Source organism: Sinohyriopsis cumingii, chromosome 12, assembly GCF_028554795.1.
Source record: "Sinohyriopsis cumingii isolate HCF-2022 chromosome 12, ASM2855479v2, whole genome shotgun sequence".
NCBI classification, from domain to species: domain Eukaryota; kingdom Metazoa; phylum Mollusca; class Bivalvia; order Unionida; family Unionidae; genus Sinohyriopsis; species Sinohyriopsis cumingii.
Genome location: NC_142972.1, coordinates 33,434,901 through 33,506,969, shown reverse-complemented (window position 1 = coordinate 33,506,969; position 72,069 = coordinate 33,434,901). Strand labels below are relative to the sequence as shown.

General features: G+C 35.6%; 1 long non-coding RNA gene across 1 annotated transcript; it reads right to left on the bottom strand.

Moving 5' to 3' along the window:
- Positions 1 to 19,698: 19,698 nt before the first annotated feature.
- On the bottom strand, positions 19,699 to 29,208 carry LOC149786221 (uncharacterized). Its single transcript, XR_016425189.1, has 3 exons — positions 29,051 to 29,208; positions 28,111 to 28,236; positions 19,699 to 19,868 (listed from the first exon to the last, which is right to left on the bottom strand). It is a non-coding gene; the product is annotated as an uncharacterized LOC149786221 (long non-coding RNA).
- Positions 29,209 to 72,069: the final 42,861 nt, after the last annotated feature.

Below are 72,069 nucleotides of genomic sequence, written 5' to 3'. Positions count from 1 at the left end.
ACCGGTTTCAAATATTTGGGTCATTATTATATCATGTTTACCCTTTTCCATCCATATTTTATTTTGAAGGAAGTGCCTGACATTATCCTTCAGATGCTTCGTGCACAGAGAGCATGTAGCCGAGGGGAATACATGCTCTATTGGCTTGGTTATTCTCTTCTCATCATCACTTCCACATTCCATCATTTCAGGCACTCTTACTTGCACGGACTCAACACCTCTATCTAGCTCTGTAGCAATATTTTCCAGAAAGCTCTTGTAAGTTCTGTAAGAAGCGTATGTGTACGGAAGGATAGGATCAATACATATCGGATGTTCGTTTGTACTGTTTCCGTCAACTCTTTGATACGTTATACTATCGTTTTACTCATCAATAACTGTTTGATACGTTGTACTATCATTTTACGCGTCAATAACTAATAATGCAGCTAGTTTTGTAAATATAATGCGAAGAAAGCATGATTTGCTAAAGAACTCAATAATCAATAAATACGCATTGCTGTTTAATAGTGTTAATAATGACCTGATTTACAAAAAGTTAATTTTATACTTTCTTTATGGAAACATTGTAAAGTTATTTTGGTAAAAACTAATGTAAAAAATGCGATCGCTCATATGCTTTATTTCTGATTTCAGCTAGAAACTTAAAATAAATTTAAAACGATGAAAATCTACCTTTCAAATTATATTACTATGCTTGCGACAACATTAATAACTTCTAAAACAAACCAGTTATGTGTCTTTCATCGTTTTTTTTCTTTTAATCAGTCTGTAATTTGGGTGATAGTATTGGCATGTCCTCTCGATTCGCTATTGAGACAGAGCAATTCATACAGAGAATTAAACGATTTGGTGGTTTGTGAATTATTGTTGATAATTAATTGTCTATGTGACTATACCAATCATTAAATGGCCTGTACAATCAGACAGATTAGATAAAATTACATCTGATATATCAAGCATGACAATGATGTAAAATCGAAAGGAATTACAAAGCGACTTTCCTTCACGGCTACTTAAAATCAAAGGAAATCACTCGCTTGGAGCTTGTAACAATCTTTGGTCATGTATTCTGAACGTTTCTACCAAACATGTTGATACACGATTTAAAATGAAAATTTGTATATAAACGGCTTATAACAAAATAAATGAGAGAAGTATGGTGCATTGCCATTATATGAGGAAATTGTTTAAAAATATTATAAAATTAAAGAAATTTGATCAATAAGATTTAGTTTCCGTAGATTATACGAAATAGGGACAACAACCAATACTATTAATAACTGATGGTAACAATCTCTGTATGTGTGCTTGCTTTTCTCGCTTCTTAGTACATTTGTGAGAGCTTTGGTGCCAATTTATGTAATATTGGGGTGTTCTTGGAGAGTCTTGGGGTGTCCTGGGGTGTCTTGGGGAGTTTAGAGAGACCGTTGTTCAAGTAGATTTTAATATTATTTGTTTTGTTTATTTGAGTATCAATTCTTAAATCTGCCTATTGTGACAATGTTAATGTGTGTATTTCAAACAAACATTGTTTTATGCGGTATACGAATGACCCCATGTAGAAATTCAAGTGTGGCTAAAGTAAACTATATAAATACTTCTATGAGCCTGGCTGATGCCATACAGTGCACGAATCGGTTTGACAGAAGGATGACATTGCAAGAAAAGTAGTGCATGATGCTTTAATGGTTTTCTCTTCAGATAGATGCAAAATGGGGCCATAACAATGAAACCATCTACTTAAAATTGGTACAAAATTTCAAATAATCGGGAATGGTGGGTTTTACATCAATACATAATTACGCATGAGGTGTTTGAGCGGTAAAAGTCGTACTCCAACGTGTATCTGTTTGGTTAACACTTACACTTGAGATTTATCTCTTGGACCTCTAAAGAAGACCACATAAACTAAAGTCTTTTTTTTCCTTCGTCTTCTCCTAACTTGTTTTCAAGGATGATAGGATCTGTTTGACTAATTTCAAACAAGACCCAATGGTCTTCACGAGGAAAACCTCATACAAGCCAATGAATTTTCCTTGACTTACTTGAAGCAATGTTTAAGCCAAATGCCACTCTTTGTAATACCACAGAATACGTTGGGTAGGCCATCAAACAAACTTGAGTTGTTTTCGATCGAATGTTTGATCAATTTCGTTCTACCTGAACCACTCGGTCTAAAAATCAACATGTTAAATGGATGAAAAAATATAAGGCCTCCCAATTTAAATGATGCAATAACCTTTTGTCAATCACTTTAAAAACATAGGAGGGGGAGGAGAATGTATCCGTAGATATGGCGTTGAGAATTCTGAGATTACCAAGATGTACGATCTAAAAGCTTTGGTTTAGTTTGATGCAAACAACACAAGCAGGTTATTTAGTGACAAGGCAATTATATTAAAGTGCCCAGCGTAAGGATACCCCACGTTAGTTACAACCCATGCTGGTTAGATGGAAGAATTCGTACCAGTCCTCTTTGATAATGAGTCCAGAACGTTAACCACTGAGCCACTGCAACTCCTTTAGTCAAAAAGGTGAATAAAACAAGCACGGCTTATCACTTTGAGGTAAAACATATAAAAGATACACGACCTGCTTTACTGTACCATTTAGAGACAGGTGATGGATTGTAAATGTTGAACACATTAAAAAGAACATTAGTATGTACCTGAAAAGGTTTTATTTATGTTCCGACGTAGGTAAGGGCATAGCTAAAATATAAACTAACTTCATTCAAATAAAGTGTGCCAAGGAATATTCAGAATTTAAAATGAATAAAGGCAATGCCTTTCTCTCAAAAAATACCTTAGAATATTCTTATTGACTTTGCAATAATTCGAGCACCAGCACTTTTTCTGCAATCACCGCGTCATACGTGCGAAAAAAAAACGTTTGGGGAGTGAATTCACGACAATTTTAAATGTTTTACAATTTTTAAATTACTGTACATTAAATATTTGTGTATTGAAGCATGCGATTATTTTGTATAGATACATGCATATACATTTTAAATAAATGGATTTCACCTTATTGACCATTGCATTTATGTTTTCAAAAATTCTGTGCAATCAAATATAATTGAACTTTAATAAGCAACTAAACTCTAAAGCGAAATGCTTAAAAACCTCTTTGTCCGGGAAATAAATGACAATGAATGAAAAATATAACAAGTGTGTATTTTACATCCTATGACATAACAGCTTATTATGGACGTCATTAGTTCAATTTAAAATTCGTATAGGTGTCATATCTTTGTTATTGAAACTGCTGAAAATAGAAATAATTAATTTTGATGGTCGTGATTGCAACTTCAATCTTAAATATAGTCAATATACGTAGCTTTTAGCAACCATAATCCGATGAAGCGTATAATTGGTATGTGTATATATACTGTGTCTTCCACCTTTGGTCCACAACTGTGGATTCCTATGAGCTGTAAATAGGTTGTTAAACAAATTTTAAATCAGTCAAAAAGTTTAGGGTAATTTCACGTTGGATGATTAAATAAGGTGGGTTCCTTTGCAATGTTTGCTTATGATGTGAAATATGCCACGTGGGAGGTATTAAGATATAGTTTAGTAGGAAATATTGCGACGAAGAGGGCAATTAATTCATTCCTATTATGTATACCCTTGATTTAAAGTCAGTCACCAGATGTATTTCATGGTGCGTTTAGATATAACTTAAGTGGAATTATTTGATTGGATATTCTTTGTAATTGCGAATTGCTCATTGAATTTGGAATTAAACCTTTGTCACGGCATTGTATAAATCCCTTTATTTATTGAATACATGTAGTCGAGTTTCGTTTTTGTATACAACGATACCCGAGGGTGAATAAGGTATATTGTACAATATTTCGAAATAGTGAGTTCGGTTCATCCTATGCCACACGTGTAAAGTGCTTTCGATGGGAAAGACCTAATACTTCAAGCACACAGACGATGTATGGCTTCATCGTCTGTGTAAAAATGCTTCACCGTAAGACTAAAATATTTACATTACGAAACGTCTTGGCAGTGAGCGGTCTACTTATGGACTTGCATAGCTTCAACTGTGGAGGTATGTGATTTATTTATTAATTTCTTGTACACAGGTTTTAACTATTGTACTACCACGTTTATTTTAGTATACTTTCTATGTAGCTTCGGTTTATTTAACATAATGCAAATATTTTCTATTCTTGTTTGTGACTTAGCAAGAGATTTAAATTAGCAATACAAAGTTGCATTTTTAAGAAATGTTTAATACCATATGATTATTATCGGGCATGGGTAGGTTGACGTCTGAACCTGTGCATTGTTTTGTAATTATTCTGCCGATAATGTAATCTATATAGCTTACCGTATATAACGTCATTATGTGTTATCGTATATGCCTGTGTCATTCTTAGTACGCGGTGTTAGATATATTTTCAGTTGATCAGAGTCGACGTGGTACCAGCTGTAGAGCTTACCATAGAAGTTGACCATAGCAACTGTAAAGCTGAACCATAGCAGCCGTAGAGCTGAGTGAACAGTGTTGCTGGTCGGGTAGCATGTGATCGGGCGTATCTGACCAGTTGGTGGGCGCTGATTGCTTGATTGACCAAGGAATTGAACGGTGGTCGGTAACTACCTGGAAAACTGACTTCTTGATTGACTAATGTGAGTTGTAGCCAAGTGTGCTGGTGACGGAGTGTGTAACTCCATACATGTAAACCTTTAGCCATAGGCTAATTTTGGAGTTTGTAATACCAACTTTTGGGGATTATAAAGATATTTTGTATATCTGCCCTTTGTTTTCATCATTTTACTATTTAAGTAAAATACCTCCTTTTTCGCTATTTGCGTGAATTCATTTTTACTATTTGAGTAAAACTCATAATTTGTTTCGTCGTGTGAAATTAGTAAATCATTCACACTTGTCCTTGTACTGTATAAGGTCATATTTTTGTATTTTCATTTGTTGCATTATTCGATTCGTGCTTATTATGTTAATTAGTTCACTATGTGGATCTTATACGACCACGTATTAATCATACTTCTTTTCTCATTCAAGTCATTCATCACTAAACATTGTATTTGTATCACCATCAAAAGTGTTCCGTTAAAAATCTGAAATCTAGCCCGGTTATCTTGTTACACATTTCGCATACAGAACACGGGTATCACTATTTCTTAGATCCGTTATGACCATATTCTTAGACATTAAAATATATATTGGCCTGCTAAACATATTATTGTTTATATTATATAAATGCTACTATTATATTACTGATACAAGTGAATTTTGTCTCATTGGAGTTTTTCTTTAATCTCTTGAATGTTTTTAAATTTTAAGAGTCCGTTGTTCTTTTACATCAGTTCCCGTTAATCAAATTATCGCATGTAACAACCATTTGAAAAGGCCTTTAACAATTCATTTTGTGGTCTTTTTCTCAGACTGACATGCAAAGTTATGTTTCTCGATCCAATGTATTGACAGACTAAATTTATTCTTTTGTTGTGTGCGATACACGTATTTTATATAGTGTATCAAATAATCTGACTCATCCCACATTAAGCTCTTTTTTAAAGAGATAACTTTCATTGTCCTTCTGTTATTAATATGTTTTGAAGTTGTGGCATTTCTTCGTGATGTAGTACCATCTTTTCGCTCGTAAATTGTACTTCTTAACGTGTGTGTGTATGTGTGTGTGTGTGATTTGGATTTTGTAACATAGCTTTAACAATTTTTCAGTCATATCGCTACGATGTCTGCAGTGTGGCAGTTTATAGTGATGTATAGCACTATGGCATCATGCCGCAGACACGTAGCATGATGGCCCGACCAGTCCTAACACTAACCTCTTAATGCTGAGCGCCAAGCGAGGCAGCTGTTAGTACCATTTTTGTAAGTTTTCGGTATGACTCGGCCGGGGATCGAACCCACGACCTTCCGCATCCGAGATTTACGCTCTAACCACTAGGCCACAGGACCCTTTTTGTGTACCTATTTGTGTACCTATTTCTGTATCGCTCAATATAATCTATTTTTAATTCTTTTTCAAAGATATCATGCCATCCTTTAATGTTAAGTTTTAATGCATATTTTAATCATTGTTTTCATCTTTCTTTTTTAAATTTCTTTGGTATATTTGTACACTAACTACCTTTACCTTGCGTGTCATACATAATATTTTCATCAAGATACACAATGAATGGATCGTCATTTCAACGTTATTGTTATTAACCGTGGATTAAGCAAGCTAATACAGTACCACCTCTGATACCACTCTCAACTACACTGGTACACAGCAAAGATGCTTCCGAAATAAATGTAGTCAAACGTTACCAATTCTTGTCCACTGAAAAAGAAATTATTGTTTACAGTTGTTGATTGGCTCTAGTTTTAAAGATATGATACTTTGTCAGTACATACGACCCTTTACTTAGGAATGGCGGAGGATAAGAAGTGAGTTACCAAGGTAAGAGATCTCCATTTAAACCAGAAATTACTAAAATACATGTCTGACTGGATCTATGGATAAATGTATGACTGAGTTTGGACAGTACTTGCTTTTGAGGCACAACAATGAATAACGCAATCTGAAGCTCGTATTGCGTCATACATTATATGCATTGAATCGATGTATTTCCACAAGTCATGGAAGATGCAATGATAACTAGGTTTACATCACTCTGCTGAACAAATTGCCTAATATCAGCTCTATATATTCATACGGTGTCGTATTCTCTTATTTGTCCGTGTTTGATTTTGCAAATGGACACATTTCTGTTTAGCCAAAGTGAGAAGATATGCCTCGTACTTGTGTGAACAATGCAGATAACTTCTGCTATGTTTGTGGTGAAATGACTTTTGCATCACAAAATCACAGTATAACCACATTGGTTAAGGAATCTATCATCTTTATTGTGGATGCAAAATTGGACATCGGGACAAGTGGTGGGAGCCATACATATGCAGCAACACTTGTGCAAAAAACCTTCGCCAGTGGTTGAACAGGAAAAGAAAATCTATGACGTTTGAAGTGTCATTGAATGACAGAGAGCATACATATCATATCAGCAATTGTTACTTCTGCTGTTTGTTTTAAGTGTTACATAAACAGGACAGGTGAAATATCATGTAAAGGAACCATAAACACATGAAGAGACCTATGTTTACAATATTATGATTAAAAGTCTAATATCTACTCAATATACATAGACGTAAACTGTAAAACTTAAATATCTTGGAAACAGTAGCCAATCAGTTCTTGTAATTGTCATATTTTATTTCAGCATATCAAAGCCCATAAGAAAGAACACATTTCATCTTTGAAGCAAACATTTTCCAAATAATTGTAGACCAATGCTACTAAGTACATATCTCTTTCGTGTATTCTCTCACTCTATTTCAGTTATCCTTAGGTAAATATCATACGAGTATCAATAATCATATAATAATGACAACTAAATAACTCATATTTTTATCACAGACGAAAGACAACCTTAAATTACATTACACAACACTAGACTGTCCCTCGTGACACAGTTAAAGTGAAACGCATCCGTATTCTTATCACTGAAATATTTCATTATATTTATGTCGTATATTGAAGAGCTGCTTCCTAAATATTTTGACAATTCAGGGATAAATTCAAGTAGACAGTTAGTGGTAAACTAATTTCAATAAACGTTCAAACCAGTCGATGTACTTATCACGATACACGTCATTTCTCAATTACTTTATTTCATGACTTTGACATCTTCTTTTTGGTCACTCGTTAGAACCCACCCAGGTAAAAGGTTCCATTGTACACTTTTCCGTTCATACCTCCCAATTTATAGACTTGAGGTTCAAGTCTACTTACTTGTCCAGTGACACAAAACAATTCAGATGTCCTGTTAGGTTGATATGTTTTCTCATATGTGCGTTCGGTTTTCCCAGGGCGAACCCGATCTTCTGTCTTTAACAACCTCTCATGCTTTGTAATGACTTTCCGAACTATATATCAAACACCATCACTTTGTTTTCGTGGGTGCCGTGGATGTATATCCAATATAGCGATGCTCCGACTGATTGTCAGCTTTGATCAAACTTGATAACATGTCGATGTACGTGAGATGTACCTGATATTATGTTGATACGTCAAACATTTCTATATATGATCTTTCAATGTTCCTTAAACATTCCTACAACACCGGCCTGAGGTTCATAATCTTTGGTCGTGTAAACTTTATTGTGTCTTGTTTCCAATTGTTTCTGAAAATTTTGGCTCAGAAAGTATGTGCCTATGTTTGCTTTCCAACGTAAACGGTTACGACCACTTCTTTTTAAATCCAAATTTTAAAGCTCATGCTAACTCTGAACTTGTTTTAAAAGTTAAAGGAAGGAGAAAAAGCTGCTTTTTAAAAATTGTCGATGAAGAGAAACATTATTTTAACCACGATTGTGAACTGCCAAATAAGATAATCAGTTCAATCTCCTTGTTATTAATGATCGATACCAGTCATTTCGCGTTGACCTCCATTAAAGTTCCGTCAGATGGGTTAGTTAACCGTGTACGTTGATTGTTATTGAAACCATTGTTGTACACCTCGAAAACATACACATTTTAGTAGTTTGGTTTAGGAAGCCCCATAGAACGTTGTGGACTTCTCTGTAACCAGCATCATTTGTAAGATTATGTCGAATAAAAGCTAAAAGTGACTCCATGATTAGGGGTTGGCCATTGATGCTCATCAAGAAGTCACCCACTACTGGATACTACTCTGATAGTGGCTTGGTATTTGCTTGGACGAGGCTTAACATGTCCGACAAGCAACAGAAGTACGAGAGACGATTGTGTTTTAGTAACGTTTTCTTTATGACTATTCTTCCTTCAGACTTTTATTTTCTTCTGCTGAAGTATGTGATGACATATATTTTTCACCCAAAGTTTCATTTTCTTAGGTTTGTTCGGTGCAGCAATCAACATGTCAAAGGGGTGGAGAAGATACACTGCCTCCCAACTTTGACGATCTAGTCAATCACTTTGATAACAAAGTGGGCGCGAGGAGGATGCATTCATCATTATTCTCAACACTTTTACCATAATTTGCCTTTATACACAAATAAAGCTTGGGTTGTTTTGTGTTTGCTGTATTTTTACGTTTAGGCTCTAATACACAGTAACAAGAAAAGAGTGAAGACAACAAGCTTTGTATAATTTAACAAACATTTTATTTCCCTAGAAAAACAAGGTAAAAACGAGGTATAAAACTTACATTTTTAAGAATCAAATCCAAAAATTAATCCAAGAATAATCCAAGAATTAAAATTGAAAGTCCTAATAATAAAATATTCTAATGATTTCGAGTTCGAGTCCCGAAGAACAACCAAAATGGAAAGCGATGACGTATACTATAGTCAGTACAGTACTGAAGTATCAACAGTTCTATATTGAATCACATAAAACAATATTAAAGTTCTGAATTCCAAGTAAAATTTCAATAAATGTCTTTCTCAAAGAATTTTGTAGGAGCACCTAAATATTCCAAGGGAAAAGAATTAATAATTCCATAAATTATCATTTCAACTCAAACTGGTCACAACAAATAAACACCTTGATGTCTAAGTGTTTAAAAGCCCAACTTAAATATTTTCTCAAAACATCACTATGACATCTGGCTACTGCGAAATTCCTGAATTTTGAAATAACAACGTAGAGGCTATTTACATGTCTAAAGTCACATACTCCCAGTACAGCCTCTATAAATCCCACACCAAGAATAAAAAATAATAACTAAAAAATAAGTTGCTTACTCAAACCGTTACTGATTCTGAATCAAGGTCAACAACTAGGTCAGTATTTGATACAAAATTCTAATATTAGGGTTTTCGGAAACCTGAACTTAATATCTGGAAAATATCAAGTCCAGTAAATACAACTACATTACAATAGCATATTATGGATTATTAGAAAACAATTAAAACTAACAAACAAACAATTACATTAAAGCAAACATAAATTAAATCAAATATACATAGCAGTATGTAAAGTTCATAAACAGTCTCTTATGACTTTGCTGGGAAAGGAGATCCGAAAAAGAGCAGTCGCTAATACGATACCACACCTCGTCCAAAATTCGATCGAATTATAGTAGTTAGCAATAGTTGTAAAAGAGATTTGTAATCTGAAAAAGTAGTAAAGTAACAACAGTTGTTGTAAAAGGGTCTGGTAGTCCTAAAAACTGCAACTGACCGCCTTCTACAGATTTTGGTACAATACTGAATATAAAAGGCGTGGCATGGTAAGCTTTACATCAACGAAGAGTTTTCGTGTTTATGATTGTCTCTTCCAAGAATTAGTCTTGGTGTGTTGTGGACATTGCACTAGTTTAATAATTGGTAATGATTTCGAGTTTGCGGTTTCACTTGTAATTTAACAAGCTCTCTATAAGTGTGTTCTCGTAGCTGCAAAGGTAGATACTATATGTGTTCTTCTATACTAGTCTTTCTCAGGAATGCCTTTCATTTCCATACAGTGTATATACTGTTACAGTGTGGAACAACATAAATTAATTAGTAACACACATCATGGGGTTTGAAGAAAATGGTTTCCTAGTCCACTCAGTCATCATGTTAAAGAATTCTTTGTAGTATTGAAATTTTGTAGGTACAAGTCGTGGCATCGAAATACTTCTGAGACTTGGGTTGTTTATCATTCTCTGACCATTTGATTTTCTTTCAAATTAATCAATCCACTTATAGCTTTAAGGTAGACGTGGTTAAATCGTCTGTGTTTCACTTGCGTTGGTACTAGATCCTTGTAACTGCGATCTCACATTCCAGAAGGCAAACGACCGCTGCTCTATTTTAAAGTATCCATGAGGATAATAATCATACCCTGTCAAAAAATGGTAGTGACAGCACGGCAACCATCTATCATGTTCCATGAAAACCGAGTCCTAAACTCCCATTCCAGGATCTTCACACCAGAACTGAAAAACTGTTCGTGGTCTACTCATCCGGAGTGGGCAAATCCTGCCTTGGATAACGTTTTGGCAGTTAACATTCCATTCAGAACATTGTGCCTTTGTTTGAACGCCTTTAGTAGACTTTCAATATCACAACAGCTAAATAAGTTATGAAACTGAAGCGAGAAGACAAAGACCAATGCGAAGTCGGTACAGTCTTAGTTCCATTCGGGAAAATCGCTAAGAATGCTGGGTCCCTGATATATTACTACAATGGCGGCAACGAATTAATATAGGTTACTGAAAGTACTTCTTACAAACCCGATCAGCTTAGCAAAAAATAGGGACGTGAATGCCAGGCTTATGTTTATATTCTAAGTATAAAAAAGATAAAAATCCACTTTTTGATTTTGCTGTTACTCCATTAAGTCTTCTCCCAATTTATTCTCATATGTTTCGATACAGCACTGATGTTGCAAAGTCCACCATCTCGGCGCATAAACGGCAGTTTTGCTTCGTGGACAAGCCTGTGCCTTTGAATTATTGGTTCGAATAAGATGCCCACAAATGGAGCAAAGTCTCAATAATTCGCAAGAATTTTTAAAAGCCTTACGGGGAGATATTCTCAAGATTTTTTGCGTAGGAATATGGACAAGCATGTCTGCCTACAATAGTGAAAATGAATAGTGTACAGTATTTAAAATAGTTATGCACAAACGTTGCCTTCGAAACCTGTCAAATTATAGTAGTCAATGTCATAATATGACTAGATTTACTTTAATGGTATACATGAACACGTATTCATATATCGTTATTTTTTATTCGTCTAAAATTTTCCATACCTTTTTGAATTTCTTCATTGCCCCTTATCGAGGACCCCAGTTGTTTGTCACTAGAAAGAATTGAATATACATGTGCACAGGACAAGAGAGAGAGAGAGAGAGAGAGAGAGAGAGAGAGAGAGAGAGAGAGAGAGAGAAAGAGAGAGAGAGAGAGTATAGTCATGCATAGTTACAGTAACAATCAAAAGGTAGAAAAATACTTACTTTTACTTGTTTTTCGTCCAAGTTTGTGTGCAAACTTGTTCCAAAAAATTCCTTGGAATTTGCATTCATTAAATAAATCCCCGAATTCTGTACGATGTAAATCACCATCTTTGTAGACTATAAGCACATGTGTTCGTTACAAAGAAAATTAGGAGTATCCGTCAATAAATCAAGAGATGGTGGGTCTAACCTATAACAAGTTTTATATTGTTACAGGTTAGACACACACACACACACACACCCCATCCCTTGATTCGTTAACGAATACTCGATATTTTCTTTGCTACGTACCCCTGTGCTATAAGTGTTGGTTTATAGCATTTGCAAAACAATAATAAAATGATTGTGTTGCCATTTGCTCATTACATGTTTATGTTCTTTATAACGTGTACATGCTCTCATTTCACAGACAACTGTATGCAGTAAGTGTAACGCAGTATTCCCACGCTGGTTTAAATATGGACGCAAAAGGTCTAGAGAGTACAATACCTATAGTCTCTTTCTTTCCTGTATTACCCAATGCCATTACTTCTAAAACATTTCAGATTTTTCCAAAGTTCATTAAAAGTGCCGAAGCAGTAGTGTTTTCCTTCTTTTTAATGATCATATTATATCTATACGGATGAATATAAAATTTATAAATAGATTATAGTTTGACTATAGGTTACTCCAAGAGGCGTATAAGACAATTTATATTTTTTTCTTCTAAAGATTTAGCACAGTAGTGTGTATTAATTTCCATGAAAATAAAAGTATAAAAGTACATAAATACATCAAGAACATTTGTCATTTCCCGTGAAGGTAATAAACCCATATATTCGGCGAAGAAACGAACTTACATGTCCCGGTTAACGCCTCCTTTACAATCATATCATGCGATAATATAAAACAATCATTTAAATAATCCAATAATATTAAACATTATGCAATAACATTAAACAACATTTTCTTTAGGAACAGTTTTTTATTTTATGATAAAGTACATTTTATGTCAATGTATTTTAGACACAATGATTAGTTGCCGAACAAGGTCGATGTTATATTTTCGTCTAAGATGGACCATTTTAGAATAGTTTTAGAACTAAACTTGTATAGAGCTTCATCACCCCTAAAATAATAGAAATTCATATTGCAGATTCGAAACCGAGTGAATAGCTCATGGTAAAGCAGTATCTATGAGAAAAAATGGAAACGATGACTACTAATAATGTCTTTTTTAAAGTGTTTCTACCCCAGTATCCATGGCGAAGGACACATGAACACAAAACTAGTGTCATAAAAAATGATAATCATCTCATATGTACAGTATATATCATATAAGGACATGGGGGGGGGCAGAAAATGGCCCTTATTTAATATAGTCCTTTGAATCAGTGAATGTCAAAGAATTTAAGAATTGTCGCTAAATGATCTTTCCCTCTGTCGTTGACGATAATGACATCATGGATGTAAGCATCACAGTTATTTAGACCAGATGTTATCATGTTCATTGAACGGTGAAACGTATTTGGGGAACCTTTCATCCCAAACGGTATCACTTTATATTAATAAAGTCCATCTGGAGTCACGAATACCGAAATTTCCTTTGCCCTTTCTGTCAGCAGAATTAGCCTAATTCCCTTCAGACTGTCAACTTTGGTGACATACTTAGCATTTCCAATTTTATCAATACAGTCATCGATTCCTGGTAATGGAAAACAAACTGTTTGAGTCATACTTTTCATATTTTCTATAATCAGTGCACATGCGGAAAGTATTATCTGGTTTCCGAACAAGTATACATGGTGAACTCCAGTCACATTTACTCGGCTCAATGAAATCATTCTCCAGCAAATACTGAATTTGTTTTTTCAAATGTTCCTGTTCTAGACGGTCGATACTGTATGGGCATTGTTTAACAGGTGTGGAATTTACAATTTCAACGTCATGGTCGATTTCATTTGTTCTTTTAGGAACAGCTGAAAATAAGTGCTCATACTCAAGCAATAGCTGTTTTAGTTCATTCCTTTCTTGTTGCTGCAAATGTGAAAGTTTCTGGTCCAGATTATTCCGAATTTCAGAATTCAGAATAATTGTTACTCCAAAGTCAATAGAGTTCTATTGCATCCCATCTCTTAAATCCACAGTGTTTGGGACAGGTACAACTAAATTATTTGCATGATTAATTTGGCTATCTCTCTCTCTCAACATAATCATACTTCGTTACTTTATTTACATTTCATGCGTACCATTATTGCAATTTAATTCATTCATGTTCTAATTAACTTTGTATGGGCCATAATAAATAATGTGAAGAAAATTTTGAATAATGAACAAAAGAGACAGAACTTTGTCACCAGACGGAAAAATTCTCTCCTTTGTCGATCTGTCGCATCTAAATTTAACTTTTCACTTGAACTGCTGGATGCCTAATTTAATTATAACTGGTTGGAAAATGTCAGACTTACAATTTTATTCTTGATCTGGCTGGAGAGATTTAAAATGTTACCTTTGGACAGGTTTGGGAAGGCCAAATTGAGTATAAAAAAAACATTATCAAGGCTTTTACTATTGTTTTATTTTTAAGATTCCTCAATGGAATTGCCTCTTGAAACTTTGTTGACACACACATAATGGTCAACAGGTATTGGTTACCTGACTTGGTCTTAGATAAGAGGCCACCACAATCTACCATATGTCTACTAAGTGGTTCGTCAAAGGCAGGAATAGGTTATAGATGAGCCTTAGGTATTTTCCGATTGGGTTTTCAAACCATTTGATCAGTATGACAACATCGATTTTGATTTTTGGCCAATAGAAATGAGTCAACATCTTGTGATAAGTTTTATTAGTCCTAAATGACCAGGCAAAGGAGTTTCATGGGCCAGACTAAGTATTTCCTGTCTGTAAGGTTTTGGAACTACAGTTTGGTAGTTCACTGACCATTCATCACCTCGGGAGGTCTCCATTTTCTCATAAGAATTCCATTTAAATGAAATAACATATAGAAACTTCAGTGCTTCGGTTTCACTAATGGCCCTTTGAAACGAACAGGAGATCTTAGGATCTTTTTTCCTGTTGTACGACAAGTGATTGTCGTTTGTCACCCTGATTATAATAAAGAGAATAAGTCGTTAAAAGAGGATCACAGTGATTAAGACGCCTTGATTGATCCAAAAAAGGAGTGAAAGTGACCTCATCAAAAGCCTGATTAATACAAGTATCAGCTAATTGAATAATTTCCTTATAAACATCATTCTCAAGAGCTTCCTTAGCCATAGCTCTAGTAACTGCACAAGCTGGGAATAACTCAGGCAATTCTTTTTCAATTTAACCGACTTTCTGATCCAAGCAAGGCTTGTCAGTTACAAGTGGATTAACCACAACCTTGTCTTCAGCTAGGTCGTTGCCTAGCAATAAATGAATGCCTTCAACGGGTTAAACATACACTGTGCCGACTGTCACGGGTCCTGAGACTATGTCTGATGACACATTTACACAATGGACGGGAACATTAACAAAGCTCCACTCTACTCCCTGAATAAGAACACTCTCATTAAAAGAAGACTTCTCAGAAAAAGGCAAAATACCTGATAATAAAAGACTCTGACAAGCTCCTGTGTCCCTTAAAAGTTTAATAGGGATAAGATTGGCCGAATCACTCATGAGTGATATAGAACCCTTCAATAGGAATGGTTCATAATTCTCCATAATAAAATCAGACTGGGGTTAATTAGACCCAACAAATGTATCGCTTTCAATACATGACTGTGACCTTGACCTCTTAGAAATAAGAACATTTGGAGAAGCTCTGTCTTGATTCTGATACCTGTTTTTCAATTTGTAGCAATTACAAATAACGTGTTCTTTCATCAAATGCAGAAATATGTTGTAGGTGAGCATTCATGTCACAAGTGTGACAAGATCTGCAGTATTTACAAACATCACGCTTAATTTTTAGCCAATGGGAGTGATTCCAGATCTTGTGAAAAGTAGTATTATTCCCTAAATGACCATCCAAAGGAATTTCATGGACCAGGCTAAGAATTTCCTGTCTGTGAGATTTTGGAACTACAGTTCGATAGTTTATTGACCAGTCGTCACCAGCAGGTACCTCAGGTGGTCTCTATGTTCTCATAAGAATCCCATTTTTAACGAAATAAAACATGAAAACTTATGTGGCTTCAGTTTCACTAATGGCTCTTTTTGAAACAAACAGGAGATCTCATGATCGTTTTGTTTGCGACAATTGATTGTTGTTTGTCACCCTGTGTTACAGAATATGACAAGAAATAACTTGGTTTCGCTCTAGAACGATTTGATTATTTTGGTCCTACATGCGTACAACGTTTTCTAGGGTGGATAATTGTTTTTCTTGTTATGCGCCTGAACTAGCATGTATCTCATCGTAGATTGCTTACAGTTAGAGACATTAAAACATAGTATGTACGGTTATTTGACCCTTACAAATACTCATTCTCCTGTAATTTTACGGCAATTTCTCCTCTAAATAACACATATGTCTTTTTGATCTTGTCAAGGAGTGCACGTTCTCCACTTTTTTCCACAGCTGTAGGGGTAAGTGTTAAATTTTTATTTTATTTGATACGTGAAGCATATTCCGTTCTAATGCCATAGCGTGAAATGTTTACCACAACGCTGATTTGAAACGTTGTAAACTTTTGAATTTTTACAAGCTGCTATTACCAGTTTAATTTAGAAGCATGTAGATACAATTTTTATGTTTTATTATACATATCTGTACGTATGTGTGTGCGGGTATATCAGACTGTGGGTCTGGCAGTCTGTGTGTCTGTATGGGATGAAATCAGGTGTGACCATCAATGCCATACAAAGATGGAACTGCTGATTTGTATACTAGAGCGCATGGTGGATCCATGAAGAGTGTGTGTGGCCAATACAAGTGTGGACCAACCCAAGAATTCAAGAGAACTGTGGTTTGATAATGAATACGTGAACCAGGTCGAAATGTTTCAATTCGCAAGCTTTAACAAGCATTTATGAGACATACGTGGTTGTGAATCATACAGGATGTACAAATGACTGAGTACAATTGAGTCACTTGCATTACATGATATTTTTTTAATCTTACCTTCATTTGAGATTATTTTAATCTCACTTTCATTACGTGAGATTATGTGAATCTTACATTCACGAGATGAGCTTATTTGAATCTCGCTTTCATTAATTAAGATTATTTGAATCTCACCCTCATTACATGAGAATATATGAATCACATTTTCGTTTTTCTATTTGTGAATGTTTGTGTAAAGTAAACTGAATGAGTCGTATGTTTAGAGCGTGAAAGGATCACTCTGTATTTGTAGAGCATATACTTATTATTATTAATTCATTTCATAAGCTTCCATCTTTCATCACATTGTGTTGTGTTATCATTTGATTCAAGCATCCATTCAGGTATACCCTGTTACACCCTGATTAGAATAAAGAGAATCAGTACTTAAAAGAGGATCACTGTGAGCAATACCCTTTGATTGATCCAAACGAGGAGTGAAATTTGCCCCATCGAAAGCCTAGCCAATACATGTGTCAGCTAAAGGGACACTTTCATGATCAACATCATTCTCAAGAGCTTTCTTTGCCGTAGCTCTAGTAATTGCGCAAGCTGGGTATACATCAGTGATTTCTTTTTCAATAGGATCGACTTTTTGATTGAAACATAGGCTTTTACGTTACAAATGGATTACCCTCAACCTTATCTCCAGCTAGGGCATTACCTATTCATAAACGACCGCCTTCATTTGGTAAAGAAGACACTTTTCCGACTGTCACGGGTACTGAGACTAAGTCTGATGACACATTTACACAGTGGAGAGGAACATTAACAAATTCGCACCCTAATCCCTGAATAAGAACACTCTCATTAGAAGAAGACGTTTCAGAGAAACGCAAAGTACCTGATAATAAAAGACTGAAAATCTCCCGTGTCCCTTAAAATTCTAATTGGGATAGGTTTAGCTGAATCTGTCATGAGTGATAAAGAACCCTTCAATAGGAATAGCTCATAATTCTCCATAATAAAATCAGACTGGGGTTTCTAAGACCCAACAAATGTATTGCTTTCAATGCAAGACCGTGACGTTGATCTCTTAGAAATAAGAGCATTTTGAATAGGTCTGTCTTGATGCTGGTATTTGATTTTTAATTTGTGGCAATCATAAATAACGTGTCTTTTCCTTTTGTAATAGGTATACGTAGTAAGAAATAGCGACTTCTTATCATCGTTATCAGAAAATGTATTTCTAAAGGTTGTGTCAGATTGAGATTTGAAAGCGCTCATATTGGGCTGGAATATTTTTTCACATGCAGACCGCTGAATGGAGGACTTACTGACAAAGGGCACTTTATGAGCTAAGGAATAAACGTCAGCAGTACGAGCAGCATTGTCTAAGGTTGCGACCTTATTCTCATCAAGATCAGTTTTTATGTCACTATAGACGCAATTCTTCAACTCTTCAAGTAATATGAGTTGTCTTAGATTTTCGTAATTTTGATCAGCTCTCTCGGCTAAAGAACGCCTATCAAATAACTGCTCTTTTTCTCTTGCAAATTCGACATGAGTTTGTCCAGCTTCATTTTTATAGTTCCTGACTTTTTGTCGATAAGCCTCAGGGACTAACTCATAACCCTTTGAGATACATTCTTTAACGAGATCATAGTCAGCACTTTGTTGTACTGAAGGGAATCATAGATGTCTCTGGCATTGCCACAAATGTGCACTCTGTAATAATAAGAGTCTAATGCTTTTTTGGCCATTTCAAATTTTCAGCAATTGTTTCAAAATCAGGAAAATATTTATCTACTTCTTTTTCTCTAAAAGAGGCACTAACCTAATATTCTCAGTAACATCAAAACTTGAATTTCTATGTAAAGTAAGGATGTGCTTTTTACTTGCCAGCTCCAGTTCTTTTAATCTATATTGATATTCCCTTTCTTCCTTTTCTCTTTCTCTCTGCAATTCTATTTTAATTTTTGTTGCTTTTTTGCATTTGTCTCTCTCCCTTCTTTGCATTTGTTTCTCACTTTCCTCTTTCTCCAATTGCATTTGTTTTTCTTCTTTCTGTAACTGTATTTTTTTTCTCTCTCTCTTCTTTCGGCAGCTAAATTTTAGTCTCTCTTTCCTCTTTATGTAACTGCACCAGTCTTTCTTGAAAATCAAACTTTCTTACATCTGATTCCAAATCGTTTTTTAATTTTATTTCTTTCACTTTTATGTTACAGTCTGATACAGACTTACTAATCAACTCCAAAGCACTCTTATCTAGAAAATTATTTTCTATCAAGTTTTGAACCCAAATATTTTTCTTGCTTCGTTAATGTAGCATTTGCTTCATAACGATCACATTTTCTGGCAAGCTGAAGCAATTCATCTTTTTGTTGTTGTTGTTGCTGTTGTGGGGTTTAACGCCATTTTTCAGCACACGATAGGCTATGTATGGCGGCCAGTATTATTGGTGGAGGAAGAACCTGGGAAAACCCCCGGAAGAACTACCGACCCACGAGAAGCTACTGGCAAGATTTCTCACATATATGTTCGTACGTACGTACGTATGCATGTATGTATGTATGTATGTATGTATGTATGTATGTATGTGTGTGTGTGTATGTGTCTGTCTGTATGTATGTATGTATGTATGTATGTGACATTAATAAATGCACAGCTAGACAGACCAACTGAGAAACACATTTAACGGACACAAATCAAAGAGTAGGGCAAGATTTAATTCAAAGAATAATTTCAACGATCCATATCGTTTGGTGCCTATGTTTCAACCATCTTACACGCAACTACATTGGTTATCGATGCAAGTTAATCTCGTTCCTGGTTTCAGGCAAAGACCAACACGGTCACAGTCGTCCATAGTAATGCAACCTGAAATGAGAGGACAATGCAAGATAAATATGTCAACGGGCTGTCATCCCTGTACAACATTTATCCATCTCCGTATCTATGTCTCTTTCTATCTATCTACCTACCTATCTATCTATCTATCTATCTATCTATCTATCTATCTATCTATCTATGATTCTATCTATCTATCTCTAAAATGCTTCCTGGATTATACGCTCATTTTTACAAAAGCATGAAGGAGCGGGCGATCGAAAGGAGCGATTGATAAATAGACAGACAGGTAAATAGAGAGAGGTAAATCCAACTACATGAGCATTAAGCAGTGATGCATATATCTATAAAAGTGGATTTTAATTAAATTAAGCTTTATACATATTTACAAAAGATTCCCATACCACAGAAAGTCTTTCAATGTGTGCATTCCTATCCCATAACGGTGTTTATGAGTTACTTAATTTGTATTGGAAAATATGAATGAGTTTTTATGATGGAATTACTACACGACCTTGGGAGTGCAGTATATCCATCCGACAAAACGAGTTCATATTTTCCCATACAAATGCAGTAACCTTTATATCATATGCTCATTTTGTTGTAATTCTAACTAAGACTTAATTGTATAAACAAATATACACTACAAGAAACAAAGTACCTGAATGTATGCCGTATTCCAAACTAAGCAAACAAGTAAAGATTCATCATTACACAACAGCAACATTATTAATTTGCACATAACTCCACCCAAATAAATTTGAACTTAGTCGCGCGCTAAACATAACTTTCGAAATAAAATGGCGTTTAGTTCTACTTAAAATTGAATTTGGAGTCATATTGTGAATGAATGCGCATTGCAGCAACTTTTCCATTTGATCTTGAATGAATAGATTTTGGTATTGTTTTCGATTCTAGAAAATTTCGTGATTAAGGACTGGATTTATTTGTGCCAATTCTACATCAGTATATCAGATTTCAGCAGCGTGTGGACATCTGCAACTGTGTTTCTGTCACTGAATGTTCGAAATCATAATGTGGAGGATATATGACGTCTTTCAAATTGCAATTACCAAAAAGACGCTATGGAATATGTTTATTTCATTTGAGTGCAGTAAGGAGGACGTAATTGCACTTGGAATATAGTCGAAATTAAAGTACAATTTCGAAATGTGTAATTAATCTTGGTAACCCTTGACATGGCTCATGTAATTCGGATTTGCAAAACTAAGAAAGTACATTTTGAGGAAATTCAGGACGTAAAACTATAAGTATATTTTGCCATTCTTATTACTAGCTGAAGAAGACAGTGTATGCATTGTCACATGCATGTTATTTGTAAGGACCCTATCTGGCTTCTATAGCTATCCTTAATCCGAAACATTGTATCAAAAAGGTTAACGGGGAATGTGGCAAAGCAGCTGGTATGTGGCATTCCACGAAACATCTTCTTTAGTTCATTCAGAAACAAATTTAATCAACCAAAACGTAAAGTCGCTACTACGAGAGTGTACACGATTTGTTTACAAAGTAGTTCCTAATACACTATTGGGCACACGTGAGTGCAATATGAAGTGCATGTGAGTGCAATATCGTAACATATTGCACGATTCTGACAATGTAAAGTTAACGGAGAAAAGAAAATGAACATATAACAATAATGGATACCAAAAATAACAGCAGATCATTATAATAAACGTTACACTCGTTACCGATATTGTAACTTAGAATGACGCAAATTTTCACTTTTTCACCGGATTTAGCAAGATTAATTTTCGTTAATACAATTCCATCTTCTAGATTTTCAAACTTTATATGAACATTACATATCAGACAGATTCTATAAGTCGGTATGAAGATGATAATCTGAGATTTTAAAACTCAGCATGAAGATGACAGATGTGGCAGATTTTTAAACTCGGTACGAAAATGACAGATCTGACAGATTTTCAACTTAAAATTATGATGACAGATCTATTAGATTTTACAATTCGGTCTGAAAATCACAGATATAATATATTTTAAAAGTTGCAATGAAGATGAGGGATCTGACAGATTTAAAGCTCGGCATGAAGATGAAAATTTTGCCTTCCACTGATAAGACAATTATTATACCCAAGCTTGCATTTTCCTTTTGTTAACTAATCTAACTGCACTGCGTTGACCTTATCAATTACACTGAGGTTAAACAGACTATATTAAGGAACGGTTGTTTTAGGACAGTCAGCTGAGACGGTGGCCGGGATTTTAGTTTCTCTAGGTAAGTAGAATATGTAACTCCAATCGTACAAAATATGTGAGATAACGTACTCGAGACTGAGTGTTAGTCATTTAAGAGGGCGAGATGGTCTAATCATAGGGGGAGCTTGAGCGGTCACCGAGCGAGCTGGAGAAATCGCAAGATGAATTGGGTTGAAGGACCGGAGAGATTGTAGAGTGAGCTTGAGCGGTCACCAAGCGAGATGGAGAAATCGCAAGATGAGTTGTGTTGAAGTACTGTGGAGATTGTAGGCTGAACTTGAGCGGTCACCGAGCGAGCTGGAGAAATCGCAAGATGAGATGAGTTGAAGTTTAAGTTTCGGCAGTAGCTATATACCGATTATCATCATCGTTCATATTATGCATGCATTTAATTGGACGTCCTCCTATAATGTAAGACTATTGTTGAGATAAAACATGTTTAATTTTGCATCGTCTCCCTCTTCTTCGCTTTGAAGTCTTTTTGTTGTTCCTGAATTACATCGCTATGTATGATAGTATTGTACTAGTAGCTTTTCCCCAAACTATTTTTGCCTGTAGGTGTAAACAATGTTTAAGTTTTTTCTTCTTTGTTTCTTTTTCTTTTCAATGCTTTGAATAGTTTGGTATCAAAATGGTGAGGGGATATGGTGCTAAAAATAATACGAAGTGCTAGAAACAGTGGGATTTTCACAACTATGTGTATGTTTATGTCCTCTGCAAGCACTGAGGAAAGTATTACATATTTGGCGATATCGGTTACATGTTTTATTTAGCATATATTACTCCTTCCCATTACCCGTGCAATGGACGAATATAGCATGTTCGTTTATTGTAAATTGGAGATATAACTGAATTAGTTCGGGGATATATAGTCTTATGGCAATGTAATTATAGTATAAATTAATTAACATTTGCTTTTAGTGCAAGATGCAGCTACTTTGTTTTAATTTTGATAGTGAATATAATAACTGTAAAACCTGAACAGTTGTCATTGTGATTAAACGCGCAGTCTATTTACACTTCTATTCTTAAATTCATTTTGATAGTGCATTATTGTTTCCTTTGTAACATTCAGTCTCAGTGAGTTATATAAAACGAATATGAAGTTTATCTCAAAATAAAAGCAAAGACTTTCTTATCGGAATTAATGAAAATTCATCTTTGAAAACGGCGGTATTCGTATTATGTTCTTGAAGGTCGTTATAGATGTTCTCTTTCGAAATTCCTCCAAAGTGTAACATAGATACCAAAGTATTTTTCAAATAATAAATAATAATATCGAATTCTTCCTAATGTTTAAAAATTGAAGTGTGACATATCCTTGGCATATTTGCAGTTATTATCTGAAATGGAAAAATGACTAATTTCAAAATTATATGTAGGTAAAGTTGTCTCGTTGAATTTATAAGGATGTTTTTCTCTTATCTAGGAACCTTTCCTGCATAATTCCAAAATGTCTAATACTCTCTACCAACTAATCATAATTTAAATTCTTGGCTACCATTCAAGCGCCTGCACTAAGAATGATATCAATCTTATGGTATTGTCTTTGAAGTTTCTTTCCATCTTTTTCTTTCAACTTACAACCTGACGCAACAATATTTCTCTTCATTACTCGAAATAATTTTAATTCATTTTTCATATCTTCTTTCCCCAAATTAATCGACGAATAGGTTTGAATTATCTCCAAACAAGTTGTGATTAAATAGTGGAATGAAGGCTTGATGTTTAAACTTCAAATGTTGCTTGCAGAGTCTTTGTGTCAAAAAAAATTTTTGTCACAAATTTACAAATGTTAGTTGAATCATAATTTCTTTTTTCTTTTACCGTGAAAATCATAGGATTCTGATTGCAGTCCATGATGAATACGTTTTGCAATCATACCCGACAAGTCATTAAAAACTTGGGGGGGGGGGGCCGAGTGGCCGAAAGCGCTCTCCGTTACGGATCACACCTCTGTCTGCGTGGGTTCGAGTCTCGGATTCGGCTAATGTGGGTATGTGAGAAAGCTTGCCAGTAGCTTCTCGTGGGTCGGTGGTTCTTTCCATGGTTTTACCGGGTTCTTCCTCCACCATTAATACTGGCCGCCATGTATAGCATATCGTGTGCTGAAAAATGGCGTTAAACCCCACAACAACAACAACAATTAAAAACTTGAAAACAAGCAGTTCCTCCATAAATGACTGAATTATATTCCTTGTAAATTGTCTTTAGGTGAATCAAGAAGATGTTTGTTTGTTTGTAGTTATTTTTCAGTCCAACTTTAACTGTACTCATGCTACACGTCTGTCTTCGACATCCCATAATTTTCTGTTATTGTTAACTTATCAACGTATTTAAAGTCACAATAAAGAACCGATGAAATTTGGGCTGACGATTAAAATATAAAATGTTTAAAATGGAACCTTGCATTTCTTTCATCGTAACATACTTGTTTGTGTTCCCTCAGTTCTTTGATTGTTTGGACACTATATTTTGTATTTGAGTTTAAACATTTTGTTCTTATCTGTTTGACTTGAGAGAAGATTAGATAAATATGAATTCCTGCATAGTGACAGTTCTGTTCCAGTTAAAACTTATTAACACATGAACGTATTGATTCTTTTCCTTTTATATTATTCTAGCTGGTCTAAAGAAATTTTTGTTCTTCCTGTCGTTTGTAGTAGCATTTTTAATGTTCTTCCTCTGAAATACTTTCCCAAGTTATCGCTTCCGGCTGTCATTTTATATCACGTTCATTTTCACATTCGCTTATTTTTAAGTTTTCATCAGACATCAAATAAACTATCAATTATCCTTGTCTGTATTATATTTATGCGGTCTGTACCACTGGTCTCGACTATAACTATGCAGCATTGATTCGATTGCATGAAAGAATCGTGTTATCATTGTTTCTTGCATGAATGCAAGCTATTATTATCATGAACCCAACCAATCAAATATACATCTCACTTTTTAATGACCTGAATTTTCAAGAAAGGACAAGCATTAACTCACTTTTACAATCCAGAATTTATTTGACATTGATATTAAGATTGTACTGAGCCAAATGGAATTTATAATTTGATGAACTGTGTCACACTTTTATCGTCCACATTAATTCTACCACTAAAAGACTACACAACATTTTTCGCTTGATAAAAAGTGGCAAAATATTCTCTTGCGAAAATATCCACTGATAAGTGAGGCAGGCTTATTATTCAGTTTGTAACAAATATACTTTTAACCACCCTAGATTCATTGTACTCACTGATTTTACTATACTCTTTAAGTAAGTAAGAATTAGGCTTGAAATTAATGGTTTGCTATAGGTTTGTAACATTTCTGGTTGTCTGTTCTTTGAAAACGGTAAAAGTTAAAGTGCATTGATATTATGCTTTATGCATGGATTGTATGTGCTTCTTAAGAAAAGATTTGTTTGCTTTTGGAAACGTTGAGTGATTTTATACTTCTATATTTCCCTATTACGTATATATCATGCCCTTGTAGACAAAAGTAACACACATTACACATTACCACCCTTTTGATCCCTAGTACGAGTTAAGCGGGAATAAAGGGTAGAAATATGCATACAGATATATTGTAAATTTGTTATGATACTTATGATCCGAATAAAATATTGTCACGGTTCTAATTTAGATAAATATCAACGCAACTCAGAGAGTCAGTAAGTCGATAAATAAATAATTACATTTCCATTATATACAAAAGTGAAAATTGTAAAGAACACACGGATGGAAATCTCTTTAATAATATGAATTTATTGGAAACAAATTTGTTCAGGTTTATTTACTTCTTTGTTATTTCATTATGGCATCACCAATATAATTTTTAAGACCGCAGTTGTCCTTCATAAGATTTGCTTGTCATACGTGATAAGTGTAATAAAGCGACTATACTCAAAGTGTAATAGGGCGATTATCTCATCCTTAACTTCCACATCAGCTATTTCTCTGCCAGTAAGCACCTGTAATTTCAATAGCAGTTTTTTAATGTAGCCTTGAGTGTCGCAGCTACGTGGCTGGTAATTCGTCGTTAATGTTTGCAATTTTTCACAATAAATCTGCAAAAATAATATTACTTTACAAAATATCTCCTTTTTCCATTGTTTTGTTAATTGCTGACAATGCTTTTGTTTTTCGTGCGGCAGAGAATTATTTATTGGCTAGAATTTCAAATAACTCAAAAAGATATTGCGAAAAGTTATTATAATACTTTAAAGCACACATGATATCAGACGTCATCAATTATTTCAACTTGAATATTTTTCTCAAGAATTCATTCCGCTTTTCCTGACTCGACTGAATCGCCTTGACTCAGTTAAACAACTCACATTTCAAAGTGCATATATCAGGTGAAATGTGACATCATAATGACGTCAGTCACAATAATTAAGCGAGAATAATTATACATACAATGCATCGATAGTCACATCAAAATGGAAAATGAGTAAATAGTTATATAATGACGGGATATGCGTAGATAGCTTTTGCATATTTTTTTTATATTATGTGCTTCATTGTTGTCCCTTACTGAGAATTGTAGATAAAGTTTTTTCCTACCTGACTTTTGTCATCATCATAGTGGTAAACAAGAAGTTTACCGGAATTTGAGTTCAAAGCCTGGCATTTTTAGTTGACTTTCCCATTAAAATGAATAGTCTTTCAGAACATTATATTGCATAGTAGGTCAAGTGATACGTGAATGTAATCGGAAGTTTGTTTATTACCTTGTTTTTCTTATTACAGCCTAATATTTCCAGATATGTTTCCAGTCAAAAATATGGCGTTTTGCCTGATCTTTGTGCTTAAAATTTCGTAGGTAATGGCGCACTTTATCAGCTCTTTCTATCTTCTATATTTTGACATTGATTCATGATTGAACTACTCGTGTTCTTCTTTTAAAGTTCAAATGAAATAGTTTTAATTTTATGTAACTGTATAGTTCGGCGGTTATTCCTCCGACGCAAATGCTCCAGTGACTAATATCAGCACTTATATGTCCAGCTGCTCCAATAAATATGTGCCTGGCTAACCTATAAAATGACGAATGACGGAATAGTGATGTAAAGTGGCCTAAATCCCTGTACTCATGTTTGGCTAATTGTACAGATCAGTTTAAATCCCTTTTTGACAATCGTTTTCATATGGTCAAGAATGAATTGTCAAATTTAGCTAATATATATCACACATAGTGTGCTGTCTGAAAACGTTTTCCGGATCACGTGGAAAAAAGTTGAAATCCGAAGAGTGAAGCCCGAAGTTTCAAACATTTTCCTGATTGTTACTTCAGATGTATGCACACAATAATCAGTGACTATCGTTATTCTTACATTATTGGCTCCTATGTGCAACAGTTATACCATTCGTATCTGCAAAAGGTTTTGAACACGAACGAAAAACCAAGCCCATTAGTTCCCAAATTGTTTGAGCTCAGTATATGAACTCAGAAAAACTCTAAGTATCAATCAAGTTAGGTAGGTATGTAGACATACCAAAAGATACAAACAGAAATACAGTTCCGAAACGGTTATGTTTCTCACATTAGTACAACTGATTATGCTAAACTAAAATGTGGAGATTTAAGCACGAGTACATATTTTATCCTCACAGAGTTTTATGACTATGGACTTGTGCTTAAGTAAAAGGTGCCATCATGATGTTGAAGTAATGCTGATAACACCAGGCTGGACACATCAAGCCGTCTAATCTGAAGGGGAGGGGGGGGGGCGAGTGGCCGAGTGGTCTAAATCGCTCTCCGTTACGGATCACTCCCATCTCACCTCTGTCTGCGTCGGTTCCAGTCCAGGATTCGGCCAATGTGGGTATGTGAGAAAGCTTGCCAGTAGCTTCTCGTGGGTCGGTGGTTCTTCCCGGGGGTTTCCCGGGTTCTTCCTCCAACATTAATACTGGCCGCCATACATAGCCTATCGTGTGCTGAAAAATGGCGTTAAACCCCACAACAACAACAACAAAAACTAATGTGAAGGGGCTTAGTTGCAACTTGGAATAAACGTATGTTCAAAACTTACCGTTATGTGGACTGCTCGTTTCAGGGTCACAGGTGCAGATGAACTGGTGACATGCAAGATGGCTGCCACGGCACGATTCATGGTTACAATCCTGGGGCTTGAAACATACCTCCCCACGACATATGCCTAATGAATACATGTACAAGATGAGTTTATTACTTCGATGACAGAAGCGTTTTGCAGACTTCGTTATGTATGTGCTTTCCGTTTTTTTAACAGTTTTTGTTTACAATAAATATTTCACCAGTACTTCCATTGTATTATATGAAAAGAACTTGCTGGATCATATTAGATGACTCTCTATCTTTTTGAGGTTTAATATTTCAAAGCAATATTTTACTTTAAGCAGTTTCTAACCTTGTGATCTAATACATTTTCTGTTATAAATAGACTACACGTTATGATTCTTGAAAGTATTTCAGCAAGACATATGTTTGCTTGATAACTCACAATAAATATAAGAAAAAAGATGTGTCAAAATCTATCATAGTTTTGTTGGGTGTAACGACACTTTACAATACTTTATAGGCTATAAATGGCTCCCAGTGTATTGATTTGAGCAAGAATTCGAGCAGATAGCAGGAGTACGACCGACCCGAGGGAAACTACAGGCAAGCGTTCCCCACATACCCGCGCTGGTTGAGCTGAGATTATCAATCGGAAAGGGTGAGATATGTGGGCGATTTATAAAATCGAGTGCATTAGACCAATCGGCTCTCGGAAACCAATACAACACCGACATATTGATATCCTCGATAACGATTTTATCATAGGAGAATTATGAAAATGAATATTTCTATCGATTTGAAATTCGTACGTGTAAAGCACAAAAAGACTGGACGGACTAACAAACTTGCATTAAGATAATAAAAATGCAAACGCTATATATTAAGATCGAAGATCTACTTGGAAAGTAATACTGTCTTAAGCTCAAACTTACCAATAAGTGCAATAATGGAGATTAAAACCAAACTTCCCTTCATGGTGAGACTATTATTTATCCCGTTCTATACTATATAAAGACAATGGCATATGCCCTGTAACCAAATTCTCACGAATTGCCTCGTATCTGTTAAACGTACTGCGTCTTATCTCGACACGATTTGATATATAATTAGATACAAAGATCATGATATGGCAGCATTTTAAACATTGCTTATCAACGTAATTAAAGGGTTTGCCATTAAAAGCTAAATTAGTATTTGATTTCGATGCACAAAAAACCAGTGTAAGAAGGTTGGAACTTCTGTTACAGGATATATATATATGTATATATATATATATATATATATATATATATATATATATATATATATATATATATATATATATATATATATATATAAGAGAAAGTCTGGATGATTTCATATCAACGGCAAACAACTTCTATCCCTCAAACAAATTCATGGCAGAAGTCTCCAACTCAAACCACATCTTCCTGGACACAACAACCAGACTGGTTTAAAGCAAATTCCGTACAGACATATACTCCAAACCAAACCGCCAAACACCAGTATCTCCTCCCAAGCAGCTGTCGTCCAAAACAATGCATTAGGAACATCCCATATATCCATTCACTGAGAATACGCAGAATTTTCTCCGACGATGAAACATTCCTAAAATGGTATGAAGAGCTATCTAAGCATTTAATTTACCGAGGCTACGACAAGACCTGATTAGGGAGGCGACCCAAAGGGTAAACAAACAAACCGCGATGGCCTACTAAAATATGAAGCAGCAGAGAGGGCGATCAGACCACTTAAGGGAGTGGTCACCCTTGTGTTGGACCCCAAAAAAAATAGTGACCCTTCATAGAGGTCAATACCACGTCTACGATTATTGTTTGTCCCAAAAAGAATTGTAGACGCCCCCTCTCTGCTGCTATTCATGTTGTAAAAGAAATTTTTACCACCATATCAAGTTTGATAAATATTTTTCTTTTTCATCTGAATCATGGGAATCTTCGGAATCTTCGGAATCTTTATCTGAATCATGGGAATTTGTTCTATGTTTCATGTAATATTCAAGTTCTGATGGTGGTTTTTCTATTTTTGGATTTATGTTCTTTCTTTTTCTGTAATAGTTCATCAAACTTCGATATCGATCTCCACCGCAATTTTTGCAAATCTGATATAATCCTCTAACGCCGTTGTTACATCCAACACAACTTCGTGGACCAGCATGAGAATTTTTCTTCATAAGATAATTATGTTTCTTGCAATATTCTCCACGGCATTTTTTATCACATTTGTTAGTCGTTCCTTGACGCAGCCACGCACAGTTGTTCATTATATGAATGATATCTTTTTAATTAAATTTATTAATTTACCCAAATATTTTATCAAGACCCACACGATATCTTGTTCTTGGACCATGTAGATTTGTTGTTATAAATCCATGTGGAGTAGCTTGCGCTCGTGAGAAGAAATTTTTTAATTTAATTATATCCATGTCACCACCACACCAAATTTGATGAATATTTCTAAGTGTGTGTGTGTCTACGCCATTAAACACAACTAAAATGTTGCAGTTGTCTCTAATCACCTTCGGAATTTGTGTGTATCGTTGAGTAACATAGATCACGTCTGTATTTTTATGTCTCCCTCGGGAAAATATTCTGGCTGGATTTGATTGTTTATCTAGCATCACATCGTCGTATACAACTAAATTATTAATAAATCCGTCTATGGAATCTACGGACGGTGCTTCACCAATATCGGTTATAAACTCTATAACATCATAACCCTCATCCAGTAATCGCGCGTTTTCATTGAAATCTTTAAGTACATCATAACATCGTTGATCATCAGCGGATGGTGCTACTAAATACAATTTATCCCATTTCAACCATCTCATTATCAGATTAAGTAATAACTGCGTCTTACCCGATCCAGATGGTCCTATGATAATCATTCTGATGGAATTTGGTAACGCAGGGTGGTGTTTAACTGGCTCTCGTTTTCTTGTCGCTGAGAAATCAATTATATCCATATATATATTATGTCATGAATTTATATTGCTTACGCTGTAGAGTTAAAACTCCAACTACTGATTTAGCTACGGTTACAACAAAAAATAAAAAAATAGCGTATGATGGAAAATGTTCTGTATGCGGTAGAAAGAAATTTTCGTTTTTACCTAATAAGCGCGGTGGTGATATTGCTAATTTGATGTCAAAGTTTCCAGGTACTCCATGGGCTAAATACAGCGGAGAAAAACATCTACCGGGATATAATTATTGCGGTCCTGGTACCAGACTTGATATCAGGCTCGATAATCAAGATCAACCAAAACCAGGCGAGGAACCAATAAACGCTATTGATCGAGCTTGTCACGCTCATGATGTAGCTTATAAAAGTCAAAATCTACAACATAGACATATTGCAGATGTGAAATTAATTCATGCATTAAATTCCATAAAAAATAAAAATATTAGAGAATCATTAGCTAATTGGTTAGTAAGATCCGCGATGAAAGGTAAATTAGCGCTTGGGGCTGGTAATTAATAATGGAATCGATTTATTATTCACCAAGAGGATACTGGAGGGGCAAAGCAGCAATTGGTAAACTTGCTGATGCAGCAGCGGTTAAACATTCTACTGCTAAAACGTGGTTATCCAAACAAGCAATATGGCAAATTTATCTACCACCACCGAAACGAATTCAGTACGAGTATTTCGATGTCAGTGTTCCTAATGAAGTTCATCAAGCTGATATTCTGTTTTTACCGCATGATACTGTGCGTGGAAAAACATACAAATACGCGTTAACCGTAGTTGATGTTGCAAGTAGATATAAAGAAGCAGAGCCACTATCAGCGAAAACATCATCTGAAGTAGCCGATGCGTTTGAACGAATTTATCAACGAGGTGGTCTGCGATGGCCACAATTATTGCAGGTTGATCCTGGTAAGGAATTTCTTGGTCCAGTATCATCGCTGATGAAACAACATAATACCAAAATACGACGAGGTCATACTGCAATTCATTGTGATCAGGCAATTGTTGAGCGATTTAATCGAACACTCGCTGAGCGGTTATTTGGATATCAATACGCGAGGGAATTTATTCAGGATAAAAGATCTCGTGAAAGGGTTGCAAGATTACCAAGCGTGATAGCTGCATTAAATAATGAGATTACACGAACAACCAACATGAAACCCATTAATGCAATTACGAAAAAAAAATATACCAACACAACGAAAAGATGTTGAAAAACAAAAAATATTGGGTGATGTTACAGTCAGATATTTATATGAGCCTGGTGAACTTGAAGGTGGTAAAGCGAGAGCGACTGATCCTATTTGGAGTGTTACCACACACAAAATATCCACCGTGACAAGATCCTCAGGTAGACCTGCAATCTACAGATTAGATTCGGCTGCTCCTCAACGTGGATTTGTGCGTGAACAGCTACAAATAATCCCCGCGGATAAACAACTACCACCGCGATCACTTAACTAGCGCTGGCGCCAAGGGTGCCTGCACCCCGACGTCGATTACACTCAAGACAGGTCAACATGGTATTTTCTCGTGTGTGACCGCGACTATTATCTTTTCTATCTACGGTAAATTGTCTTGAATCATTACTCGAATACCTCCACAGCATTATACAATTCCAACTGGCACAATGATTATTCTGTTGCTGTTTTAACTCAATAATAAATTCAACATCAAGATCAAAGTCACGTTTATTTTTTTTTGTCAGATTGTTTGTATCCGATTAATTTTTTCTTATTATATCATCATCGATGATGTTAAATTTATCAACGATTTCAGGAATTATAATTCTACGTAATTGAGATATTTTTCTAACCCTCGATACCGCTAAATAAACTAAATTTGACCACTCGATGCGATCGTTTACAATCCAGACTCGTGTATCAGAAATAGTTAATCCCTGAGACGAGTGGATCGTCATAGCGTATCCCAACACCCATGGAAATTTGTCAGCGCGTAATGCATCTTCGACCACACTGATATCAACGGCGACAATATCATTTAATACGAGATTCTGTTTTTCAGTCTGTCCTGGAATATCAACATTAATATTCTGTTTTCGTGTATCTGATGGTCTATAACAAAACGGTACGGGTAATTCTGAATATTTTTCTTTATGTAGTTGAAATAACTTTTGTTGTAAATCGTCTCTGATTATTTTTCTACTTGCTACGATCAAATCGGTGGGTCTTCATAAATTTAAAAAATCACTCATTGAGGTCTCTGAGATTACTCCACGTATTATTTCACACTGAATTTTTTTGATTGTAATCTGATTAATTTTTTAAACTCCTTTAAATTTGCATCAAGAGCTCTATGATCATCATCTATTTCTTCGTAATAATCAACGAAATTTTTTAACCAATCATGTGGAGATGGTCCAACAAAAGGCGGCGGTTGACCATGATCGCCACACATTATTATAGCGGTATTTTTCGTCAACAACCAATCAAGAAACATTTTTAATGTATCTAATGACACCGTGCATATCTCATCCCAAATAATTATTTTAGGTATATATTTTTCTCCCATTCGTTCAGGAGTCCATGTATCCCCGCGCCACCGAAAGAAACTATGATATGTACACGATTGTACTTGCCGTTGTTTCATCTCACGTGCGAGTCTATGTGTGGGTGTCAGCACGATTATATCTGAATTTCTAAAAACATTAATCGCTCGAGTCGTTTTGCCGCATCCACCAGGTCCATTGAGATATACTGTCTTATATCTGGTTATTGGATCACTCAACGATGGCGCTTTCGACATTTCTGATATTTTATTACCCTTACGATAAAAATCTCCCATTGGAACATCTGCTGATTCTGTATAATTGTGTAATAGTTCTATTTTTATTCTCCACGAACCCCATCGTTCATCATTACTTGTAAATTTCATAACAGATTCTAAATATTTACTTGAAATATAAAACGAATCTGTTGCGACTCTGACTGCGGTCTTGCGAAATCTATTAATCATCGATAATAAATTTATGGAAACATAAGCCAACATGGAAGATCTTAGATGAGTATACTGTGGGGAGACGTCATTTATGTAACTAACAATCGTACCCAATTTTGTTCCGTCGGATAAATAAACACTTTCTCGATTTACAAATATATTTCTCGCTGTTGTATCAGCGATTATAAAATCGTACTCGGCATCATCTAAAATTAATCGTGTGTGATGTCTTTTATGATCATATGCACCACCTTGAGTAAATTTACCTATAATTTTTCTACCGAGATCTTTTGCGGTTTTGAGTTTATTCTCGAGAATTTTGGGAATATCATCCTTAAACTCGCTAATAACTTCAGAATCTGACATGGGCAACCAAACTTTCGTCTGTGCATGATATGATATAATCGCCTCACTGACCACCAACGATGTCAGTATCGCACAATCAAGCATGTATCGTAATAAAACTATAGGTGCCCAACGTTTTTCACAAAAATGTCTACCAAACCAAACATAATAAATCTTGTGAAGATTTTCGTTAAACTCGAATGATTCAATACAGGCGAATCCAGTCAGATCAAAATCAGGTAATGGTCCATTAACTGCCACTCGCGTCATCTCGTTTGTAGGGTGACCAAATCTTTTAAAGTATACAGAACAATCTCCGTATCCTAGAAAACTTCCTGGATAACATGCAACCATATCAACCGAAATAACATCATTATAATTATATTTGGTATTCCATAATCCACCGTGTCCGTATTCGACGCAACTTGCGCGTACGTCCTCGAGTAAATCAAATCGTGTTGGTTTCCATGAATCTTTTTCTCTAGCAAAATGAGCCGCAACAGATGGAACGGTAAAACAATTAGTTAGTAATTTGTCAGTATTTTCCGCGTGCTTGCACTCTAAAAACTTCTCCGCAAGATTTTTCATCTCGTCATGGAAGGATTCTGTTCGATATATTTCACCGTTTGGTCTGACAAACTGATCAAATTCATCTTCCTCATTACTTTTAAATAACCATACCGATACAGGATCGGTTTTACTTATTTCATTAATAAAATCAAACATACTCATATCTGAGGGGTAAAATCTAACAGTTCGATCACGTGGAAATATTGTTACTGCGTTAGTCCATGCATGCGCGTTATGATCAATAATATTTATTGGAGCTCCTTTCGATTTATATTTCGATTCGTACAGTACCTCTCCCGTTATTGTCGCTACGGTTATTGGAAATTTTAATAGTTTTCCTAGTTCAGCAACATCTTTTATTGTAACACCGGTATCCTTAACTGAATCAGCCCACGAGTTTATTTTTTTACGTCTTAAATCAGTTAATCCGTTTCCACGCATCGCGTTTGTAAAGTGTTCTATTACTCGCTCGGCTACACAATTTAACCTTGAAAATTTCATTGGCGCTAGTTTATCAATGTTGGGTTTTTTATTTATCTCATAGATTCCATAAATAACCGCTGTTACAGGATACGCTCGCTCATAATACGGTTTGTCAATACCCTTCAGTAGACCCGGTCTGGAATTTTTACTTAATATGACAGTTTTATTATTGCCAAGGACAGGATCATATTTGTCATGGATAATCCAACTACCTGTTTCTGTTAATACAATAAATTTTACTCTGAAGAAATATTTTTGATTGCCCTCGTATTCAGAGATGTAGTTAATGATAGTTGCCGCTCGCTTGTCGTTCATTGTGGCGTCCGTGACAGTATTGCGTATAATCTTGAACGTTGACCATGTATGAGATGCACCATCCGTGTAAAATTCTTTCTTGGCGTCGTGAATTTTCGAGATCAAACTTTTATTTTTCGGATCAACCAAATCTCGCACTGGCAACTCTGATAATCTGTCGAGGTTGAATTTATATTTAACAGGCCTAGTTTGGGATAATCTCTCAAACTCGTTCATATAATTAAAACAAATATTTAAAATAAAAAATATTATATATACAATGTCTCAATGCAAATGGTTGATGATCGGCTTAGTAAATCGATGCAACAAATCCTGCAGAAAGGAATTTTGTTGGATGCACTCACAAAACATACGACGAGGAAGTCTAGGACCAATACCGTGTCTGCGATGTGGTATTGGAGTGCGAGGAAAAACCGAATTATGTGGAAAGTGCGGTGGAAAACGGTTCAGAGAACTAAAAAGATATTATGACAAAAAAAATAATAACGGTGAAAACGCTATAAAATCCGTGGATGATTATTTATCAAGATTTCAGACAAACAATGATTTAAACAAATAATATTATTGTATATATGGAGCAAAATAAATTTGTCCCACATCCTGTCATTAAGAATTACGAATCAGATATTAATGGTGTCATCAGACACTGTAAGTTGAAGAGACCGGTTGGTACTGTTTCTAATACTGGCTATCTTAGATTTACAGTTGGGAAGAAAAGATATCATTGTCATCGATTCACGTATGAGTGTCACAAGGGTTTGATCAAAGACGGTCTTGTTATTGATCATGTTGACAGAGATCCCCAGAACAACTCCCTGCACAACCTTCAAGCTATATCACGGAGTGAGAATAATATACGTAGTAAACTGGAAGATGTAAGACAGTTTCTAGAAGGGCGGTAAATTCCACAAACACAGAAACTGGCGAAGCAATTATATTTCGTTCAATATCTTCTGCTGCTAAATATTTTGATATTCACCCGCATTCAGTACAAAGAGTGGCAGAAAATATATATAAAACCGCTTTCTCGAAAAAATATAAACAGAAAATCACCTTTCAATATTGTTAACGAGACAAAACCATTGGGACCCAGTACTGTCTGATCGTATACTACTGAATTTTTGATTATATAAAAGTGAGATTACTTTTTAATATATAGTTTTCTTCGTAGATTTTTGATTTTTATGATCGTAATTAGTCAGTTTAACTAATTACGTCGTAATTAATTACTCGTAGAAGTATTATTCATGGTCTTTAAATATTTCCCATCATACAACATTACGAGAAATCAGGATAATGTTATTGATCCGCAAGGAAGCTGTGATATAGGTACAGAACAGAAACCGTTGTTATGGTATAAATCGATCTGCAGGTGTGTTCATGCCGCTTATTGATTCGCAGGTTGTATTTGCAGTCTGCTTAGGAAAAACGCTGTTTTATTTCAGAAACTGTTGTTATAATACAGAAACCGTTATTTTAATGCAGAAGTAGTTATTATTTAGAAACCGCTACTTTAGTGTAAATATTGGTTCCTTAGCTATATGTTAACTTCCAAAACATATGTTCGTAACAAAGTTCGATAGCTCAATCAGTATGGTATTGGACTGTGACGCTCGCGGTCCAGGATCGAATCCCCATGGCTGACAATTTGTCGGTGGTGCGCATAATTGCGATTTTTATAATAATGGGGGAACCGCAAAACCCCCCGCTCAGCAAAATTCAGCCACAATATTGACCGGTGGTTGATACACATTTTCGTATCACCCACGGGATTAATTATTGTGGGTGGGGTTTTGCTGAGGTTTTGCTGAGCTTGTATGTTTGTACTGTCCTTCATTCATTGAATGTTATGCGTATATCCTCTAAACTTGGTAGATTGCGGTGGCAAGCTACGAGTTTAATGAGGATTGTGCCGTCCTCCCTCTTGGGCCTTCTAGACCGTTGTTTGGCGGGTTAGGGGCTCTCGTAGAGGGAATGTTTCGTGTGCCTAATGAACTTGGTAGATTGCGGTGGCAAGCTACGAGTTCTTGGTTGTACTGTCCTTGAAACATCCCGACGAACTCGCTAAAGACTCGATAGGGGTTCTATAGGGATAATTTTTTTTATTTTAAAGATTTATATATTATATTATGAACCATGAAAATATCAATGATGTAATTGTTGCTATTAAAAAATTGAAAAAAGATGGAATTAATATATCAGATGAACTAAATCCTGAAAAAATAGTTTCTGATTTTGAGATTTTACAAGAACGTAAAAGCCAGGGAACACACACACTATCATCTGAGTACAAGCTCATGAAGCGGATTCAGGCGGCAATGTTTCAGTCGCTAGCTACCGTAGAAGATAATCAGGTGAAGGAGTTCGTTCCTCTCTCTCTGCCGCCGTAGAAAGAATTAGATCGCTGTTATCCCACGAGTACGAGGCAAAGAAAACGATTAGTACTCGTATAAGACAATTAAGAAAAATTATGTCAGATCGTGAAACGATCCAAACTAACCCCGTCACTGGTGAAACGATCCAAAGTAATAATGAAAATGAAAGTTTTGGTAACTGGGGTCCCTGTCAACGCTAACCACGTGTGGGCTAGAATTTAATTTTCAGAAAAAAAAAATAAAAACATATTTCTGAATAAAAACATATTTCTGAATAAATTTTTTTTTCTGAAATATTTTTTGCAAGGCTGATTAATTTGTTCCAAACACACAATCTGATTAATTTGTATCAGTAATAAAAAAATATTTTATTTTCTTTTAAGTTGATCGAATTTAATACAGCAGTAAGTCTGATCTCTGTTACAAATGTTCTTCTAACTGTTAGAAATCCTCGTGTCCGTGTTTAGTGTATAAAACACTCCATTACATAATATTTAAGATTTCACATACAGATTTATCACAAGTTCTTCTCCACGTATGTCAATTAAGCGATTAAGGTGGTCTGTGAGCTTAAAATTTATTCGTGTTAACATATTATTGTGACACCGTAGATACACAGGATTAGTTGGTTCTTGCACGATTAAACTTCCGGGGGGAACTTGTGGTGTGAACGTGTATAGGATGTATCCTTGTTGAGCCTGATTTGATCTTCCGAGATCTATTTGATAGCTGCCATCGATTACGTCACAAACTAGATTAACCGCGACCGTCGACGTTATGTTAACGATTCCCGGAGATACGTGTCTCCCGCCGCCATGTGGATCATTATCATATCTAAGAACAGTTGGAGGTGGTGCTATTTTTCTCCATGCATCATGTATTTTAGGAAAGTTCTCATCAATGACATCACTGACAGATTTTTTAGTTTGTCTACGTTATATCCTGGAAATTTAAAATTCACTAGGTCAGCTTGTTTTATATTGTATGCGGTTAAAAATCTTTCTTTATCCTTATTGTCGCCGTCGGTATAATTTATTGTTGCATCAATTACTCGCTGGTGAAATTATTCCATGTCGGATACAAGCTGATTTAATATTTCTTGTTGTTTGATAATTTCATCCAGGAAAACTTTGCCTGATGACAAATTAAGTTGATACTCTTGAAGAGCTAGTTGTAGTTTTTCTAGCTGTATCTTATGTTCTCGATTAATGATCTCAAAATATGTTTTTAGTTCAATCAGGTGAATAACATAAGATTCGGTTCTTACTCCAGGTTTTTGTTCATAAATAGAACTCCACCGTATGCGGTCCTTATCAACAAATAAAAAACTATAACCCAACAACGTTGCTTTTTTATATTAAGTAGATGTTGTTTGTATGATGGATTAATTTCATGATATGATTGTATATCTGTGACATAATCAGATTTTTTCGGTTCTAGTGGTCCATGATACACCGGGGGGACATCCGGCCAACCTAGTACGGATCTTATCGTGGATTGATAAATATCAACGACGTAATCGGGAGAATGTATTTCAACCGTCGAGGACAGCGTCGGTTCATGAACATTAATTGAAATTTTTGATTCTTTTCCCGTTATTGATTTTATTCTACGCGCAAATTCATCATTGATTTGTTCGATCTCATAACTGCCAGTTGGTATTCCAACAACAACCCAGTCAGGTGTTTCATCGGGTTTATTTTTACTAGCAAATACAAGCGAATTATTTGCTGGTGTACCATTAAATGATTTTGATCTGATATTTGGCCAGCTGTAATATACCCGTAATTGTGCTAGTGCTATTTCTTTTACTGGAATTGCAGTAGGAAAATTAACACTAAATTCAGGATTAGATGAACTTACCGAGATCATCGTTATCTTTGGCGGAGTTGTGTTGGTCACGATCTGCCGGAGTAATTCTGTCATTATTAATACTTGTATCTTTAATACCGATACCTTCGTTGTATATTTTAGTTATCATTGAAAATTCGAAATCAGATATAATTCCATCACTAAGACTCGCTGATAACAACGAGGATAATTTCGAGTATGCTACCGTCGCTGTGTGTAATTCTATTATGTAATCGGATAATTTTTCGTTCGTGCAAGTACATATTTTTTTTTGCAATCGTTGTTGCCGCTGAAATACAAATAGTTACAGCTGCTGGTGCCATCATTGTCAACGCTGATAATATGACACCGGTTCCAGCAACAAAAGCGGATACTGAATAAACAATCACATCAACGATAACTAATTGTCGTCGATATTTTTTTACTTTTACTGTATATTGATCGACTTGATCTTTTAACGCCGCCTGCCATTCACGCGCTTGATTGTACCTGTATTGTGTACCGTCCATATACATTTTTATGCAGTAAGCAATTGAGGTGTTTCAGCTACAAATTCCAAACACCACCAGTAAGATGTTGCGGTTAATTTCTCATGAGCTGCTTCCAGGATAAAAATTTCTTCGGTTCCGCTATTTAATATAACAGATACAACCCCGGAAAACCTGTCGGTGGAATGACGCCATGGAAACGTTGTAAATATTTCAAATTTTGCAGCACTAAACACAGACAGCCTGTACACACCAGTGACTGTTGCGGTATATTTGATAGTTTTATTTTGCTGCGACCATGTTGCAAAACCCGATGATACCGTGTAATACAATGTTTGTGATATGCCCGTGAGTTATTCCAGCTGAAATTTTAATCAGACTGGTTTCGTTGACGATCTCAGGAATTCCCGCTACGATGTTTTGCTGTGTTCGTTTGATCGTGTCTAGGTTACTTTTGATATCAACGAGTTTTATGTCGATGACGGGAGGAGTGCCGAAGAATTTATTTATGGATTCGTCGGTTTTTTGAAAGTTTCTTCGGAGTCTTGCAAAAGCGCCTACGTGAACATCATACTCGGCCCGCAGCGTGGATAGTTTTCCATCCACGTTGTCGACGTATTTTTTTGTTGCTGCGTCTTCGTCAGATGTTGGATCCGCTAAAACTACTATTTTATTTCCGTTCATGCTGAGTTCACCCGTCATTGTGTAGCAGGTGCTTTTCATACAATTAGCAACGCTTTTTGCAATTTCATTTCTAATTGTTGCAAACGATATACTTGAATCTCTGATTCTACCACCGTCAGTAAACACGGGAATATTATCCGTAACTGCACCAAGTACTCGTCGAACTATATCATACCATCTGATATTGCTTGTTTTTAGTTTACCATATCGATCTTGAAAAATAACCTCATCTGGGTCAACTCCAGCCAGGTTCATACTATCAGCGAGTTCATCTTTAGTCGCATACTTCGACAGATCAACGTCGGATTTTATTTTCTTACTAGTAGAAGATCTTCCGTAGATGTCAACCATTATAATAAGACCTGTTGTTTAAAACGCTTTACGCGCAACGAATCGGTTACTTGTATAATCATGCACAACTTTATGTGGTGGTTTGGATGATTTTGATATAGCGTCTAGTACATTAATTACTTCACGGCCGCATATTGGCGGATCTGTCATTGTTTGTGTGGGTAGCGTTGAATACCAAACTTTTTTATGAAGTGGTGCAACATACTTGATAAATTCAACGGGTGGAGCTAATCCGTACGAATCAAAATAAACGTTTCCACGTGGATCAACCGCGTATGATACCCAATGAGTACCGGGTCCGGAATTCGAGTCTAGATTAAAAATACCTGTTTCGAGTTTGTTTGGTTGTTTCGGTAATTGATCTCGCATAAAAACACCTCTAAAGGCTTTTATTTTTAATTTTTTAGCAGCATCAAGTAAATCAAAATTTGATGCTGGAACATCTAACGTGGAAGCCTTAGGCCTCTCCCCCAACGAGATCCCGGTAATCTTAGACCGCGTCCTTTTTTTTGTACCCCTTTCCTGTTGCTTTCTTTAGAGCCATTCCAGCAGCTGTTCCAACAGTACCTAATGCGGCTGCTTTTGCTACGGCTGGAGCAGCAGCAGCTATTAATGCTGGAATAGCCGCAAGAAGTGGAAATATACCACCGGTTTTAAACATGTCTTTGATGGCGCTCGGGGAAAGATGAAATTGAACTCCAGTTTTTGATTCTAGGGCTTTATTGAAATGTTTAACCTGATTATTTGTCAACGATAATTTGTTTGGACCACCACTAATCTGATCTCGTTTTAGTGGTATTTTAGTTCCGCATTTGTTGGCGGTTTTTGATTGAAGCTTTTTGACCTGACCAGGAGTCAGAGTAACATTAACATGACTATACGACATTTTTATATAAATAATATTTTTCTGAATAATTAAAGATTTTCCACTGGTGCATCAACGACTCTCATTCGAACGCTACCACCTTCAAGTAACATGGCTTTATCGCTGAGTATAACCGCGATTGCTCTATAATCAACAACACCTGTATTTAATGTTGCTTTGAGATGTATATCAACGACAGATTGTTTTGATAGATCAAGATGTTCTAATGAAAAATAATAAATCGGATATAAAGTTCTGAAATCATGTTGAGATATTTGTAACCCAGTATCAACATTTTGATCACGTCCCATAAATGACATCAAACAATGATATGCACGTCCTATATGGTTTTGTGCATAATTTAGTTGTATATTCTCTGTTGGTTCCTGTTGTCCGTTTATCCGTAAGGATATATTTGTGAGACCTAGTTGGTCAAATATCATATGAGAGTGAGTCTGTGAGTTTAAACGATTAGTTTCCTGAAAAGCAATAAAAATATGTCGTGGTGCAGAAACACCCTGTTGTGATGCTATATGCCATGTAAACCGACCGTTAACGTTAGTTTGCATGCTATCCGTGCTTGTTGTTAACCATGACAACAAGGATTTACCACCTGCATCCATGAAAGAAATCAATTTTTGTTCTTCTGCGATCGTTGGGGTCATTACCGGCATCCACAGTGAAAGTTTCGATAATATTACTTTAACAGCATCACCAGCGGGTCTCCACAGAGCATCGTTATCATCATTCTTTCTTACAAAAACAACCGTGTGTCTAGCTCCAAAAATAACCTTTTTAACATTCCTGCAAAATCCAAAAATATGCGATAGTGGAATTGTACATGAAAATCTTCTATCTGCTCCTAGCAACATATTTCTACGCGCTGCAAATCCCAAGTTGAAATTTTCGTTAGAACCATGAACCAATGGCGCCACATCAGCATTAGCGTTATCGGCAAAATTTCTTGGTTGTCTTATATCATACAGATTGCTTTCAGGGTGATTGGAGTTATCTTTCACAAACATCATTGTGGGACCTGCTGATCTTGTATAATCATCAGAATATCTTGCTAATCCTATTATTGATGTAGCAACGTCTACATCTTTCTCAATCGATTCGATATTTTTTCCATCTATCATATATGTAGCGCTACTAAATAATGCCATGATCCCGTTGTTGACAGAACCAATTTTTCCTGGATCTGCGTAATTAGTATCGTTTGTTCTTACAATTGTACCTTCTACCTCAAGAAAAGCATCAGCGGGTAAAAAGTATCTACTTGTGTCATGAACTTGTAGTTCAATTCTTCCACGTCGATCTGGTTCTCGTGCGTCATAAGAATAAAACTGATAATCACGTACCGATTCATCCTTAAGGACGGGTGCTTCCATGTCAAATGCTGTGTTGGATACGCGCTTGAACATTTTATTATAATTATTTTTCGTCTAACACGTTGATTACCGCGTTCGGGAAATTCCACTTCGGGAAGTTCCACTTTGGGAAGTTCCACTTCCGGATATCAAACTTGAGATATTATTTCCAGATTCACCGAGTCCTTGATCTGCTAACGCTGCTAGTTTTTGATTTGCAGCTTGATTTATTATTTTACTGACATCTGCAGGCATCACCTCAGTACTTGGTAATTTTACTGGCGGTTGTCGTTTTCGTCGCAATCGTGCTAGTCTTTCTTTGATCGCAGAGAGCGCCTTACCAGCAACATTGATAATTGCACCAGGAGCTTTATCACGAACAATATCAATGGCCTTCATCGATAATTGTTTTGCAATAGGTGCTACTTTTGGAGCTATCCTTGTAAATAATCCCTGAATAACATCACCAAGTCCATCTCCGTAAGTAGCTCTATAGATTGGTAATCGTGAGTTTACCGCTCTGACCTGTACAGGTTTGCGATGATTATTATGTATTATCATCTTATTTTTATTTACCATTTATCTAACAACTAGTCATCAACAAGTTCATCGATAAGCTCTCGGTAAACTCCGATATCCATGATACCACCCTGAAATAATCGCCGACAAATATCAGCTGCTTCATTAATTATTTCTGGTGAATTATTTCCGGCACGTTTTCCTCCTATAAGAACTTCTAACCGTGACACGTCATTGATGATATTATCAGGACATAAACCAGATCCTGTTTTAGGTTCATCTTGAGGTGGTGGTTGCATTACCGAGTAAGTACTTCAGTGGTGACCCGGGGTGAGCCAGGTAAGTCACTTATTCGAAATCCAGGTGGTGTATCTATCGGTGTAAATGTTATTTCCGGCGCGGGAATTTTACGTAAAGGTGAAGGAATTTTCTTCCCGAAGGGTGATCTTTTTCCGCTGATTTTTTAAGTAGCTCTTCAGCCCTTTTAAGTTCCGACTTCAACTTTTGCTGCGGCGAAGAGGATTGCTGTTGTTCTATTTGTTGCAGAGGTGGAGGAAGCTGATACTGGGAGAATTCTTCTTGTTCTAGTTGTTTCAGTCTCTCTCTATAAAGTCTTTTTACTTCTCTATCAAGACTTTTGTATTCTAGACCTCTAGCTTGTTTTTTGTTGTAATATACGCGATATATCCATTTAATGAAATTATCATCATTTGTTTTTTCATGACGGGGTTTTAAAATACTAGATTTATCAAATATATTATTTAATATCATCTCAGGTAATTTTTCTCTTTCAGTATTTCTAATAACATCAACAACTCCTTCGTTAAATCTTGCAATTAATTCTAAGTTTTCTCCTGCTGGTTTGGGTTTAGATACATGTTCTTTTTCAACGTCGGCGAGATCAGTACGAAGTTTTCCAATTTCTTCAAGTATTTTCTCACCAACAGGTGGAGGTTGAGCTGCAGCTATTTCCCTAGCTATGCCAGGTGGAAGATTTCTTAAAATCTCCCCTGTCTGTCTAGTTGTTCTTGCTATCTCCTCAGTCTGCGCTGCAGTTTGTCTTGATACCGGAAGAAGATCGTCTTTGATGACAGTTCTAACTTTCTTAGTAGTTGCAGTGACGGGTTTAAATAGTTTTTTAGTGTCCTCTTCATACTCAACTTGTGCTTCTTGCTGCGCTTGTAGATTTTTTCTGAATGAGTCTCTGACAGGAAGAAATTTTTTAATTGCTTCTAATCGTTCTCGAGCTATTCTTGCAGTATGAGATTCCGAATGTACCATTTTATTATAACATAATGATTTAATTAATATCAGCAGAAGGGGTGTAAATTTAATTAAAAAGATATCATTCATATAATGAACAACTGTGCGTGGCTGCGTCAAGGAACGACTAACAAATGTGATAAAAAATGCCGTGGAGAATATTGCAAGAAACATAATTATCTTATGAAGAAAAATTCTCATGCTGGTCCACGAAGTTGTGTTGGATGTAACAACGGCGTTAGAGGATTATATCAGATTTGCAAAAATTGCGGTGGAGATCGATATCGAAGTTTGATGAACTATTACAGAAAAAGAAAGAACATAAATCCAAAAATAGAAAAACCACCATCAGAACTTGAATATTACATGAAACATAGAACAAATTCCCATGATTCAGATGAAGATTCCGAAGATTCCGAAGATTCCCATGATTCAGGTGAACAAGAAAAATATTTATCAAACTTGATATGGTGGTAAAAATTTCTTTTACAACATGAATAGCAGCAGAGAGGGGGCGTCTACAATTCTGTTTGGGACAAACAATAATCGTAGACGTGGTATTGACTTCTATGAAGGGTCACTATTTTTTTTGGGTCCAAACACAAGGGTGACCACTCCCTTAAGTGGTCTGATCGCCCTCTCTGCTGCTTATGGAAATAAGGAAAATGCTGATAGGATACCATTTATCCTGACCTACTATCCAGACAACCCCAAGGTAGGTAAAATTATCGGGAAACATTGGCCCATCGTGGAATCATAGACGCACTAAAGTTAATACTCCCTAACAAACATGTAGTCGCCTACTGGAGACCGAAAAACCTCATGGACATACTAGTCAGGGCGAAGCTGACGCCAATAACTAATCAAAACCACCCTAGTCAATCTGGCCCCCGTGAGGATAAAAGGTGCAAAACCGTCAACATATGATAGAGACCAAGACATTTTCTAGCACAGTGACTAGAGCAAAACTAAACATACATGGTCCAAACAAATTATGCAAAACAGAGAATGTAATTTATCTCATCACATGTAAGATCTGTAGCCTTCAGTATGTCGGAGAAACTGAAAAGCTACACAAAAGGATCAACCTTCATAGATCTGATTGGTTGACAAAGAAGCTGTATTTAAGCTCGATTGCAGAATATTTATCTTCCTCCTGCCACACATTCAGTGATATAACAGTTATTGCAATTGCTCACAACCCCAAATGGAGTCCTCAAACCCCGAAAGAAAAGGAATCTTACTGGATACGCCACCTTAGAACTAGAAAAAGATAACCTGGCACAAATAAAATTGTCTTTTGCTGCCGACACATTTTCTTTTGAGTAATTCTCTAGACTTGCTTAATAGCCTATGACTACTGTGACAATGAAACATCCGGGATATAATTTGTGCTTATTTAAAATTACATAAAATAACAGAAGAAGTTATGGCTCATCAATTTATAGGTCAATACAAATATTTTCCAGTATCAGCAACAAGCTGAAATAAACAAAGTGAAACATAATAAAGTTAAACGGTTGAATTCATTCAGAAACAGCCATGTAAAGATTTGCAAGCAACCGTTTTTCTGTTTTATTTGTTTGTATTGTCTATGTTTTATATTTGCATTTGAAAAATACTCATTAAAGAGTCAAAAGTGGTCAGGCTAGCTAGATACTAGTTTCGCACTGTTCGTTGTCGGTTTATTGCATTTATCTTAATCACCCGTGACACACGTGATCCCTTGCTGGATCCAGTACAATTGAAAGGATTGTTATTCGACATTTGATTTGTATTATATATATATATATATATATATATATATATATATATATATATATATATATATATATATATATATATATATATATAATCATGGAACATAACAGCAGACTTGGAGAAAAGGACACAGGCTACATAGATGAGATGCTTCCGAAAGATCCTCGGCGTCATATACAAAGATCATATCACCAATGAAAAATACGGCAAAGGATAAGACAAGCCATTGGACCTCACGATGACCTCTTGACCATAGTGAAAAAATGGAAACTGCAGTGGTTTGGGCATGTCTCACGATCATCAGGACTTGCAAGACAATCCTACAAGGCATTGTACAAGGAAGAAGAAAGAGAGGCAGGCAAAGAAAGAGGTGGGAAGATAACATTCGAGAGTGGACAGGCTTTACACTGAGCGACTCACTGAGAAAGACGGAAAATCGAGAAGAATGGAGGAAGCTGGTTGTTAGGGTTTGTGTGTGTGTCTGTGTGTGTGTGTGTGTGTGTGTGTGTGAGAGAGAGAGAGAGAGAGAGAGAGAGAGTGTGTCTAGTAACAAATGATTGCACTCAACGGGTAAAGCAAACACTGTTTCACCTGTCGTGGGTCCTGAGACTATGTCGGTGACAAATTTACGCAATGGAGAGGAACATTAACAAAACTGCTCTCTACTCCCTGAAGAAGAACACATTCATTAGGATAGGACTTTTCAGAAAAGGCTAAGGACATGATAATAGACGATTTTGAGTGATATAGAACCCTTCGATATGAATGTTTCATAATTTTCCATAAAAGATTCAAGCAGGGGTTTATTAGACCCAACACATGTATTGCCTTCAATACATAAACCTGCCCTTGACCTCTTAAAAATAAGAGCATTTTTTATAAGTCTGTCTTGATTTTGATTCTTATTTTTCAATTTGGTGCAATCAGAAAAAAAACGTGTTCTTTCTTCTTTTAGGTACACATAGGAGAGACAAGGATTTTTGATCAAGCTTATTGGAAGCTAATTTCTAAACGTTGTGCTAGACTGAGATTTAGAAGGGCTTGTATTAGGCTGAAATAATTTTCTGCGAGACGACTGCTGATTGGAAGTCTTATTTACAAGAGGAACTTTATGAGCTAAAGAATACTCGTCAGCAGCACGAGCAGCATTTTCCAAGGTTTCGTTCTTTCGCTCATCAAGATAAGTTTTAAAATCACTATGGATACATTTCACATGTAATACAAATCGTTTGAGACTTTTATAATCTTGATAAATTTTCTTGGTTAAGCACTATTTATCAAATAACTGCTGTATTTCTCTTGCAAATTTGACATGAGTTTGTTCAGCTTCTTTTAATTGTTTCTGAATTTTAGCCGATAAGCCTCAGGGACTAACTCATAACCTTTTATGATGCATTCTTTAACCACATCATAGTCACCATTCTGCTGTAGTGACAGTCAATGGTAAATATCACTAGCTTTACCAGTAGGTACACATGCTAATTATAGAGTCCAATGCTCCCATTCCAAATATTGGTCTATTTCATTTTCTCTGAAAGAGGGCACTAACCTTATATTCTTTGTAACATCAAAACTTGAATTTGTATCTAAATTGAGAATGTGTTTTTCACTTGCCAGCTCCATTTCTTTTATGCTAAATTGAAATTCCCTCTCTTCCTTCTCTCTTTGCATTAGCATTTGTCTCGATTTCTGTCTCTCTTTCTTTAATAATTACATTTGTTTGTCCTCTTTATCTTTCTGTAATAACATTTGCTCTTTATCTTTTTCCAATTGCAACTGCATTTGTTTTTCTTCTTTATCGTTCTGAACTTCCAGCTTCTTTAACTCTAATTTCATCTTTTATTTTAATTTTAATTCCTTTACTTTTATGTCAGAGTCTGATACAGACTTACTGATCGAAACCAAAGCACGTTTATCCAAAACATTTGTTCCACCAAATACTGAACCAAAATATTTTTTATTTCTTGCTTCGATAAGGAAGCTTTTGCGTCGGAAAGATCATATTTCCTGGCAAGTTGAATCAATTCATCTGTTTTCAAAAGGTCTAATTGTTGCCTGGCAGAATTTGAAAGAAAGATCTTCAGCATTGACGACATTGTAAGAAAAGCCTGTTGATTTCACTATAGATTTTAAAATGAAAAATAATGCTTGGGTTTTTAAAAATTTCAAAAACTAGGTCAATTTAAATTTTAAAACAACCCCAAGTTTATTGAAATATTTTAACCAAAATCGATATATTTCAAGAACGAGCGCCCCCAATTTTCCTTGTTTGGTATTAGGCTCTTCAAAACAGTAACAAGAAAACAGTGAAGACAACAAGCTTTGTAAATTTAAGAAATAAATTATTTCTTTAGAAAAACAAGGTAAAAATGAGAAAAAGATCTTACGGTTCTCGAGTAAATTCCAAAAATAAGCCAAGAATAAATAAATAGAAGTCCTAGAAATAATAAGTCCTAAATGAATCTGAGTTGTGGTAAGTGTCTTCCGGATGTATCAACAGTTCCTTGCTGAACCACAGAAAATAATATTCAAGTTTTAAATTTACTGTTATATACATCTAAACTACGGAGACTTGAGTGTATTAATTGTTTATAATGTTCAAATAAGATTCTATAAATATTTTCTTAGATAGGACAAAAAGAAAATTCTCCATGCTCTATTGGATGAGTTGGTCGTTATCCATCGTCAGTTAATGATATCAAGAGATATATTCAGTTTTGTTTCTAACTGTGTTTTAATCTGGATGAATCTGAAACCCCATATGATTGTTATCCTATATTAAAGTAACTTTATGAAATAGGAAGAGTGATTTCGTGGTCCTATGAAAGGAATCTTCTTTTTAATCAAGAATTTAGTAAGGTCTGGTTACATTTTAGGGTGTACATTACGAACCAAATTTTTTACACACTGTGAGATACAAATTACAGTATTTACCATTTTCAAAACTGGCATTTAAGGTATACTGTTTATTGTTTATTTTATTCCTCAGAATATCAGGGCTGTAGGCCTACATTTATTCTGAATAAATGCTGACTTGTATTTAAGGATTGTACACTAATCTTTGTTCTCATGCCAATAGAGTTATGTAAATTTCATTTTAATTGCGTACGTAACTTTTGGCCTGGATTGTAAGTTGAAAACTGAATATTTACATAACCATCTTTTGTCCATGATGTTCAGTTGTGAACAAGATGTTTTCAGTCATTTTAGTAAAGCAAATCTTGTTTACAATTAGACGAAGTTTGCTTTGGAATGATTCTCATTATATTACGGTGTAGGTCAAGTGAACGATTATATAAACATTAAAAAAATAAATATTAAACAAATAATTCATCCATTGATCAGACTTTACAGTTCTGTTGCAATTGGAGACGATTTATTCATTTGAATCATTCATTGGAATTTCTAATGTATTTATTGAGTTGAAATTAATATATTAATTTGAATCGTTTTCTGAACCAGTCAAAGACGTTCAGGATTGCGTCATAGTGGCATCTCAGGACATTCTTGTCTATATGAATGCATTCAAAGCACTCTATATTTTTCAACATGTAATATGACATTTAGAATTATTTGGTATTTAATTCACAAAAGTTGCAAATGTGTCTAGAATTTTCACTTTTGAATTCTAGAAAAATAAATGACATGTCTATTTTACTTAAATTGTTGCTTTCACTTTTTCTGTCACAATTAATCACCTAGAGTCGTAATAATGGAATTAACCCGATAATGATTGCGATTCGTAATTTCTTCTTATTTTTTTTTATTTATTTTTTTTTGTTGGTACAATTACTAAGTTCATCAAAATGAGTGGCACTCATCCAGTCTATTATTTTTAAATATTCAGATGCTTTTATGTGTATGTCTGGCACATTTAAATGTCTTTCCTTCTTGTGTTCAATTATTTATTCTTTCGTAATTTCATCTTTATTAAATGGCTCATGGTGAGGCTGTTTATTCTCTTCTGATCTGCACATCAGCTTAGGTCGATAAATTTGATTGCCCTTTCATTTTGTTTTCATTCCCTTGCCTTAAAAGAGTAATGTCTGGAATTTTACACTCTAAGAAGTGGAGACATAGCGCTAAAAGAAAAGCTCCAGCGCTCGCGAATGAGAGACAGAGACAGAGACAGAGAGGGAGACAGAGAGAGAAAGAGAGAACTCCCTCGGATTTTTCAGATGTGCAAAGGCAGATAAAAACTTAATTTTGGAAACTTAATTTTGGACACTATATGGGTCTAGATCACACGTACATGTAAAGTAGTGACACGAGATGTGTACCTGATGAACAATTTTCGTGGTTGTAGTAATACATGCTATTGTATGTGCATTCATACATATTTAATGTACATTATATCACAACAAAACTTTGTAAAGGAGGCGCAGTTTATATCATAGCCACCCTTTCAGGACAAGCAAGTCTTTTTTGTGTTCAATGGAAACTAGAATTATAACCTTTCCCAAAAGAAAAGAAAAAACGTGTTTCTTCTAAATAATTGTTATCCGGTTATTTAGGAAATACACAAATAGTTTTAAAAATATGACTGTTGTAAAATATCTAGATGAAATGGAAAATATCAGGAAAAATATGACTGTTGAAAAAATATGCTGATTAAATGAAAAATGTTAGGAAGAAAATATCTGTCAAAAATATGTATCTGGAATTGAATGTATGAGGAACAAATGCCTTAAAATATGCAGATGAAATGAAAAGTATCAGGTGTGTGTGTGTGTGTGTGTGTGTGTGTGTGTGTGATTTGGATTTTTAACGTAGCTTTAACAATTTTCAGTCATATCGCTACGATGTCTGCAGTGTGGCAGTTTATAGTGATGTCTAGCACTGGGGCATCATGACCCAGACATGTGGCATAATGTCCCACCCAGTCACATTATCCTGACATCATGCCGACCAGTCCTAACAATAACCTTTTAATGCTGAGCGCCAAGCGAGGCAGCTGTTAGTACCATTTTTGTAAGTCTTTGGTATGACTCGGCCGGGGATCGAACCCACAACCTCCCGCATCCGAGGCGGACGCTCTAACCACTAGGAAAATATCAGGAAAAGATGTACTGCCACAAACTATGCAGATGAAAATACATTTTTTAATGATATAAGTTAATATAATTTGCAAGAAGAATAATCACGGATGATGACATAAAATTATTTGTTTTAAAAAGAAGAAAGAAAAAAACAAGATTTAATTTAGTAAACCAATTTATTGTGGATCCCCATCTTTCGAATAATCTAAATGGATTGTGACGGGGGGGGGGGGGGGGGGCTTGCATAAAGGAATATTTACAGCTTTGGCAGCGAACATTCCCGCATGCTGCTCGTACTCTGTTTTTACTCAGAGATTGGTATCGGCGCCCAAATAAGAATTTTAGAACTCTGGCGCTTGCCTATACGAATAAGCTAAAAACAACGATTCACTCGAGGTTAATATCGCTTGAGGCGTGGAAAGCCTTCCTCAGGAATTTCATCTCTAGCGTATTTATGCTAATAATTGCCTCACTATTATCTTTCTGATTTATAGCGTCTATATCTAGTCTTCTTTCTACGGGGACAGTACGCATCGAAATCTCGAGCGCCCATACCGGTTTTATCTACACTGGTACCATGTGACCTATCAAGTTACCCGACGAGTCTATTCACAACTGGACCATCCCATTCTCAATACGGGAATACGTAGCAAAACCACGGGGGGTACGTTACAAAGAAAATTTAGAGGTATCCAGCTAAGCCGTGATAAAATATGGATATGGGGAGACAAATCAGGATTCAAAATATCACATGAAAGACAGTAGCGATTATCTTCGTCCCTAAGTGTAACAACAATCTAATATACCCAAAACTATTCATTCAAAATTAACCTATCAAATATGTCAAGGTAGTAAGATTCCTAGGTATGTACTATGATGAACACCTAAATTGGGGCCACCATATCCAAAACCTGATAAATAGCTGGAATAAAGACCCAAACCTACTTAAAAACCTAAAAGGAACCACATGGGGATCCAATCAAGAAACCCTAACAACTATATACAGAGCTCTCATCAGAACAAACTGGACTATGGATGCCAGGTATATAACTCAGATTAACAAAAATACCTTAAACAACATGACATTATGCAAAGAAAAGCGCTGGCTACCTGTACAGGCACCCTCCCATCTACATCATTAGACGACATGCAAATACTCATTGGAGAACTACCGCTGCAACTAAGGCGTCATGAGCTCATCTTAAGATATTCAGCACGATTGTGAATCCACCCAAATACGCACCCCACCAGAAAAGCCATACAAAGGTGCAATAAACCATTCAGCCGCATACCAACTATTCCAGGAGGCAAACTCATACATGAACTCATAGAACAATTACCAATCAATGCCTATCTGGCAGAACTATTGGAATACCCAGACCAGGCTCCCTGGATAACATCTAAACCAATAATAAACACCAAAGCAACGGACCTTGGCAACAAAGTAGATCAAGAACAAAAGATGAAATTAGTTATTACAATGGAAACACTGAACACTTACTCCAGCTTTGTCAAATTCTACACTGACGGCTCTAAAATTACTACACCACCCAGGACAGCAGCAGCTTTAGTAATCCCAGAATTCAACACTCAAATGGGAGACAGACTTCCTGACCACTGATCCACCTTTACAACAGAATTCTGGGCAATTCTTGAAGCACTTAAATGGATTAAAATTAATAACATAACCTAATCTGTAATCATAATTGACTCGCTCAGCGTCATATTATCAATCAAATCAAACAACACTGACTCAAGAGAAAATTTCTTAAAGAAAACATACTTACTGCTAAAGGAACTTAACAACAACAAACAAACAGTAGAATTTATGTGGATAACAACCCACATAGGAATTTTAGGAAACGAATTAGCTGATGAGGCCGCCAAACAAAAATTAAAAGACCCAAACACTGCACCCATACAATACAGACTAACTGAAATACACAGCAATATCAGATAATACATCAATACCAAATGGTAGGAAAAATGGATTTAAACTACCAAAGGACGGAAACTCTTTACCGTCCTAAACAAAACAGACAGAGTCATAAAACCATCGAAATTAGGTAGACCAGAGCAAAGAATAATTAACAGAATCACAACCGAGAAAACCAAGCCAGCCAGCAGTTTCGGAAACCACTTAGAACCCAAACCAGCCAACATAAATTGCTTCCACTGCAAAATCTGCAACACATATTTAACATCTGCCCCAAATATGTATCAGATCTAATTGCTCCTAGGTAGGATTTGAAAGAAAGATTTCTACTTTGGATGACATTTTGGAAAAAGCTTGCCGCTTTCATTAAAGATTTTAAAAACTTGGGGAATTCAAATTTCAAAAAACAAAGTTTTCTGAAATATTCTAGCCAGAATTCAAAGTCATCCGGGACGAGTTACCGAATTCTTATGGCACGTGTTTAGGCTCAAATAAACAGTAACACAAGAAAGACTGAAAACAACAAGCTTTGAAAAATATAACAATATATTTCTTAGGAAAAAATAATGTAAAAAAATATTTTAAAAAATATGAACTTACGGTTTTAAGAATCAAATCCAAAAATAATCCACGAATAAAAATTTAGATGTCATAATAATAAAATGTTCTAATGAATTCAAGTTCGAGTCCCGACGAAGAATCCAAGATGGAAGGCGATGACGTATGCTGTATCCTGTTCAATAATGTTGTCTACAGTTCCTTGTAGAAACATAATAATTAATCCTCCGGTTTTTGGAAATCCAAATAAAATTTTTAAGAAATGTTTATGTTCAAGACTTTTTGATGAGCACAAAAAATATTCCCAGAGAAACGAATGTGTCTTTTAGAATCGAAAAATTAAAATAAGACTCAAAAACTCAAAACTCAAAACTAGCCACAACAGAAGAAAACAGCTTGACATCAAATGTTTAAAAGCCTAAAAATCATAGATATCTCTCTAAACATTGACTTGTAAAGAAAATAAAATGATTAAAAAGAACCCAATCATTTAAATCAAATTAATTACAAATTAAATCGTGTGTGTGTGTGTGTGTGTGTGTGCTTGTGTGTTTGTGTGTTTGTTTCATGTTTGCTTTCGGATAGGAAAACAGTTGTCTGAATGCTCATTCCCTTTGCTGTTGATCAGATTTTAAATACACCATGCAATGGTATATATTTAAGAGAAATTTAACACAATTTATATTAACTGTAATGTTACTAGCTGTTCGAGAGATGTTAATTGAAAATAAACATATTACTGATAATGGTCCTAAAGAACATAAAACTGCACATCAGGTTTGTCTATGAGATGCATATGTAATGATGTGAAAGATACAGCCTCATCTTTATTGCTGAACTGGAACAGTTGAATTCGACTACAATATACGATGTAAAATTTAATAATACAGGTGCTCTTTTGCTTTATCGCAATTTAGCATCCTTTGCTTTGATGCCATTTGATTTTAGTTTCTTTTATATATTGTAGGTCCAACCAAATTTCTAATTTCATTGTATTTGGGAGTTATGTATGTATGTATGTACGTACGTACGTACGTACGCATGCATGCATGGATGGATGGATGTGTGTGTGTGTGTGTGTGTGTGTGTGTGTGCTGCATGCATGCGTGTATTTTATCTATATTCAGGGCTTGACAACAGACTTTTTTTCCTTAGCCCGATGGATCACCATAATATATTATTTACTTTTCCTGTCTAGATTTCACTGATCCTGCTTAATTAAATCACAAATTAGTTAAGTTTCTAAAATTTCTCATGTGTGATGGATTGTATATGAGAGGATAGCAAGAAATCTAGGTACATATATGATACATGTGAGATGATGAAATTAATATTAGGTAAAATTTAGGTTCGGGACGGTAAAAATCTTAGCATAAGGAATAACGTTTGAAATCGATTTCTTGATGAATGCGACTGACGTGTTAATTATACTGTAAACAATATTATGCTAGTTAAATGCGTAAAGTTGTTTTGAAACAGTCTTTTCAAGAGCATGTCATAAAACTACTTAGCTAAAATTCCAAAGTAAATTCTACCTCTGCATAATTGCTAGTTATCAACATTTTTCCAACATACCCATATCTGAATGTAACATTTTTTTAAATGAAACCCAAAATAATCAATTTATGAGCTAAGACCGTCATAACACAGAAACCATGAGCAGCTCAAAATATTTATTATTTATTATGCCTTGTCATTTGAAGGTTCTTGAAGGGTACTCAGTAAATACAGTAAATACACCAATTAACCATTGGAAGCAATACTGTCTCACGACTATTTCTTAAAGGGTATGATAGGTAACCGGCAGCAATTTTCACCGCCCAAACGTATTAGTGACTTCGGGTTATCCGCTGGCAAAATCGCTAATAGTTTTTTTTATTATTTTCGAGCCCTGCCTGTAACGAGCATTATAATTATTGCCTGAGGCTTCCTTACAAATTTAAGCATACTGTCTTGTAAGAAGAAGAAAACAAAAACATTTTACAAAATTTAGCTTTAACATTCTGCGACTTAAACAGCTTATCCTTCACTTTGTTTTTTCTATTTAAAATAATATATACTATATATGTCCTTTATCTGTTAATGACGCTGCAGAAATAGCATTAATTTATTCTAACGGTCTGCTTGTATCCCACCATATATGGTATAAAATTGAAACTATAATTGCTCTCAATATTGCCACTGTCAAGGATATTAGGCTTTGACAGGCCGTCATCAGACACCATGAAGATAGTCTCGTTGTGCGTCCTTACAGTAACGATAATCCAATGACGTTCTTGTTTCTGATACAAAAACAATTGTGGAGCTATTGAACCACCATTATAATCGTATGTAGAAAATTAATAGTAAGTTCTTTAATAAAGAGGGTTTTTTCTCTTTAAATTGCTATAATATTATGAATTCGTACCAAAGTCTTACTACTCCACATTTCTACCAGGCATGGCTAAAGGAGGTTTGGATTCGCTACGCATTCTTTTGTTTATCAGCCTGTATATATGTGTTTGTTCTTATGTATGTATTTATATGTGTATATGAGGTGAGCGCAAATTCTTGGTTGGATGGATCAAATTTTACAGATATATGTCTAATTTATAACGACTAGGTATTTATTCAAAATTTAAATATTTATTTTCCTTTGCAGAAATCTATTACTAACTGTCGACTAAGCGATTAAAACTTAATTATTGGGTTTTACAGATTTGCCTGCAAAACAATTCGAGACATATTTAGTAATCCAACCTATCGATCTCCTGTCCTAAACGTAACCAAAAGTGGACACAATCCTTCGATTTTCGATGCAGTTTCCCTTCATTTACAAACTTGGGGTAGGTGGTGTTTTGGGTCTTTTTAGAGGTGGATCGGTTTGGGGGGGGGCAGAGTGCCAATATAAGAGGCAAATTAGTTTTCTAAGTAAATTTTCTATACAGTTAGCTGTTTATAATTAGGCCTTGCAAAGCTTAAAGTTCAGGAGCTGTCGGTAACTTGATCTCTTGGTTTCGTTTGATATGTATGTATAATACGATCACGATTTGGTTATACTTTCGACCTTTACATATCTAACATTTCGCAAATAGACGTTTGACCTTCCTTGTGTCTTTGCGGGCTTTACTGGATAAGATTAGCCTAGAATGGTATGTCCTTAATAGTATACAATGTACTGTGTTAAACTGATATTTTGTATATTACAAAATATGTTAGAAACAAGGCAGTTTTCATTACATGAAAATGCCCCACGTAGTTACGTCGCTATACTGATTTGAAATGACCCACCCTTGATACTCACAATCACAATCTTACGTCAGCAAAGTAATCGCTCTCATGAAACTATCTTAATGCAACATTACATATTCGTGTAAGTGTGTGTGATTTTTAACGTAGCTTTAAAAAACATTCATTCATATCGCTACGATGTTTGCAGCATGGCAGTTTATAGTGATGTCTAGCACTGGGGCATCTTGTCGCAGACATGTAGCATGATGTCCCATCCAGTCACATTATCCTGACACCAGGCACACCAGTCCTAACACTAACATCTTAATGTTGAACACCATGTGAGGTAGCTGTTAGTTACATTTTTGTTAGTCTTTGGTATGACTCGGCCAGGGATCCAAACCACGACCTCCCGCATCCGTGACAGACGCTCTAACCACTAGGCCACCGGAACGATTTTCCTATACGTAACTTAATAGACATAAATGCTTATAATTTGTCACATGTAAGAGAAACATTGTCATAAGATTTAAAAGCAAATGCGTTGACATCACCTTTAATAGATGATAATAAAAAATATACTTAACATTTGAATACTTATTTCAAACAAATGTTTATGTTTCTTCCCTACAGAGTCTGAAAATTATTCATAAAACGGTCAATTTGGAGATCCTTCATCCTGTAAATATGTCATACCAATGTATCTCTTTAGATTTATTTTATCTCTCACAGATAATAGAATCCTCCGGAAAATGTTGAAAGCATGCATTAAGACAGGAAAGATGGCATTACTATTCACTGTAATAATGACATCTCCTCTAAAACATTTGTGGAAATTGGTGTTATTGATGTGATTGATGTACTGTGGTTATTGTTTGTTCATCTTGTTATTGTCATTGATATGTTTTGTTCATGTAGATTTGGAGCCACTTTTCTTTTGCCTTTGTTGTCTTAAGCGAAGCTGCCATTTTTGCGACAACGCGCTGGCTACACGTCGTCCAAATTCTTTCCTATTTTTGAAAGCGGGGAAAGAGGTGATGAATTATGTCTTTGATATATCTTGCATCTTTACAGCTTTATACTCAAACTACACTCACTCGTTGTTGCTGCTGTGTATTTTACCAAATAAAACAAAATTAAAATTAACAAATAATGTATTTGTCTTAGTTACAAAGTGAAACTTTTAAGACGAACTTACAGTAGTGAGAATTAAATAAAAAAATAGCCATAAATGTTCTATAACAATACCAAGCGATCAGAATGTTCCACGTGAACTCTGATATTGAAAATGCCGATGTACCAATAGTCTTGAATGTGTTAATGAACCAATAGTCTTGATGTATCGCAATGATATAATCCATAATGTCCTTCAATTAATTCAGAATAATCCCAAAATTAGTGTTTTAGTCTAAAACGTCAATGAGCACTTAGTAATTCCTATGAAAAATTTAAATAAATGACTCATCTATAATTTTATTTGAACACAATATTAAATGATTCCACAGAGAGAACCTAAATCAGAAATGAATAATTATTTACTTTATCCTATACTTTATCATATATATATATATATATATATATATATATATATATATACTAATTTCACGTGACCTAAGAAACAATAAAATGACGACGATGTGGGTCATTTGAAATGGAAAATTCCAACAAATTGTAAACAAGTTCGATTCTAGAACTATCTAAGTTCGTCAAAAAGTTTAAGCCTTGAAATCAAATCTAGATAAACATTTTCTAAAAATGACTATAGTTATGTAGGCCAGAACTCTGCCTTCAATCATGGACGAAGGTCAAACACAGTATAAATTAAATATACATGACATTTGGAAATCGAAGTCTCTATCAGACTTTTTTCATTCACCAACAATCGTATATCTTTTATGTTCAAATATTTAGAAGTTTAATTCCTTAATTTATAACTAGAATAAAACTATATACTCTAATTTATTTCACGTTCACACACTCTACATAATCAGCAGGCAATTTCTAATACATACATTGACATACTATATGTTTACACTCAACTAAGTTTTATGATATTTCTTAGATTCAAAGAATGTATTTCCCCTGTCACACAATTTATATAATCAATAGTAAATTCTATAAGTTATCCATTAACGTGGCTACTGACGACATAACCTAAAATTATTATCTCGCCTTCTTTTAAAATAAATGACTTCAAAAATGTAAAGGAAAATGTATTCCAAATGATTAAGAGGAGGACGTTTCCATATATATATATATATATATATATATATATATATATATATATATATATATATATATATATATATATATATACAGAGAGAGAGAGAATTGGGATAAAAACAAACCAAACAAACGCCTAAAATTCTGTGCAACTTATATATATATATATATATATATATATATATATATATATATATATATATATATATATATATATATATATATATATATATATATACATACATACATACATATATATATATATATATATATATATATATATATATATATATATATATATATATATATATATATATATATATATATATATTCAATAAACTAACAACGAACTGTGCGAAACTAGTATCTAACTAGCCCGAGCGCTTTCGACTCTTTAATGAGTCTTTTTCAAAGGCAAATACAAAACATAGACACGACAAACAAATAAAACAGAAAAACAGTTATGTTTGCGAAACTTCACATGACTGTTTCTACAGGAATTAAAACTTTAAACATTGTTATGTTTCAGCAAGTTTATTTCAGCTTAGTGCTGATACTGGAAAATATTTGCATTGGCCTAGAAGTTGATGAACCATAACGACATTTGTTTTTTTATGTAAGAAGAAGTTCCTAGTAATTCTCGAACAATGAATAATAAGTTTCCAACTGTAAATGCATACAATGTAATGAGACCTCATATTTGAATACACAAATGTTGCATCTTAACCCTCCATATTATTTTGAATTGTTACAGTAAACATTCTCATTGTTTAATGTAACTATTAAGACCAACAAGTATTTCACTATATAAAAATAGCAATTCTGACAAAGCAGACTGAAACGTCCAATCACCGCTATGTAATTCAGCAGACACAATTTTACAACTCGACATACTAAATGGAACTTTCAGCAAAATAAATGTGATTCAAGATGTGCAACGTTAAAATTTCAATCACCGCTGTACAATTTAACACCTAAAATCTAAAATTCTATATTGGACATAGAAGTTTAAATCGACTCTGCCTAATTCATCAGATGAAATCTAAATACTATGAAATAAAACGTCCAACCAAGCTGTACAATTCAACATATAAAATTTAAAATCTCGACCTAGACAACTGAAAGTATCTTAAAATCTCGACCTAGAAAACTGAATTTAAAGGAAAAACAGTTTGATTCAGCACATGAAATTTGATTTCTCGACATACGACATTGAAATTTCAACTCCAACGTTCTCATTGGACCAGCACAGATAAATCTTTGCAAACAAAATCAGCATTTTATATCCAAGTTTCAACCAGCGCTGTGTAATTCAACAGTTGAAATCTGAAAGGTCAGCGTATCAAATGGAACTTTCAGCACAAATAGTAGATACGACATGTGAACTTGGAATTCTAGACAATTGACATTGAAATTTCAACCACCGCTGCACACTTCAAAATATAAAATCCAAAATCTCGACCTAGACGGTGGAAGGCAAGGATACACAATATGATCCAACACGTGAAATTGGAATTCTCGAAATATGACTTTAAAATTTCAACTGAAACGTTCTCATTGGACCAGTTTATTGTCCGCTACGGCGCCTCGTAGCTAACAATTCAGAGCGATTTCAATCCATTCTGGCAATTTACAGCTGGTCTAGAATGAGTTGTGAAATTTAACTAAAAGCAAAATTTGACTCGTCAAACTCATTGTATAGGGATCACACACAGTTTGCATTAGACTAATGTCCTGTGTCATAAAATTTCCCGGAGTACTTTGGAGAATGTTAAGTCAGAAAGAGCGAAGCCAGAAAATTCATATTCTTTCCTGAGAGTTACTGCTAACGATTGCGCACAAACAATCCGTGTGCGCTCGTTAATGTTACTTCATACGTTACTAAGTATATGAGTTATTTAATACATGTATATAGCAGAGTTTTTCAACACAAACAAAAAACCCAGGCCCCATAGTTTCCAAATCGATTAAATAAAATAAAAAATGAACTCAGAAATTGTAATGTTGGAATCAATGTATGTCCTGTCCTAAACTTACCTATGTGTGGACTATTTGTGTTAGGATCACAGGTGCACTTGTGGTTGTGACATGCAATATGGCTACCCTTGCATGCCTCGTGATTACACTGTTGGACATCGAAATACGTCTCCCCTCGACATAGTCCTAATGAAAACGTGTACATATTTTCAATACTTCGATGACTGAAATTTCTTGCAGACTTGTGTGTATATTTTGTTTTTCATTTTTTAACAGTTACTTTGCTTCCTATAAACGTTTTACTAGTAATTCCCATGTATTATATAAAAAGACAATTTTTGATCTTATTAGTTGATTCCCTATACTTTCGCAATTTATTATTTCAGAATAATATATTATTTTGTGCTATTAAATAGCCAACGTTATGCTTCAAGAAGGTATCTCAGCAATACATGTTTTCTTCACAAAACACAATAAGTAGAATAAAAAATATATGTAAAGAAACTGACTTGGTTTGGTTGGGTTTCACGATATTGTTCAACACTTGATAAGCTATATTTGGCGCTTAGTATATTCGGTGGAGGATGAACCCGGGCAGACTTCAAGAAGAATGACAGACACGCGGGAAGCTACAGGCAGGCATTCACACATATACAGACTGACAAACAAATAAATAGACAGAAATGCAAACCCTCAGATCATGAGATCTAAACACTACTTAGATATTTCAAAATTATGCAGGGAAAAAATACCGTCTTAAGATCAAACTCACGAATAAGTGTAATGATGGAAATTAAAACCAAAATGGCTTTCATGGTGACACTAATATTTCCCCAGTTCTAAACTTAATTAAGACAATGTTATGTGCTCTGGAGCCGAATTCTCACGAATTTGTTCCTATCTGTTTTATCTCAACACGATTTGATATATAAATATATATATATGGATATCAAGATCATGCTTTCACAACATTTGGAACATTGGCTTATCAACGTAATTGAAGGGTTTGCCATAAAGGAGTTTCAGTAGAGGCTTTAGTTAAATTAGCGTTAGATTCGATGCCACCGAATTCTAAACTGTAAGGAAGTTATAATTTGTGGTACAGAGCAAATACTGAGACATACTGATAGTCAGACACATAGATTGATAGGTAGAGAGATAAATGTTAACCTCATTTTTCAACGCAGACAGTTTTATATTCTTTAAAGAAAAAGCAAAGTCATATAAACCTGCTGATATAATTACCAATAAAGTAAATATATCTAAAGTAAAATTTATGATTGGAGGGTGGGGGTTATAACGAAAGGTTAAAACAATTATTATAAAAAGGACATTATTCACTTTTTATGAATTTTTTTTAATAACATTGGACTATATTTTCCTCCACTTTGAAAAGTGCCAATTCCCGAATTATGTTAGTAAAGAAACCAAGACAGCGAAACTCTTTCAGCTTTTCGCTGCAAAATATCATTATACAGACGTCAAAAAATATTGGTTTTCTTATTAGACTACATGGTTTTTCTAACACTGTTATATGAATCTAAACTATGAAGATACGAGGGCGTTCATTGTATTAAAAATGTTCAAATAAGCTTCTGTAAATGTAATCTGAGACTGGACACAAATAAAATTCAAAACGACGCTTCATCGGAAGAGTTGGGTTGTTATCCGTTGTAAGTTAATGATACGATGAGATGTCATCAGTTTTGGTTCAAAGATTTTATTATTATATACTCCTTTTTTTCCGTTAACTTTTCTTTGTCATAATCTTGCTTTAGTCTGCGATACTGAACGCGCTAATTTTGCACGCAACTGCACGACACATGCGCCTAAACATAGTATGGTGCATTATGAACTACTCTGTAAAGAAACCATGTAATCTCGTGTAGTATATTTTCAGTTTCAATTTATTAAGTTTGTTTGTGGATGAACTAAAACTGCTGTTTCGTCTATTTGAAAGTAGAAATAATTAGGCGAACAATGTGTACGAGTTTACCGAGTCACAAGTCAAACTTTCAAACATGCAAATGAACGAATATGACATTCCCAATGTCCACAATAAATGTGAGAGACGCAGTATGGAAAATACCATTAAAAAAGTTATTTAAGAAAAATGTTTGTAACTTTTCGTTAATGGAATGGTTCAGACTATGACAAATGTTCTATGGGGTATATAAATAGCATAGAAAAGCATTAATTCGTAGACTGCTCCGGTGTCCTAGTGGTTAGAATGCAAGCCTCGGATAAAGGGAGGTCGCGGGTTCGAACCCCGGCCGAGTCATACCAAAGACTTATAAAAATGGTACTAACAGCTGACTCGCTAGGCGCTCAGCATTTAGAGGTTAGTGTTAAGACTGGTCAGCCTGGTGTCAGGATAATGTGACTGGGTGGAACATGATAATACATGTCTGCGGCATGATGCCCCAGTGGTAGACATCACTATAAACTCGCACCCTGCAAACATCGTAGCGATATGACTGAAAAGTTTGTACAGATAAGTTAAAAATGTAAATCATACACACACACACACACACAGAGAGAGAGAGAGAGAGAGAGAGAGAGAGAGAGAGAGAGAGAGAGAGAGAGAGTAAATTCGTGGGAAAAATACGCAACTAAAGGTTTTGGTAGAAAATTCAGGGCTTCGGAGCCTATAAGCCAAGACATGGGAGAATTCTTATTTCCCCTGGCTGAATGGTTTGTCACATACCAGCTGCATTGCAATTTTACGCGTTACCTTTGTTGATACGATGTTTTCGATTTTGGCTAGCCATAGACGCTAGGCAGGTCATAACATAGCTGGGAGCCGTACACTGAGCATGCAATTGACCGGGCATATACATGTCTTCCTTAGTTGTGAATAAGAATAGCAAAAATATACTTACATTTTTGCATCTTTAATTTCCTCCAAATATATTTTCTTAGTTCTGCAAATCCGAATTACATACGTTCTAAAGTTTGATTACACATTTCGAAATTGTACTGTAATTTCGGCTACATTCCAAATGCAAAAACATTATCCTTACTGCATGCAAAATGAAACGAACGTGATACTCCATAGTGCTTTTGTGATAATTACGATTGAAAGAGTTAATATTCTTCCCACATTATTATTCCAAACATTCAACTACAGAACAGAAACACACATGTATCTGAGTCAAGACCCGGCCCTCCTAGCTCAATTCACATTTGCTTCATGTAGAATTGACGCAGATAAATCCAGCCCATAATCAGCGAAATTAAGTAGAACCGACAAGAAAACCTCTATTTATTCCAGACCTACTAAATAAGCTGTTGCAGTATCCATTCATTCACTCTAAACTTCCATTCTAAGTAGAACATAACGCCAATTCCTTTTGAAAGTGATGTCGAGCGCCCGGAGTTATGTGTGCATTAATATTGTTGTCGTGTATTGATGTATCTGCGGTTTTTGTATTTATTTTGGAATACATCATTAATTCATTTATTTTGTTTTTTAAGCGTATTTTATATATAATTAAACCTTAGTTAGAATAAGAAAATGAGTATATAACTCGTATTCTCGGATGGATATTGCTCTTCCACAAGTCGTGCATTATCCATCCGAGAAAACTTGTTAATATTTTCCCATACAAATGCAGTAACCCATAAATAAATCTAGAAATCCATATGTATCTTATCAAATATTACAATCACGTTCTGAAATGTGATGAATTGGGCTCCTCGTTTAAGCCTAGAATTTGCTGAGGTCTGGTTACATTAGGTTGTCCACTACGAAACATTATATTTGCACAAATTACAGTGTAAACAATTTATTATAAAATGGAATTTAAAAAGATATGGAGGGATGTTAGAGCTATATAAAATTTCAAAAACTGGTTTAAATTTAAGCAAATAGAACGGTATAGTACGTACCCTTTAAATTCTGAGTTTCTCTATCTTGATTAAGATCTTCGAGAACTTCCTGATCAAAAGAATGAGAAAGAAGAAAAAATGTAGCAAGACAGGAGAGGTGTTATTTATTTTGCGTTTTTAGTAGTATTTGACCCACTATATCTGTCTTTTTATATGATTGTATATGTGGTTCATTTAAGTATCTTCACTTCACATATTTAGTTTTCAATTCGTTCAGCTATATGATCTGTATTAAATAGGTCCTGGCAAGGATGTTTATACTCATCTCATCTGCAGATCAACTTAGGTCAATATGGCTGATTGCCCTTCAGTTTTATTTCGATGTATTTGTCCCAAAAATGTAATTTGTCTCCATTTTACGTATTGGATGAATCCTGAATTCTACACGAGAGAGGGAGAGACAGAGACAGACAGACAGACGGACAGAGACAGATACAGAGTAGAAAATGCTATCTTAGTATCCTACAGGTGGATGCGTGATATTATAAAGTTATTTCTCAAAAGCAACTGCTAGAAGAAGAAGAGGCAAGAAAAAGGAAAAGACAGGAAGAAGAAGCAGCAGAGAAGAAACAAGGTCTAGGAGAGAAGAACGACAGTAAAAGTCAAACGGTGACGGTACTCTTAGACATTTTGCCTTAGTTAAGGAATCTGAAACAAATGTATCCGACTTCTTGTATACGACCCAAGAGAAATAGACCTTCCCGAGCCAAACATCCTAACCCTGTTACTATGCCAGAAATACCCATCCTAGTGATTTCTACCAAATCATCATTGACAGGAGCAAGTCCAGGAGTAGGCTTTGGCCATGGCAAAGGCTTAATGCAGCTAGAGCTGATTATATCGCGTTCCTGAGTTTGATTGATTTTTATTTTTTTAAAAAAACACCCAACGGTCCATTTCAGGGCCATTCACATCTCCTTAAAAGAGATAGCATTCATTTTGCCAAAATCTATTTAAACTCAAAATTCATATTGTCCATGATGTACGTGTATTTATGCGTGAGTGTAGGTCCTTCTTCTAAAAACTCAAAACCAAAAGACACTTAGGTTTTCTGTCTGGTCTATTCTGGTACTTATTTTACTATGCAATATCACAACACAACACTTTAAAAAGTTCATAGATTTCTTCTGTGTCTTGGTTCATTCTTTCCTTTCTTGAATTTCTTCACTTTCACACGTTTTTCATCCTCTTCCTTAGTTTTGTCTCGTCTTCTTTTCTTCTTTTTTCTGGACGTGTCTGGGTTCTTTCTTTGGGGAGGGTACCTCTTCGTTTTGTTTTTGTTCTGAACCCCTCTCATCCTCTTTCTCTGTTCTTTCTTAGATCAGTCTGATGACCGATATCATTATTCTTGACAATGATAACAGGTATCTTGATTTTTGTCTCTTCTGACACCTGTTTTGCTTTTTTGACGGTCTGGACATGTTGTAGCCCAATGCCCTTTCTTCTGACAGATATAGCATATGTATCTTGCCTTTTATCTCGAAAGGATGAGGAGTAGTACGTCGACCTGTCTGAAGCAAACTTTTGTATGACACCTCGCAAAGCTCTGATCAGAATTTCGATCGTTGTGGGCTCTTCCATCGTTCTGTTCAGTTTGAGAGTGAAATGATTACTGAGAGGGAAGTCACTAACCATTTATATAGGGATGACACTAGTCTGACATGGATATAGGAGCCCACATTATATAAAATGTACTCATTTTACTTTTTTTCAGTCAAGATGAAACAATCGCATCATCTCGTGAAGAATGAAGAAAGTAAGAGGCAGAAATGTGATTTATCGCCTCGCACAACAGCTGAAGTAATGGATCAAACTCATGTCAGCGATTTTGAAGATGACATGAGTGAGCCTGAATCCAGACCCAGAGAGTCTTCACCCAACCAAAGTCCACCTCCACCAGTAAAACCTGAAAAGTACTACCACATTCGAGAGATGGAAAAGCGATCCTCTATAAAATTTAGAACCACGGCTTACACGTACACTGTTAAGTTTAAAGATTTCAAGTCCGACTTACCGCTGCAGAAAGCAAACGAGTTCATCATCGATGTATGGGATTCTTTGCTAACCGCACTGAAACGGCAATGTGAAGCCAAAGAAGACGATCAATTGAGACTTTCTTTTTATCACGACTGTCTGATGTCCCTGTTTGGATCGTTTTTAGCATCCCAGCAGAATTTACATATTCCAAAGTCATCAACAAGATTTAACACGTGCAACAATCCAAAGACAAGTTTCACATCATCCATGGAAAAGCGATACTGTTCATAACCCACGTTTCTCTTCCCCAAGGGACAGACTTCAAAAGGTGTTATTGGTGGACGAACTTTATAGCATCAAGCGTAGCCTCATTCAAATTAACAATAGTCATGACCAGATGCGTCTAGCTCGTGCCATCGTGGTGGGACGAACGTATGCCGAAATGAACGACACGGTATAAAGGAAAAGAGCCTAGGAGAACATCCGACGATCGAACCGAACCAAACAACAAAGAGAAGCAGAACTCCCGTTACAGCAGGGCTATCTAAAGACACATCGTGTGGCATTCCTGAAATGCAAAAATTGCAAGAAGTCTTGGCTCCACGCTACACCTTGAAAGTGCACTCTCACGAAGTGCGTGGACCTCTGTTGTTTCGAGGATAAGATTTCAAAAATGGAAAATACCATATTCCATTATCACGATGAACATTTCACTGCCATCACCAGTATCGCCGTATTCTTGGGATATGGATATTACTATGATAAATGTGACTATGGCTATAACAATCGATAGCAACACAAGTATTGTGGATCTAAATGATCAGGATGTTTGGACAGTCAGCCCTGTTTTAATGAAGGATAGAAACGAGGGCATTGCCTTTCTTGTAAGTAACTTTAGTCAGTCCAACCTGTTACAATCAACATCTGAAGACGCAAGGTTTACTGCAGAAAAGTGCTTAGAACTCCGGAGATTGAGCCCTACTTGTAAACAAGGTATACGTACCAACAGTTATACATTGTTCGAGGTTAGAAACGATGTCACACTTGTCACCAACTCGTGGACTTGGAACACGAATGTTACATTAAAAACTACCATTCCAAACAAGAGGGAAAGATGATCAGAAGAAAGGCAATTTCATAGTTTTTTATTTCGAATGCATGCAAAGGCCGGTATTCACATTCCTATTTTCTGTGCGGCTCATCGAGCGTGTGCGATGTGTATCCAAGAGCCTATCTTTAGTCAGTGCCCTCACTGCAGCAAGATTGATGGAGGACGTGAAAATATCTTTCGGGGACCAAACATTTGGTCCGATTTCGCCAAATGGATCTTAAACCCAATAGTCGAGACTTGAAGTTAAGAAGACGTCGAACGTTACGGAGATTGTCATCGCCCTGCCACGGTAATGGCTCACACCTTTTCGGGATACGATGGACAGATTCTTTTGAGATACTATCGGAACGATTGACTTCGAACGGAGCCAAAATCATATCCATGCAAGTGGGACAAGTTCCGTTTAAAGATTCGGTGAGTTACTTGGCCATGCCTTTGAGTCGAATGCATAAAACGTTTGGAATGACAGAATTGGCTAAAGGCTATTTTCCGCACTTGCTCAATACCAAAGCCAATTAATACGCCGTTCTACCCTATTTGCCTGAATCTCACTACTGCGACCCCGACAACATGCGTACCAAATAATGAGAAGCTTTCTACGCTTGGTAGCAGACATAAGCGGCTGACCCCTTCGACTTTCAGGAAGAAATGCTAAAGCATTGTTGTTTTGATGTGGACATTTTATGGCGTTGCTGTGGAATATTTCGAGAATTGTTCATGGAGTACGGAGGGCCGATGCTTTGAAAGAAGCCTGCACCATCGCCAAAGCGTATTCCTTAGTGTACCACCAAAGATTCATGGCCGAAAACACCCTGGCTGTCACAAGCCGTCAAACATCGGCACTTTCCCGCAATTGCTGACAGAATACATTGATGTTGACACCATTCGACTGTACGAAGGGTTGACCAAATAAAAAGTCTTGCCTCCCACGGACATATACCATCCCGTTTTACCTCACCATTGATAACGAAACGGATGTTTCCTTTGTGCCGTACTTGTGCCGAAACGTGTAACCAAAACCAACCTTGTCAGCACACCCAGGAAGAACATGCCTTGATGGGAACGTGGGTCAGCGTGGAATTGTTCAAAGCTCTGGACTTGGGATACCAACTGTTAGTAGTGTACGAAATTTACCACTAAGACAGAAAAATACCACAAGGGTGACCAAGCTCAGAAAGAAATTTTCACAGACTACGTGGATGCCTTCTTGAAACTGAAACAAGAAGCCAGCGGCTATCCTTCCTGGTGTCACACTCCCGAAGACCAAAAGAAATTCAAAGAGACATACTGGGAGCAGCAAGGCATCACATTAGACCACCTAGAGAAAAACGAAGGAAGGTGATCGTTTGCCAAAGTGATGTTAAACTGCCTGTGGGGCAAAATGGCACAACGACCGTGTTTACCCAAGATGGAGTGTTTGTCCGATCCTTCCCGCTACGTCCAGATGATTCACGATTCACGTGAAGACTTGATCCTAGTAAATTACAAAGAAGAAGTTGACTTCGTAGAAGCCGACGAATTCTGGAAATGTCATCAAGTCGTTTTCAAACGTCCCAAGGAAAATATCTGGGAGGACCGACCCCCGATGAATTAGCCAGAGTCAGATTTTCTACATGGATGAAGAGGAGAAATCAAGTGCTACAGTTGTTGTGTATCAGTTCACGAATGGGAGCAGAAAGATTCGGGTTACCTGGAACATGTTCGATGATCTCCTCATTGTCACTACTTACCTTTAGTGCCACCCTAGTCATTGAATTGGCATACCATGTTGTTTATGAAACCAAACTGGCTAGGAGTCAAACGTTGGACAACACCTAGACAAGTATTTGAACCATACTTAAAAAATAATATTAAAGTATTACCAAACGAACTGCAAGAGAAGATCTAAAATGAAGCTTGGCAGGGACATGCCAGACCAAAATGTCATTGGTGATTGAGGAACCTTTTTATTTAGGAATTCACAAAATTCTTGCGCTTTCATCTGGATACTTCTCGATCTCTACGGGAGAAAGATTCGTCAACGTTAAGGTACCGAAAATGTGTACGACGATGTGTGTAGCTTGTGTGTGTAGCTTGTGACTTACACCTTCACTGCACTGATGTACGTGACTGGACAAGCTTAAGTTACCGAAGACCTGATAGAAGACCTATTAAGAGAAGAAACTAAGAAAGAGCAAGAAGTGTGGACGGAGAAATACAGACTTCAGAAGCAGAGAGAACAGAATGAACAGCAACAGCAGCAGCAGGAGCCAGACAGAGGATTTGTCGACTGCCGTGTGGATATGAAAGAGTTCTTCTTCTCTTTCCGAAGAAGCAGGCTCTATCTTTTGGGAACGCCTGCATCCAGATGGGGACGCAATCTTAGACGATAAAAGATTGCCATATCTCCACGTCCACAAAAACAGTCCTTATCAGGCTTAACCCAATACTCTACAAAAGACATACTAGTTCAATTGCCAAAACATTTGTTTGGTCTGTACGTTAAATAAATAGAAGTGTGTCTATAGCCACTTCGTTTCCCTAGCTTGTCAAATAGTCTGTATTTGATTGTGTTTGTAGCTAGAGATTGTATGTAAAAAAGTGAGTGATTTTTTTATTGGTCTGTGCATTCCATGTTTTTGTGGTGATGATATGTGGTATTGTGAAATTTGGTGTCAGGGAATGTTTTCCTTCATGTTCGTGCTTTACAATATAAAGAGAAGCGTTTTTCAGTCTGGCTACCCATCGTCAACGAGACAACATGAGCAACAGAATTGCTAAATTGCTTGAACTCCAAATGCACCTTGATTATGCCAGACTTTTATTGGATAAGCTGGCTATAGAGGACATAACAGAAAGTG